Consider the following 60,948-nt stretch of genomic DNA (forward strand, 5'->3'; position numbering starts at 1 on the left):
TGGGACCCCCCCCCTCCCCCTCATCCCCACCCCCTCCCCCCTCTACACGCCCCAGGCCTGAGATCCTGTGATTCCATCATTCCCATCTTCCCCAGGCCCTTCCCTCAGGCTGGCGTTAACCACTAGTTAGCTTCCAGCCACGGCTCTAGGTGCTGGGGAGGCAAAAATAGAGTCCCGGCCCTCAAGGAGCTGGGGAACCGACTGCAATCTCGGGCAAAGGACACAGAATTTAGAGGCCGAGGACCTGCCCAGGCCAAAAATGTCTTGCCCCGGGGACAAAATTCAAGATCTCCCACCGAGCATTTAAGGTTCTCCCCAGCGCCTCCTACCGGCCTTCAGGACGCTGTTCCCCTTCTCCCCTTCTCTGTCCCAGGGAAATGGGACTGCGGCCGTTCTGTGGGCACCAGATACATCTCCTCCCTCAAGGCCTTTGCCCAAGGACTACCCCAGGTCTCAAAAGCTTACCTTCCTCAGCTTCAGAAACCTCTAGCTTCTTTGAGTGTACAGCCTTTCCTGATCCCCCCAATCACCCCCTCCTCTCTCCACCCCCATCTCCCCATCTTTGTTCCTGTCTTTGCCCTCTCTCCATCTCTTTGTCTATATTCCTCTGCCTCTCTGTCTCTTCTCTCCATCTCTCTCTCTCTCTGTCCCTTCCTCTATAGCTCTTTTGTCTTCCTGCTTTTTGTCTCTGTCTCCCATTTCTCTTTGTCTCTGTCTCCTCTCTTCATCCCTCTTTCTCTGTGTATGTCTGTCTGTCTCTCCTCCCTCCACTTTTCTGTTCTCTCTCTCTCTGTCTCTCTCTTCCTCCCTCTCTCTGTCTCTCTCTCTCTGTCCCTCCTCTTTCTCTCACTCTCTCACTCTCTCTGTGTCTCTGTCTCTGTCTCTCTGCCTCTCTCCTCTCTTGTCTCTCTCTGTCTCTCTGTGTGTCTCTCTCTGGCTCTGTCTCTCTGTCTCTCTTTCTCTCTCTGTCTCTATGTCTCTCTTGTCTCTCTGTCTCTCTCTATGTCTGTCTCTATCTCTGTGTCTCTGTCTCTCTCTCCCCCTACACCCCCCACCCCCACCCCACCTCCAAACAATATCCAAGCCTCCTCTGGCTTCCAACTTCGAAAGGGAAGATCCACGAGGGCAGCTTCTCTTCAAAGTTGTGAAGGGAAAGCAAGACTCTGGGAAATCAATTAGCCCATAAATATTTATTAAGCCCCTCCTACGTTCCAGGGACTGCAATAAGTGCTAAAGATACAAAAAGAGGCAAAAGGCAATCCCCATCCTCAAGAAACAGCATTAAATGAAGTCCCCATGAGCGGAGCTGGCTGTCTCCACCACGTGCACACCTGGCTTGCTATACTAGAGCCTCTGGGAATTTCCCTTTGGGCAAGATCCCGGAGTCACTTTCTTGGTTAAAGCGAATAATCCTGTTCCCAAAGGGAAAGCTCATTTAATCTGCATTATCTGGCATATTCTCTTATGTTTGCTTTCTCTGATTTCCGTTTTGTTATTGACTTGGATAAATGGATTTCTATGCCTTATGTTATTTGTCTTCATTGTGAATTAGCATTTAGTGGAAAGAAGTCAAGCATTGAATATAAAATTGGAGGCTTTCCTTTTCCAGTAAGAGATAATTAAGGGGGCAGCTGGGTGGCCCGGTAGGTAGAGCACCGACCCTGAAGTCAGGAGGACTTGAGCTCAAATGTGATCTCAGACACTTACCACTTCCTGGCTGTGTGACCCTGGGCAAGTCACTTAACCCCAATTGCCTCAGCAAAAAATAATAATATAATAATAAAGAAAAGAAAAAAGAAGTGGTAACTAAAAGGTTACCTTGAACCTAAAAATTACTTCCTTTAGACTAATATAATTCTTATCCTATACTTTCTCCTGGAAGAAAGCAGAGTAAGCAGCCTCTGGCCCTACATTTCTGCTTTCCCTCCTGGCAAGAATCAACATCTTCTTTGGAGAAGGGTCAGTTGGAGGAGATCCGAGAAATCTGAGTTGTCTGTTGGGTGAAACGTTTGTGGGACCATGTGTGGCTAAGGGGTACTGTATATAGCAGGACTTTGTGTATTTACTTACCCTAAGTGGGATGAAGGTCCTTAAAGGAGATATTATGTATTCCCTGGAAGCAGAGTGGATAGATCTGGAATTAGGAATATCCGAGTTCAAATCTGGCTTCAGATACTTACTAGCCAGGTGACCCTGGGCAAGTCATCTAACCCTGTTTGCCTCAGTTCCTCATCTGTAAAAGAGCTAGAGAAGGAAATAACCAATTACTACAGTTTCTTTGCCAAACGGGGCCACGAAGAGACACAATTAATACAGCAACAGTATTCACTCCGGCAGAATGGGGCCAGTTTACCAGTTTAGAGTGCCTCAAATCAAATTGTTTTTTGCAAGGAGGAGAGATGAATATATTGGTGAAGAAGAGTGAAATGCTTTCATCATTATATACTTCAACAAAAATGCTATATGATGATCAATTCTAATGGACGTGGCCATCCTCAGCAATGAGATGAACCAAATCAGTTCCAATGGAGCAGTAATGAATTGAACCAGCTACATACAGCGAAAGAACTCTGGGAGATGACTAAGAACCATTACATTAAATTCCCAATCCCTCTATTTTTTCCCACCTGCATTTTTGCTTTCTTTCACAGGCTAACTGTGCAATATTTCAGAGTCCGATTCTTTTTGTACAGCAATATAATAGTTTGGTCATGTATACTTATTTTATACTTAATTTATACTTTAACATATTTAACATGTATTGGTCATCCTGCCATCTGGGGGAGGAGGCGGGGGAAAGGAGGGGAAAGATTGGAACAAAAGGTTTGGCAATTGTCAATGCTGTAAAATTACCCATGCATATAACTTGTAAATAAAAAGCTATTAAAAATTTTTTTAAAGTGAAATGCTTGTCCAGTTGAGCTTTTGCTTTCTATGTTAGTTGGTTGTTGTCCTTTGTTCTTAAAGAGGACCAAAATGACCTCACTGGTGGGATCAAGGTACAGTGTATCCAGCTCTGTCTGATCAGGCCAGCTTGAGCCCAAGAAGGCTCTACCACAAGTTGGACCCTAATAGTCCACAGATACTTGAAGTGGAGATGTTACATGCTTCTTTTGAGCTCCCACAATTCTGCTTTGCTCACAGAGCAAATCTCTGATACAGGCCCGCCATTCCAGGCAGTCCTTTGCGTATTATCATCCAGCACAAGTTGCCATCTCCACTTGTTGCCAACACAGTCCCTGGAAGCCACGAGGCGGTTCCTCCCAGGAATTACTTGGAGGACCAACTGATGACGACTGTTGGGAGGCTGGATATAAACATTATTCCCTTTGCTTTACCTCTCCAAGCCAAGATGTATATGCTCCTTCCCTTTTGAGCTTCCTCATCTTGAGCCTTAAGGGCCACCAGATAGAAGCAGCCCAGAGATTTCTTAAACGGAGCTTGGAAAATGAAGGAATTAATGTGTCCTCCTTAGATAGGGACTCTGGCCCCTAGATACCCAATCCCTGATGAAATTCATGAGAAAGAGAAAGATGGGAGGAGAGGAAAGAACACAGTATGAGCCCGGACAACAGCTTGGAAGTGGAAAATGGCTAAAAAAAGTGGCTCAGGGGTGGCTCTGGGGGCCAAGGAATGATCAGAAGCCTCAATAAAAATAGAACAATGGCCTGCACCATTACCATATTAGGTCTATAAACTTAATAAAAAGAAGTTCATAATGGAAACCCTTGATGTTAATTAATGTTTCTTTCTTGGCCGAGTTTCTCCTTCAACCCTCCTCCCCAAGGAACTTTCTGAAGCGGTTTCCTGGATCCGAGGCCATTCCAAGCCCTGGGAAATGGAGTTTTCCTGTGAGGAAGATGCAGCTGGGCCTTGTTTTCCACTGTAGAACATCCAGGAAGCCATTAGCCCACTCTAAGAGAAAGTGGGAGTGGTATACACATAAGGCATTATGCAGAAGGTCTAGATGACCACAGTCACAGGAGCCAAACACAATGGTCTTCCTTCCACTGTGGTGTTAAAATCTTACAGAAGTCCCAAATATCTGCTCTGGAGTATAGTGTATATTGTGGGGTGTCACCTGTAATCCATTTGGAAAGTTGGAGGGGGTAAGAAGTGGTCAAACCTGAGAGATGGGTATGAATACAGATCTGGGGGTTGGGGCTAAATGATGAATGCCCCTTTCACAGGAGGGGAGCTAGCACAAAAGACAGACTCACTGGCCCTTCTTCTAGGTAGCAAGGATTCATAGTCAACAGTCAACAGACTATGTTGACTAACATAGTCAAAAATCACTGAAGCAGTTTCTTTATTTATTTTTATTAATTAATCTTAACAAATTAATTTTATTTGATTTTTAGGTCTATATTCTCTCTCTCTCCCATCTCCTCCTTTATCTATTCTCCACTGAGAAAGCAAGAAAAACAAAACCAAAAACAAATATGCATAATTAAGCAACATGAATTCCCACATTGTCCATCTCGCTCCCCCTCAAAAAAAAAAAAATGCCTCAACCTACAATTTGGCAGCTCTGTATCTAGAGTAGGGAGCATGTTTCATCATAAGTCCTCTGGGATTTTTGTTGGTCGTTGGATTGATCGTAATTCTTAAGTGTTTCAATGTTTTTTGTCTTGATGATGTTGCTGTTATTGTATAAGTTGTTCACCTGGTTCTTCTCACTTTGCATCAGTTCATACAAATCTTCCCCTATTTCTCTGAAACAAGCTTTCAACATTTTTCCCTCCTTTTTATTGTAGTAAATTTATTTATTTTTAATGCATATTTCTTTATGAATCATGTTGGGAGAGAAAAATCGGAACAAAAGGGAAAAACCATGAGAGAGATAACAAAACAGATAAAAGAAGTGAACATAGCCTGTGTTAATTTGCATTCAGTCTCCTTAGTTCTTTCTCTGGATACAAATGACATTTTCTGTCCAAAGTCTATTGGGATTGCTTTGGATCATTCAACCATGAGAAGAACCAAATCTTTCACAGTTGATCATCACACCTTCTTGCGGTTATTGTGGACAATGTATTCCTGGTTCTGCTTGTTTTGCTCAGCATCATGTAAATCTTTCCAGGTCTTTCTAAAATCAACTTTTTCATCATTTTTTATAGAACAATAATATTCCATTACATTCATGTACCATGACTTGTTCAGCTGTTCCTCAACTGATGGGCTTCCATTCCTTTTCTAATTCTTTGCTACCACAAAAAGAGCAGCTATAGGGGCAGCTAGGTGATACAGTGGATAGAGCAAGAGACCTGAAGTCAGGACCTGAGTTCAAATCTGGTCTCAGACACTTTTCACTTCCTAGCTGTGTGACCCTGGGCAAGTCACTTAACCCCAATTGTCTCAGGGGGGAAAAAAGCCGCTACAAACATTTTTCTTTCAACATTTCTTACAACACAATAGTATTCCATTAAGTTCACAAACCATGATAAATTAAGCTATTCCCCAACTGATGGGCAGCCTCACAGTTTCCAATTCTTTGATACTACCCCCAAAAAAGACTACTACAAATATTACTTGAATATATGGATCCTTCTCATCTTTCTCTGTTCTTCTTGGAATATAGATCTAAAAACGGTAGACTTGCTCCAAAGACATGCACATTTTAATAACTTTTGGGTCAGAGTTCCAGATTACTTTCCAGAAGAGTTGGACCAATTCATGGTTCTACTGACAGTATATTAGTGTATTTGTCTTCCCACAGCACCCTCAGCATTTGCCATTTTGCTTTATTGTCAACATTGTTAATATTATGGGTATACTTGTTATTTTAATTTGCATTTCTCTATTAATGATTTAAAGCATTTAATAGCATGACTATTGATAGCTTTGAGATTTTTCTCTGAAAACTTCCTAGTCATATCTTTTGATCATTATCCATTGGAGAATTGTGCACAGAATTTTGAATTCTATATAACAAAAATTGTTCATTTTGTGAAACTCTCTATCCCTCCTGTGAGCTCCTCACCTATCCATAATGTAGTTAGGTGACACAGTGGATAAAACACTAGGCCTGGAATCAGGAAGAATCATCTTCTTAGGTTCAAACTCAAGCTCAGACTCTTACTAGGTATGTGACCTCTGGCAAGCCACTTAACTCTGCCTCAGTTTCCTCATTTAGAAAATGAGCTGGAGAAAGAAATGACAAATGACTCCAGCATCTTTTTCAAGGAAACTCCAAATGGGGTCATGAAGAATTAGACACAACAAAAACAACAACTCCCCTAACTATAGATCTGACAGATAATTTCTTTTTTGCCCCTCTAATCTGTTTATATTACCCGTATTATCTAAATCATACATCTCTTGTAAATTTAAATCTGTTCCCTATTTTAGACTTTTATCAAGAAGCTTGCTGCAAAAATTCCCCTCTTCCCAATTTTGTTTCTCTTCTAATTTCAGCTTAAGTAAGTTTTGCTTGTTCACAAAGTTTTCAATTTTATGTAACAGAAATTAGTTATTTTATCTCCTATGAAACTCTCTATCCCCTATTTGGTCATGAATTCTTCCTTTCTCAATATATCTGAGAGATAATTTCTTGCCCTTCTAATTTATTTATATCACCCTTAATGTCTAAATCGTATACCCCTTTGGTGCTTGTCTTACTAAATGCTCTGAAATGTTGGTCTACATATATTTTCTACTTCCTACTTTCCAGTTTTTCCAACAAATCTTTATTCAATCGTGAATTCTTGTTCTTCTAGATAGGATCTTTGCATTTTTCAAACCCTGGGCCACTGTACCCATTCGCTTCAGTATTTTATGTAATTAATCTGTTTCTCGAACAAACTTTCTATTTCTTACCTGGCACCAAATTGTTCTGATGATCACAACTTTATAACATAGTTTGAGACCTGATACTGCTAAACCTTTGTTCTCACTATTTTGTTCTTTATTTCTTTTGAGATTCTTGACTCTTTTTTCCCTCCAGATGATTTTTATTATTTTTCTAATCTATAAAATGATACTTTATTAGTTTTATTCTTATGTCACTCAATTTAGGTAGCATTGCCATTTTTATTTTATTATTATTATTTTTTATTTTTTTATTTTTTTTGCTGAAGCAATTGGGGTTAAGTGACTTGCCCAGGGCCACACATCTAGGAAGTGTCTGCACCATCTAGCTGCCCCCTCTCTAATTATTTAGATCTGCCTTTATTCGTATAAAGAATGTTTTGTAATTGTGTTTATATAGTTCCTATATGTGTGACCTGGTAGGTAAACTCCCCCATTCTTCACACTATCTGTAGGTATTTTAAATGAAATCACTCTTTCTGCCCTTTCTTGATAAGTGTGTGTGTGTGTGTGTATGTGAGAGAGAGAGAGAGAGAGAGAGAGAGAGAAGAGAGAGAGAGAGAGAGAAATAGTAATAGTCTATGTGGATTTGTTTTATATCCTGCAATTTTGCTGTTATTGTTAATTGTTTCAATCCATTTTTTAGTTGACCTTTCACAGTTCTCTAAGATTGTTTTTTTTTTTTTTTTTTTTTTTTTTTTTTTGGTCTTTTGCTATAGTTCACTATATTGAATAGTAATAGTATAATGGATACTCTTAAAAAAAAAAAAAACTTTATCCTTAATCTTATTGGAAATACTGTTAATTTTTACCCATCACAGATAAAGTTAGTTCTTGGTTTTAGATGAGGAACTAAGACAAATAGAGATGAAGTGACTTGCCCAGGGTCACACAGCTAGTAAGTGCCTAAAGTTGGATCTGAATTCAGATTTTCCTGACTCCAAGCCTAGAGTTCTATCGATTGTACTACCCAGTTGTTCCTTTAGATAAATACTATTATCACTTTGAAAAAAGCTCCGTTTATTGCTATGCTTTCTGGTATTTTCAAAAGGGTATTGTATCTTGTCAAAAGCTTTCTCAGTACCAAATCAATATCATGATAAATTTTTGTTGTTATTTATATGGTCAGTTATGTTCTCACTTTCCCTGAATTGAACTAATCTTTTATTCCTGACCATAGCATATAATCTTAGTGATATACTGTTATAGTCTCCTTCCTAATACTTTATTTAAAATTTTTGCGACAATATTCATTAGATGTATTACTTTATAGTTTTCTTTCTCTGGTTTAACTCTTCCTGGTTTGGGTATTGACACCATATTTGAGTCATACAAAGAACTTGATAGAAATCTTTTTTTTTTCCATTTTAAAAATAGTATAAGTGGTAGTGCAATTACTTTAAATGTTTGGTAGAATTTGGTTATCAATTCATCTGGTTTGGGGAGTTTTTTTCCTTTGGGGGTTCATTTATGACTTGTTCAATTTCTTTTTCTTTTTTTATAATAACTTTTTATTTTTCCAAATACATGCAGAGATAGTTTTCAACATTCATTCCTGCAAAACCTTGTGCTCCAAATTTTTCTCCCTTTCTTCTCCCTTTCTCCTAGACTGAAAGCAATCCAATATAGGTTAAACATATTCAATTTTCCTAAACATATTTCCATATTCATCATGCTGTTAAAAATCAGATCAAAGGGGAAAAAAGAAAAAACAACAATAAAAGTTGAAAATAGTTTTATTATACTTTGATCCACATTCATTCCCCACAGTCCTTTCTCTAGGTGCAGGTGGTTCTTTCCATTATAAGTCTATTGGAATTGCCTGGAATTAACTCATTGTTGAAAAGAGCCACATCTATTAGAGGTGATAATCACATAATCTTCTCACTGTGTACAATGTTCTCTTGGTTCTACTCACTTCACTTAGCTTCAGTTTGTTTAAGTCTCTCCAGGCTTTTTTGAAATCATCCTGCTGATGATATTATAGAACAATAATATTCCATTACATTCATAGACCATAACTTATTCAGCCATTCCCCATCCACTCAATTTTCAATTCCTTGCTACTACAAAAAGGGCTGTATTTTTGCACATGTGGGTCCTTTCCTCTTTTTTTTGTGATCTTTCTGGGATACAGGCCCAGTAGAGACACTGCTGGATAAAAGGGTACGCAGAGTTTGATAGCTCTTTGCGCACAGTTTCAAATTGCTCTCCAGAATGGTTGGATCAGTTTACAACTCCATCAACAATGTATTAGTGTTCTAGCTTTCTCACATCCCTTCCAGCATTTACCATTATCTTTTCCTGTCATCTTACTCAATCTGAGAGCTATGAAATAGAACCTCAGAATTGTCTTAATTTGCATTTTTCTAATCAATAGTGATTTAAAGCATTTATAGAGCATATGTCCAGAAAAGGCTTTAATTTCGTTGTCTAAAAATTGTTCCTATCCTTTGACCATTTATCAATTGGAAAAATTGTTCTTTTTCTTTTTCTAAGATGTGATTGTTGAAATATTTTATTTCTAATTCCATTAATTTGATTTTTTTGTAAATAGACATCCATTTCATTTAGAAGATTAATTTATTCAGCATATAATTTGATGGAAATTCATTTTTCAAATTTTTTATATTGAAAAATGTGATTTTCTTCTTTCTTTTTAAAAGATCAACTTAACTAATGGATTATCTAATTTATTGATTTTTGAAGTTCATAATTTTACTAATTCATTTTTTCTTGCTTTTAATTTTGCTAATTTTTTCTTCAACCTTCAGGATTTATATTTTGGTGTTTATCTGACATTCTTAAATTCATTGTCTTTCTAAGATTTGTTTGTTTGTTTAGTTGTATGCCCAGCTCATTGATCTGTCCTTACTTTTATTGATGAAAATGTTTACAGATATAAATTTTCCCCTAAGTATTTTTGAGTATATCACCAAGATTTAAGTATATATTTCTCACTATTGTCATTGTCTTTAATTAACTTATTGGTAATTTCAATGACTTGTTCTTTGACCTATCCATTCTTTAAAAATAAGTTCCTTAGTCTCTGATAAGTTTTTCATCTTTTGCTTCAAATACCCTTCATTGAATATAATTTTTATTATATTATGGTCTACAAAAATGCTTTCAACATTTCTGGGTTTTTTCATTTGTGTGAGATTTTTATCTTCTATTATATGGTCATTTTTTGTGAAGGTGTCATTCATAGAAAACATAGTATCCAATTTAATATTCTCCAGAACTGTATCAAATATAATTTTTCAAAATTTTTAATCAGGTCCTTAATTTCTCTTTTGTTGTTTATTTTTGATTAGATTTATTTAGGTCTGAGAAGAGTAAATTAAGATTCCACATTAGTATAATTTTATTGTCTATTTCTTCCTTTAATGGAATTAGCTTTTCTGTTAAGAATTTAGATGTGCCATTTGGTGCATAAATACAAATATTTATATTAACTCATTGTCTCCAGTACTTTCAGCAACATGTAATCTCCCTAATTATCTCTTTTAATTAGATCTCTTTTTGCTTTTACTTTTTTTTTACATGATTGTTATCATTCTTTTTTTTTTTTTAACTTCATCTGAAATATAACATACTCTACTTTAGTCTCTTACTTTAACTCCATGTGTGCCTGTTTCAAATAAGTTTCTTGTAAATAACGCATTTTGGATTCTGGTTTTGACCATTTTGTTATGCTTTTTTGACAAACTATCATTTCTATGTAATATAATTTATTCTCACCATATTATTAGCCGAGGACTCTCTTTGGCCATATGTGTGTAGCTCACTATCATATTACTTTGGGAAAATATAATCCAGGTTTTGATTGGGGGGGGAGAAGTATTATTTTAACTACTGCTTTTGCATGCCATTTGATTAAATGCCTTTTTAAAGAGCTGATGAAATCTATAAATTGTTAATTCAAAGCACACAAGTTGGGGCTTAGGAGTTACACTAGTGGGAAAAGAAAATTGCTCTTCTGCAGACCCATAGTACAAGTATTTTGGTGGAGTAGGTCAGAGAGAGTTCTATAGAGATTTTTGGTAATTTTAGAGAAAGTTGAGATTTGGGAATAGAAGATTGATTACAAAGATAGAAAAATGAGTGGAAGACATGAAAACAGATTCCATGAATGTAAGAATTTGGCTGTGAGAGGGATGTTTTCCTAAGGAGAGAGTAAGGTCCAATGAAGGGTTTTTTTTAAAGTTTTTTTGTCTAGAATGGCCATTATCTAGGCCAAAGGAGATCAAACTCATCACCTTTCAGGGTTCTAGAATCAGATTTTAATGTAACTGGGAAATGTTTGACAAAATAAATAAAAATAAAATATGGCAGATAATGCTAATTTGTGATTTTCTAAGTCAGCATTTGGCTTTTATCCATTTTTATTTGAGTTTGGACCTAGAATTTTTTGAAAGCAGCAGGAAGAAGCCGGTGAATAAAGAACATATTGAAAAATAGGGAGATAGAGGAGATGATTGAAGAGGCTACATCCTGGAGGAGGCAGGAGGGGATGGGATCTGGGGCAAAAGTAGAGAGGTTGCCATTGGCAAGATGGCAGACTTCCTTATCTTCTGAGACTGGAGAAAAGTTCATTCCCATGGTTATCACCTCAATTCAAATGCTCTTCACCTCTTGCCTAGACTATTCTACTAGCCTTCTAATTGGTCTTCCACAAGAGTCCATTAGTTGGTTTTCATTCCATCATCCACTCAGTTGCCAAAATGATATCCCTAAAGCACAATTCCAACAATTCTTGCTCAAGAAATCTCATTAGCTTCTTATTGCTTTTTATTAAGAACCAGGTATTTATTCATCTGAGATCTGAGCTTGTTCTTCTAATATTTTGATAATTGTATTTCAATATAATTGGTTTCTTCTTTGATTCAGCATATTTTTATTAAATAACTTAAAAACTTGATGTAGAAAAGGGGTCTATACACCTCACCAGACACAGCCCAAGGGGTCCAAGACACAAGAAAGGTTCAGAACCTTGGACAAGGATAAAGTACAAACTCAAACTCTCCTATAGGACTTTCAAAATCTGGCTTGTTTATCCTTCCCAAGATGATTCTTTATAATGCCTTCCTTGCATGCATTCTACCCACACTGGTAGAATGTCCTTTTCACACTATCCTGCCTCTGTTCTTTTACAAAGACTGCCCTTACACTCACAATTTTCATCCTTCTCAACTCTGATTCTTTAACAAGAACAACAACTGGCATTTATATAATGCTTTAAGGTTTGCAAAGCACTTTAATCTATTAACTCAATAACACAAGGAGGAAGAGACTATTATTATTCCCATTTTACAGATGAGAAAAATGAGACAAAAAGAAGTGAAATGATTTGTTCAGGGACATACAGCTACTGATTGTGTCTGAGGCAAGATTTGAGCTCAGGTCTTCTGGACTTCAAGTCCCGAGCTCTCTATTCACCATACTACACCAAATTTCCTTGGTACTTGGCCTTTTTTTGATATCCTCAATTTTTGGTCCTCTCTTCCAAATTACTTCATATTTATCGTTGAATATAACTTGTACGTTCTTTGCAATGTCAATGTTGTTACCCCTTAGTTGAATGTAAACTCTCTGAGGGCAGGTACAGCTTTTCATTTTGTCTTTATATCTCCAATGATTGACAAGGTGCCAGGAACTTACAAGGTAAGCCCTAAATATATGCTTGTTAGATTAAATTCAATGAAATTCAAATGAACATTGTAATTCTTAGCCTTACATTTTACGATGAGAGAATCTCAATCTGAGCCTTCTCTGCGATTTAAGCATTTTAGAGAGTTGTCTGGAGACATTTTCCTTATTAATGGGGCAGACTCCCATTCTGCCTCTTGTGCTATATAACATTTGTACTAATCCATTAAATTGGAGGCCTGAGGAGCATGTTTTTAGGTTGGGAAGGAGCCGTCTAAAATTAGAAAGCGCTACCTTAGGAAGTCATGGGCTTCTCCTCTCACTGTAGGTCTTGACGTCACAGTAGATGTGATTTCTTCCATCAGGCGTGGGTTGCACTATATATATGACATTTGAGGTCCCATTTCTTAAATTCTGACTTCTGGGGCTAGAGGTCTTTGCACTACACCCTCTGCTCATCAACAGTAGCTCCCCCACGTGGTGATCACAACATGGTGATGACTTGACATTGTCATCGCCTACACAAGCAGCTTCCTCAACAGCCTCATCAGCATCAACATCATGAACACCACCCCCTCTGTCATCATCACCATCATCATCACCAAAAGCCTTTATTAAGCACTTGATGATGCAGGAGCTAGTGCTAAGTTACAGAGAGAATTTCCGGAAGCTAACATTCCCAATTAGACCACATCGAGGCAGATACACACAGCCAGGACATACAAACAGTAGAATAAAATCCTTAAGCCAATACAAGAATGGGCAGTAAGGTATTTCCACCACATATAAATCATGGGTAAGTGTATTTTATTGCATTTTTAGATGTGGGGCCAAAGCAAATACAAAACAGAGTGGAGTTCAACGAGAGAAGCTGGGATACGGGAGAGGGCGGGAGGAGTCCAAACCCAATCTGATTGGAAAGTGAATAAGCCTGTAGATCTCCCTCTAATTAATCTAAGAAGGCTTCATGGAAGAGACTACAGGACATCAGACTCTTTCTTAAAAATCAAATTTTTGATTCCATACTCTTGGCTCTTCTTAGGAATCACCTCTTACAAGAAGCCTTCCGTGATCCTCCCAGGAAGTACTCACTCTTTCCCCAAATTACCGTCGCTCTTTTCATTTATCTGTATATGCTACACACCCCCAGTAGAACGTAAGCTTGAGAGAAGGAAGTTTTCATTGTACGCTTTCTTTCTAAGGCCTAGAGAAGGTGACTTTGCTGCCGTGAATGAACTGAATTAAAGTTAGATAGGTTAGTGTGGTGGGTGAGGAGTAGGACCATTGGTTCATGGCTTTGGTTTGCAGAAGTCCTAAAATGGCCTAGTGATGAGGGCTGGCCCAGCATCGATCAATGGAGAGCAAATCCAGGCAATGGATGAGTGTGTTCTGTGTTTGCACGTAGACTGGGGCTAACTTGTAACATGCATGTACCGTCTCTTCGGACAAAAGGAGGCCTCTTTGAAGGCAGGCACTATTTTATCGAAGATTTTGCATTACTATGGCCTATTAGGTTTTTAATAGAAGCTTATTAATTGATGTCTAATTGATAATCCATTGAGTCTAAGCCACACAAAGAAAGTCTGAATCATTTCTGAAGTTTACAATCAGTTTTCAGGTTCCTGATTAAGTAATTAGTCCAAGGTCACACACACTCACATACACACGTACACATGGCCAGCGTGTGTCAAAGACCAAACCTGAACACAGGGCTTCCTGACTCAGAAGCCAGAACTCTCTCACATCAACCTGCTCCATCTGTGCTGATTACTATTAATTATTTAAGTGAAGGCATAGGTGATATGTTTATCCAGTTAGCAGGTGACACAAGCCTGGAAGAGCTCTCCAAAAGTAGGAGGTAGCAGGTAGTGGGCTCCCCCTCAGTAGAAGCAGAAACAAAGGCTGGAGGACCACCACTATTGGGGAAATGTTGTGGAGATGCTGTGTGGGAGACAAATAGAGTACATTCAACTTGCTGCTGTATTATCCTTATTATTATGGTATTGTTGAAATAAAAAAAAAAGCTGTCAAGATATATCTGTTAAGTTTTATATCCATAAAATCAGCCTGCTTTGGGAAGACAAGGAGACAAGGACTCCAGTCTTATCTCCACTAACCATCCTTCCAGGCCACATTTTCCTCCATCATCAAACGGAGATCTACTTGCCCTAATTATTGATTGCAAAGGCTTGTTGTGATCTCCAACATCCTTTTTGGCTGTAAAATTCTAGGAGGGTCAAATATGATCCTTTACCCACCATAAATCATTATCTCTATCAGTTAAGGCTACAATTATTCTTGCATCTTTTTATAATATATAACAAGATTCTTATCAAGAGGCATTTAAAAAGCCTGCTTAGCTAAAGTGGACCTTGCCATTATGCACGGAATAATAACACAGAAGCATCCCACTGACTGCACTCCTGATATATAATTAACCCAAACTTAGGAAACAGACCAAGCATTCTAAATGCTTCAAGGTTCTTTCAAAGAGTGAATTTAAGGTTGATTTGATTTTCATCTCACCATTACAGCCCTCACATCTCTTTCCATATGATTAATGAGTGAGGGAAGGCCCACTCAGTAATATAATAATGAAGATGATGATGATGAGGAGGATGATATCTGTTTCCTATTCATAAAATGCCCTGACTTCATCTCTTTGCTTTCCTCTTCCAGTTAGCTAGAAGCCGGTCTAACTGGGTCTGTGGGTTGCCATTTTGGGCTTGCGGTCTCTCCCTTAGCCCGTTCTAATTAAGGCTTCCGTACCATATAATGAATGCCTCATCATCCAAAGTGCCCTTTATGATGAGGATGAAATATAACCTTCATTACTGAGCAGGAACCCGCTAAAAGATCTGGGATGGGTTCTGCGCAAAGATGAGTCCTCCATTCCTCTTGGGCAAAGCAGCAGGTTTTATATCTGATGGCGGGTTAGCAGCCATTGCTGCTGCCATCGGCTGGGACACTTCATGCCCTCTCTAAATTGTGCTCCTAAACCAAGTGAGAGACCCATTCTGGAGACCTCAACCACAAACAACAGGAGATGAACTTCCAAGGGTTTTTCATAGGTAGCAGGGCAAAGAATTGTCATCAGCTGAGAATCTAGAACTGTGGTTCTTAATTTTGTGTGTGTGTTTCATGGACCCCTTTGACAGCTGTCATTATTATTATTAAAGTATTAATATTTATTATTAAATTCATAGAATTATTAAAATCTATGTACCCCTTCTTAGAACAATGCTTTTTAAAATGCATAAAATAAAATACATAGGATTTTTTTTAAATAACTTTTTATTGTCAGAACCCATGCCAGGGTAATTTTTTACAACATTATCTCTTGCACTCACTTATGTTCTGATTTTTCCCCTCCCCCAGATGGCAAGCAGTCCTTTACATGTTAAATAGGTTACAGTATATTCTAGATACAATATATGTGTGCAGAACCGAACAGTTCTCGTTGCACAGGGAGAATTGGATTCAGAAGGTAGAAATAACCAGGGAAGAAGAACAAAAATACAAGTAGTTTATATTCATTTCCCAGTGTAAAATACATAGGATTTCAGTGAAGGGGCAAATTAGTCCAACTTGGGAAAATGAAGCAGCTCAAAATTCCCATTTCAATTATTATTGCAGGGTGAGAGTCAAAGAGAGACAGTCAAGAGAGACACACACAGAAAGAGACACAGAGATAAGAGATAGCAACAGAGAGACAGCGAAAGAAAGAGACAGAGAAAATGGAGACAGAGAGAGATGGTACAGATTCACAGTTTTAGATCTAGAGGGGATCTCAGAGACCATTGAGCTTTTATTTTACAGAATTGGAGAAAGGTTTTTCTTTTTTATCTTCTTTTTTCTTCTTTTTTTTTTCTTTCTAATTCTCTCTCTTTCTCTTTCTCTTTCTCTCTCTCACTGTGTGGCAGGCACTCAGACTAAGGAAATTTGAAGATTTTCTAATCCAACCTTCTTACTTTGCAGAGGAGGAGGGGGAAGTTGAGGACTAAAGACCTGAGGAAGCAACTTGTCTAACATCACACAGCAAGCATGGAATCTCCAAAACTGCCTCTTGGGATGCTCATGAAAGTTGATCCCTAAGAATCCAGGGGAGGAATAAGCAAGCAGAGGAAAGCAACTCTATCAGTATGTGAGTATCTAGAATATGCCCCAGTCTTGTGTTAGGTGCCAGGAGAGATGGCAGACATCTTTCATGACTTTCTGGAGGGAAGATACACAGGGAGCAACTAGACAGCAGCACCACAGGAGGGACACAGCCAGTGATTCTACAGCTCAAACTGATGGGGGGTGAAGGGAGAGGGAAGAGACACTATTATCTGGAATAGTCCAGGAACTTCTGGGAGTGGAGGCAAGTTCCCAAGGAGAATGAAAAGGTTCCTTAGGACCAGGCTTCCAAATCCATTTCTGACACTTCCCTCAATGCCCTTGGACACTTTCACTTCACTTCCCTGAGCCTCAGTTCCCTCACCTGTAAATTGAGTTTAGCTAAAGATGACTTCCAAGTTCCTTTCAATTCTAAATCTATAATCCTAGTGTCAGGGACGCTAAAGTTCCGAAGGAGATGATGGAGCTGGTGAAGAAATCGAAGGATCATAGACATCTTCTCCAAACTCGTGCTCTAAAATTTTTTCCAAGATACTTTTTATTGAAATCTTTTGTTTTCATGCCCTTTCTTCCCTTCTGCTATCCAATGACATTTTCTTTGTATTTTTAAAAATATATTTTTGTTAAATATTTTCCGATTACATTTTTAAAATTTAACGTTCGTTTAAAAAAAATGAATTCTGAATTCTCTCCCTTCCCCCAATCCCTTGAAAAAGTATTCGATATGATTTATACATGTGAAGTGATGCAAAACGTATTTCCATATTATCCATGGTGCAAAAGAAAACACGAACACACAAAATGAACACAAGAAAAAATAAAGTGAAACAAGTATGCTTAAATCTGCATTCAGAGTTCATCGGTTCTCTTTCTTTGAGATGGATTTTTTTTTAAAGTTATCTCTAATAACAAAGAATAAAAATGAAAAGGGTGGAAGGGGGAATTATTGGGGGGGGGAGGGGCAGAAACACAAGATCCCGGTGGCATTGGTTCTGAACTTGATCTCGGGAGGCAGCTTAGGAGCTTTGTGACCTCGGACAAATATTTCCGGGTTTGGGCTGAATTGTTTGCTCTCAATTAAAAGGACTGGGTGGTCTCAAGTTTATTCCAGCTAGGATCCGGCCAGTGTCCGGAGTGAGCCCTGAATAAACGGAGGCTGCTCAGGAAATCTGAGAACAAGAAAGGTCCTTTAGGTTTGGAGCGATGGGGGATTTTTAGGAGATCATCCAGTCTTCTCAAAAATTGCTGTACTGGCACTTTATTTTTTTTAATATCGGGGTTTTGGATGGACACCTTCAAAAATGTGCATTGGCGCTCCTTCCCCACCACGTCCGCAAACACGTCCCCTCCGGGACCAGGGAGCCGCCCCTAGAAACTGACCCACACGTGTCAGACTGAGTAGAGAGCGGACTTTAGAGTCGGAGGACGTGAGTTCAAATCGCGACTCCGGCGTTTGTGTCCTCATCTGTAAAAAGAGGGGGGGTGGGATAGATGGCCTTTGGGGTCTCAGGGCGGGGGGGGGGTACACAGTAGGTGCCAACTAAGAGCTCTGGGTCTGCGAGGGTCCAAGGCCGTTCTACCTCCCCCCATTAGTGACAGGAAAGGGCTCATGGGCTAGCGGGCACGGGTCTATGGGTAAATGGAAATGGGGTTAAAAAACTAACTTTTTTATGTGGTGAACACCGCAACAATGCAGACCAGGACCCCTCTCCCCCACCTCGGGATAGACAGGAGGGCGGGGCCGTCCTTTACTTTTCCAGAAAGGGAAAGCGAGGTCCGGAGCGTGAGGGAGGGGAGTCGTGGAGGGTGGGGGAAGGGAGCCCCAGGGGGATTCGAACCCGCGTCCCCAGTCTCCCGCCCGGTTCTCCCAGTGAGTGACAGCCCCCGCCGCGAGGCCAGAGGCGCGTGGCGCACTAGGCCCACCAGGCAGGCGGGGGCGCTGTCGGAGGGAGGCCAGCCAGCACACAATGGGGCCAGGGCGGGGGGCGCGCAGAAGCCGCCGGAGGAGCCAGGGAGGAGAAGGGAGGGGGGGAGGAGGGAGGAAAGCCGAGGGTGGAGGGAGGGGGGTATCTGCTCGAGCCCAGCCCAGCCCAGCCCAGCCCAGCCCAGCCGAGCCGCAGGGCGGCGGGCGCGGCGTGGCGGCGCGGCGCGGCGGGCGTGCGTACGTGCGTACGTGCGTGCGCCCCGTGCTGCTGCCGCGGCTGCGGCCGCCGCAGCGGCGGCTGCGTGCGTGCCTGCGTGCGTGCGTGAGGACGGTTTGCGATCAGGCAGCGCGGCGGGCAGCCCCGGCCGCGGGGCGGGGCGGGGGGGGAGAGTTATATTGCGGGGTCCTTCCTCGCTCGCCCTGGTTCCTCTCGGAGCGGAGACGGCAAATGGCGGACTTCGATACCTACGACGATCGGGCCTACAGCAGCTTCGGCGGCGGCAGAGGGTGAGGCGGCGGCGGCGCTAAAGGAGGAGGCGGCCCCGCACCCTCCGGGCCCGGGGAGGCGATCGGGACCGGGGCCGAGGGCCGAGGGCGGGCCGGGCCGAGGCGAGGAGGCTTCCCGCCCCGCGGCGGGCGGCGTGTGTGCGGAGGGAGGCCGGGCCCGCCGGGCGGGCGCGGGAGGCAGGGAGGAGGAGGCCGCGGCCTGGCCCAGCCCGCCCGGCGGTTAGGCCGCAAGCCTGGCCCGGCGGGAGCTGCAGCGCGGCCGCCGAGCGAGCGGAGCGCGGGGGGTGCGGGGAGCGGGGAGCGGCCGAGGCGGCGGTCCAGGCCCAGGTGGGGGCGCGGGCGGGGGCGGCGGCGGGGGGCTGCTCCTGAAGCCTCCGTCCCCCTCCCTCCGTCCCTCCCTTCTTTCTTTCTATTCTCTCTCTTGCTTCCTCCTCCCTTCTTGTTCCCCCTCCTTTTCCCTCTTGCTCCCCCCCTTTTCCTCTTACTCCCCACCCCCTTCCTCCCTTCACTTTCCCCAGGGGGCCGATGCAGACCCAGGGGCTGCCGCCCAGGATCTTTCTCTCCCCGCCGGGAGCATCTTTCCTCTCGCTGCCAAGTTGCCTCCAGGGGCAAAAGCCGAGAAGGGCAGGGGCTCGGAGGGGGAATTGCACTGACCCTATTCCCTTTCTGACTTTTTTAGTTTATGGGGGGAAATGTGCTGGGGGGAGGGGGAACCTTCCAAAAAAAAAAAAATAGCTCCGTTCCCTGGTCAATAAAAATGTCACTTATTAACTGGAGGAAACCACATTGGCTTTTTTGTTGTTGTTGTAATTATTGGTTACTTCATAACTGTTTTTACGAGTTAAGAGTATGAACATTGTTATTTCTTCTAAGGGTGTGTAGGGTTTTTTCCCTTTGCTTTTTAAAAAGAATTACTTTGCTAGGTTAATAACAACAGTAGCTAATAAAGGTATCCAGTTCCTTGTTTAATCCTGAGTTATAGTAAAAATCCCTCTCTCCATCTCTCTACCATCACCCTTTAAAAGAAAAAGTATCTTTGTTGAATGAAAAGTTGTCAGTGTTAATGTACTGGCCTGGAAAAAGCTCAAAATGAAAGGATTCTTTTTGTATATGCACAAATGATACTAATTAGCCAGAAATACTTAATGTAATTCTATAGCATGAGGTCTTGATTGGTGAGTGTTTGGGACCCTATTTAATAAAAATTAATTTGAATAGCATATTAATTGTCTTGCCTTTGGCAGGTTTTTCACATAGCTTTTTGTACCCCTTCAGTATGAATTATGGTGATCACATGTGTGGTAGCTTGTTTTTTTCCTTGCTTAGGACATGTATAGTTGAATTGAGAGTAAAATGGGTCTATATAGACTGTCTGAGTTACTGTGGCATTTAAAAGGCTTACTTAAGCTCAATCTTTAAGCCTAATACATTAGAAAGATTATAGCTTTAGAGGAAGACTTGCCTCACATTCCACCTTACATGCTTCCTACTTGTGTGACTACAGGTCAGTCACTTCTTTCTCTATGCCTTGTTTCCCCATCTGTAAAAGAGAGTTGATGTAGGTGACATCTTAGGTCTCCTCTGGCTCTTAGTTTAGCCAAGCATGTTTTTCTTTTTGTCCAAAATTAATACTAAATCTTGAGCATCTCGGGGTTTTGTAGATTGGTTGATTTGCAGCTTTGTAAGCAAAAAGTTCCTTAAAGATTCTGCTTTAAATCAAATGTATTATTTCCATTTCAGACCCAAACAGGGTCATTCAAAGGATGCTCGATTGTGTACTGAGTGGAGGTAGAGACAAAAAAAAAAAAAAAAAAATTGGGAGTTTTCTCTATATATACTAGTATTATATTTCTTCCATCTTCATTTAGAATCCAGAGCACATCTTTTTTTTAATTATATTTTTATATTTTATTATATGTATCCCTATGGAGCTACAAATTGACCTCAAAGCTAAAGAAATCAACAAGATTATGGATTAATTTCCTAAAACTTCTATAGCCCAGGGCTTGAAGATTAAGAGAAAACAAAACACGAAGTATGTAATAAATTCATAAAGTATGTATCAAAGGAGTAGTTTACATTTTATCCCAAGAGAACTGGGCAAGAACTCTGACATGCTGGAAATTATTGCAGTCTGGTAGTATATAACAGTTGTTGATTGGGGAGCATATATTATTTAAACTAGTTTGAGATATTAACTATTCATGCTGTCTCTGGTATGTGTCATGAAGGAAGGATTAGGTTAATTTAGAAAATAATGTGTACCTACTGTGTAGGCACTCTGCTGGGCGCTCAGGTACAAAGAGTAAACACTATTTTCCTGGCCCCAGTGGAACTTGGTGTAGAGAGGAGAAATCCTGGACTGAACATATTTCATCCAGAGGCACTGAAGACCTTATTCTTTCCAAATTTTGCTCTATATCAAAACCTAACATCCCCTTTTCCCCATATTTTCTTCTTGTGGTGAGATGCGGGGAACAATTGAGTATGGACTATTTCACAGGCATCCGTGTTATCCATTCTCTCCACCTCCTTCTAGCAGATCTTTTATCTGAGTAGTTGTTGGGGGTTTTTGTTTTGTGTTTTTTTTTTTTTTTAATTTATTACAGTATCCCTTTTAGAAGAAACATTAAGAAATTTGGAAAGCATTAGAAAGTGGCTAGCAGCCAGAGAGAAGTGAGGGTCTTATATTTTTTGCTAGAAATTGATAACCAAATCTTGAGTAAATTATCTTAAAATTTTTGTGACTTGGATAAATCCCTTTGTTTCTTTCTCCCTTTTTTCCCATTTGGGGGTGGGGTGGGTAGTAAGGACTGCTACTTTTATATAAATGGACAATTATAGCACTAGAGCTCCACGAATGCTTAGTATTACCAAAGCATGTTAGCCTTGAAAATAGGAAAATTGGGGACATGACTATGGAAATTGGGGTTACCAAGATGTTAAATACTAAAAATTGCCTTCAGTGGTACAGGATTAACTCCAGCAGTTTCAAGCTTAGCGTATGTAGAAGAGATCTTAAGTTTGGATTCTATAGAAATTAAAGTTGGCACATGTAGGTCCTTAGCTTTTAGAGTTTTGTCTTCAAAAAATGACTAAGGTTGTAATTGATGTTCAGTGTGGTAGAAATGATTGACATCTATAACTGTAAAAGCTTAAACCACTACTGGCCTCATGTGCTTAATTAAGTAGGTGTTGTTTGCTGAAGGTCCCCTCCTCCCTTTTGCAAATCACTGTCTTGAGTGGGATGAATTGTCAGTACAGCACCTTGCTATCCAGAGCTTGCTGGTGGTTTCTTCTTTGTTTGAAGAAAGGAATGAAAGAAATTGACATAGATACTGACCTAGGTTGACATAGTTGACATAGGTTAGTGGTTACCTTCAGCCCTTCCCTCCCCCCACCTCCACTAGGATCATTAAAGCTCTGGGTGGGACTTTTTTTTTTTAATAGTGTGAAATAATGGTCTTGTCTGACTCAGTAATAAACACTTGTTATTTTAGGGGAAATACTCAATGTTTTTTAAAAATAATTCTTAGTGTGAAGTTTTATACTTAGAATGTCTAAACTTATCTGAAGTTGCCCCTCAAGTTTTTGGAGATTTTCTAAATCTCCAAATTCCTCTTTGGAACTTGCCATTAGATGGAACTGACTTGAGTAGATGTAGGTGTAGATGGGGGTTCAAAATAGGAAAAACAAGGACCCCCAAAGACTCAAAAAACTTTAAGAAGCAGCATTTCAGATGAGGATGCAACTTGAGAGCAGAGCCAGTTATCAGTTTTTCTAGTCACTCAGCAAGCATTTATTAAGCACTTGTATGTACCAGGCACGGTGCTAAACACTGGGCATACTAAGACAAACCTGTTCCTACCTCAGGGAGGTTTTTTGTTTGTGTTTTAATCGAGAGACTAATGGAATATTTAGAGGGGAAGTGGGAGTCATTTTGGTCCTGGACTCAGGATCTGGAGCATCATTTTTGAGGAAACTGCAGGGAGACTAATAGAACTTAAAGGGGTCAAGTTGTGACGGGCTTTACGTGCCAGAGAACTTGATATTTGATCCTAGAAGTAATAGGGATCACTGGAGAAGTCCCCTAGGAATTGGTAGGGACTAGACAGTAAAGCGCTGCCTGTTTATTTCTATTGTTTGCACATCTAGGAATTTTGCCAGTGTTTTATCTTAAATTGAAGCGATAAAATATTATCTGTACTACAGTTAAATTCAGTCCATTAGTATTGGAGGGAACTTGAGCAATGTAGTCTAACCCCTAGATGAACTGACAAATTAGACTTAAATGCTTATGGTTGAGTCACAAGTCTAAATAATAGAAAACAAAAGCAAGCCCGGAAGTATCAGGTGGTGGCTAAGAGTATACTTCCACACTTATTTTATTTCTGTTTAGCTAGTAATTTAAGATGACCTCCCAAGGGAATCCCTTCCTCTTTGTACAATCACAATGGGGGAAGAGAAGGATATATTTTAGAAACCCAGGCTCTAGAATGAAAATTTGTAATCGGAGGCTCAAAAATGATTCAGTTACACTTAAAGAAAAATAGCTTTTAAGACTTGGAATTACTGCAGAAATAAGTCTTTGCTCACTTTGCTTTTCCTGCTTTCTGTGTAGTTAATAAATTGGGATTGTTTTACTTTGCTAAGTTATGGTGATTTCTAAGGACTCTTGTCTTTTAATGGGAAAACTTCCCTTAACTTGAAATACAGATCTATTAACAACTCTCTGTTATTTATCAGAGGTTCTTGTCAGATGTTTGAACCCTTTCTGGGCTTTGAATGTAATGCAAATATTGTTTATTATCTGATCACTAAGTTCTCATAGTGTGGTATATTTTTCTTTGTATTATATCATTTTACTCCAGAAATATTTATTAAACCTCTGCTGTTTGCAATATATGCTGTTACAGGCTTTAGATCCAATACAGAGATAAATGAATGGTACTTGTTCTCCAGGAGACAACAACGTATGTGGTACACGTATAATATAAAGAGTAATATGTAATATAAACTCAAATATATAAGCCTAGATACTTTCAGGGTGCTAGGAACCTCCCATAATTTAAAATCCACAGAATTTTACAAAATACTATGGACAAATGAGGGCTAATCAGAATATTTAGATGGTAGAGCAGCCATAATGGGACTTTACCTTTACATCAAGGATATTTAACTTCTTTTGTGTCATGGACCCTTTTGACATCAGTTGATGAAGCCTATGGACCCCTTCTCAGAATCGTAAATCCACAAAATATACAGGATTACAAAGGGAGCCAGGTACATGAAATATAACTTGTCAAAAGTTTTTTTTTTTTTTTGTAACAAAGTTATAAAGTTTTGTTTGATAATTATCAACGTATTTGTAACAAACAAGTTCAAGAAGTCCAATAAGAACTCCTCTTCTTAGGTTACCAGCTAATAAATAAAAGGTTTATTTTCTAGAAAAACTACATCAGATCATTGAAGAAAGTCACTTATTTGATTATTTGCATTTTATATTTTGTCTTTGAAATCAGCATTTTGTTTCGTTTGGTTCTCATGGTATTAGACACTCAAGAGTTTTTATTGTGATCTAAATTTGATTAGAAAACTTCATGAGAAACTTCCCTTGAGTACTAAGTTTTTGTTTTGTTTTGTTTTTGTTTTTTCTTTTTTTGTGGTGAGGCAGTTGGGGTTAAGTGACTTGCCCAGGGTTACACATCTTGGAAATGTTTAAGTGTGTGAGGTCAGATTTGAACTCGGGCCTTCTCGACTTCAGGGTTGGGTGCTCTGTCCACTGCACCAACTAGCTGTCCCTTAAGTTTTTTTTTTAAAACATTCCTTCTTACATCATGGGTCTCCTACCTTATAAAAACTTGATTCTTAAACCTACACTTGCATGTCAAAGCTCCTGTTAAGCTTTTTATCCTCACTCTATCCTGTTGGAATGCTTTCCTGACATTTTCTGTTCTATCCACTAGGGCCCTAGTAGGGCTTTGCCTCTTTTCAACCTTCCTTTCCCCCAACAAGCATAACAAAAATGTCTGAGATTTAACTATCTTTTTGTGATCTTCTTGGACTCCTCTTAAACATTTGGTTCTGTTCGTCAGATTGTTCTGTTTCATCTTTTTGTGTGTTTTGTCTTGCTAGGCTAAAGTTCCTTGTGGGAGGAGACTGCTTCTAGCACAGGGTCCTGTTCTTAATGGGCCTCACTACATGTGTTTTTGAATCATGAAAGATGACTTGTTTATTAGAAGTTAATGTTTTTGGTGTGGCCCCTTGGATATCTGAAAACTGGGAGGTGGTTCCCTAAAGATAAAATTTATTAGAGATTTTGTTTCTTCGTGTTCTTTGAATTCCTAGATCTAGACCAGGAAGTAGGGCCTCAGGGCATTTAGTCAAAAGTTCTCCATTTTGCAGATCAAGAAAGAGTTATTTTATTAAAAGCATCAATATGTAAGGCTTTTAGGTAAGGGAATGGAGGAGCTGATTATCCAGTAAGTCCCCATACTCTTCCTCTTTATCATTAGGTTCATACTGGCTTGCCTGCATGGGGTTTCAACCAATCTTGTCCCTATGCTCATGTGCAGTCTGATTTATTTTGCTCCAAGCACCAGTCATGCCCTGCATTAGCAATATAACTGTGTGGTAAGTGTTATTTAGTGATACTTGTAAAAATTTTATTGTTGTTGTTAAATATTCATATAATGGCTCATATTTATAAAATACTTTTATTGCTGTAGAGTAAGAGCGCTCTGATTTTGCAGATAAGGAAAATGAGGTTCAGAGAGGACGTTTTTCAGAGATTATTAAAATGATAAAGATGAAATATATCCCCTCCCCATATTCTAGTGATTTTACTAAATTTAAATTACCTTGTATTTTGTACATGTTGCTATGTGTGTTGGTTGTGTCCTCACTGGACACACTGGAATAGTAATTTCTCACAGGTGGGGATTATTTTATTTTTGTTTCCATAGGACCTAACATTGTGCTTGGTACATAGTAAGTGCTTAATAGATGTTTACTGAGTGATTTACGTAGGGAAAAGCATTGCCGTATTTTATAGTCCTACTTCTACTATGTATCATAATTTTTTGTAGTGTGTACATTCTGATTTTCTACTTTTAGGTAAGCTTCATCCAACTTGGTTTTTTATTGAGGGTTTTTTTTTTTTTAAGCTCTGTGAATTCAACATATACATGTGGGTTGGGGGGAACTGTGATGAACTATTTCTAACTGGATTTTCAAACATGTGCTAACATACAGAGGTAACATCCAGACAAAATACAAATATGTGCCATAGTCCAACACTTTCCTTGGAAGAGGGTCTGGGCTGCTTATTTACCATTTTGGTGATCTTGATGAAATTGCTTATCCCAGTCTGCTTCAACTTCATCTGGAAAGTGGAGTTTGATTTCCAGTGCCTGCCTCGTGGCAGTTAGAGATCTGAATGGAACTGTATGTCATGCATTTTGTATTAACCTAGATAGATTTATGATTATTTGTACTATTGAACTATTTTCAGTAGATGTTTACAATAAAATGAGTTTAACCTAGTCTACTGACTCTTAGTGGCTCCCCTTTTTAAAAATTTCAAAACATGTACATGGATAATTTTTCAACATTAACCCTTGCAAAACCTTGTTTTCCAATTCCCCCTTCTCCTTCCCAAATGGCAAATAGTCCAATATAGAATTAAACATGGTAGAAATATATGTTAAATCCAATATATGCATACATATTTATACAATTATCTTGCTGCACAAGAAAAATCAAACAGGGATAAAATGAGAGAAAATAAAATACAAGCAAACAACAACAAAAAGTGAAAATGCTATGTCGTGAACCACACTCGGTTCTACAGTCCTCTCTGGGTATAGATGGCTCTCTTCATCACAAGGTCATTGGAACTGGAACGACTCCCTTTTAATGTCAAATTCTGTAGACTTATCTTTGAAAAAAATAATATTTCTTGCATTACCAGAATTTCTCCCATTATTTCTTCTCCAAAGAACCATCTCATATAACAATAATTATCATGATATCATATGACATGTAAACAATTGTAATCTATTTAACAAATATTTTTTAAAGAAAAAGGTAAGGAGGGAACAGCTCACTATGTCAAAAAAGTTTGAATATATATATATTCCGTCCCTGTGGACACCACCTACCTCATCTCTTTTTAGAAGCCATGATTGTTTTTATAATTTTGCAGAAATAATTTGTCTTGACTCTGCTTACTTCATTCTGCATCAGATCTTATAAATCTTAACACATTTCTCTGTATTCATCATGTTCATTTCTTAAAGCAATACTCCCTTGGGATATAAAATTAAAAAGAAAAGCCCACAAAACCCAAAACTATTCATAGCAGCAGTTTTTGTGGGAAATGGCTCTTATCAATATAAAAATGGCTAAACAAATTGTGTAACTGGAATCTATTAGGTCAACAGGATTTGAACATTTCAGTCACTTCATTTGTATAATTCCAAATTGCTTTCCAGAATGGTTGCACTGATTCATAACTCAACTAACAATATACTACTATGCCAGTTTTCTCACTATTTACTCCTCCCTCTTTCCCCATCTTTTGTCATCTGTGCCAATTTGTTGGGTGTGGAATGAAGAAACATCTGGGCTGTTTTGATTTGATTTGCATATCTATTAGTGAGTCAGAACATTCTTTGATGTGGTTGTCAATAATTGACAATTCTTTTGAGAATTCTTTCTTTACTTCCTTGGACCATCTCTATATTGGAATGGCTTTTTTGTCCTACATGTCTGTGAGTCTATAGACCCACATAATCCATGTCCAGTATTATGTAGTTATGCATCAAATAAATGACAGAAAACTTTTTTAGAATTTTTTAGTATTTTAACATTTAGTAATGCTTTTAAACATTCTTAATCTCAATAACATTTGTATTTGAAAAGAATATTTTTTCATTTTTTAAAAGGTATGTTTTTTGTATTAAATATTTTGTTAGGGACAGAGAAAGAGCGAACTGAATGCTTCTTAGGTTTTTTTTGGGGGGGGGGTGAGTTAATTCTTCATCTACGGTTGTACTTACATGAAATACTCTGAATTGGAAAGGATTAATCCACCTAGCCCAACTGTCCACTGAAGTGTCAGTCTCCTCTAGAACATTCTTCTTTTATTTTATTTTATTTTTTTGCTGGGGCATTGGGGTTAAGTGACTTTTGCCCTAAGGTCACACAGCTAGGAAGTATTGAGTATCTGAAGCCAGATTTGAACTCAGGTATTTTTTTAAAATTTCATCAATTTCTTGGCAATCTTTATTTCTAACTAAATCCCTATCCAAAAAGTCTTTCCTTATTACAAATAATTTTAAAAGAAGAAGAAGAAAAAGAAAAAAAAAAAGATTCCAGGATCATTTTGATGGAATTCTCATGTTTAATAATAAATACAATATCCACTCCCCTATTCTCTGCCCTTTCCTCCACCCGGGCAAATAAATGAGGGAGGGAGATATCTTTTTCTTATTCACCAAAACTAAACATGATCATCATAATTACTCAGCATCTGATTTCATTTTTTTCTTTTTTAAATTATTTATTATAGCTTTTTATTTACAAGATATATGCATGGGTAATTTTTCAACATTGATCCTTGCAAAACCTTCTGTTCCAACTTTTCCCCTCCTTCCCCCTACCCACTCCCCCAGATGGCAAGGTAGACAAATACATATTAAATATGTTAAAGTACATGTTTAAAAAAAATGTTAAATACAATATATGTATACATATCCATACAGTTATTTTGCTGCACAAGAAGAATCGTGAATCGTACTTTGATGATTTCATTTTTTTCTCCTTTGAAATTACATTGTAGTTTCACACCTCAGATTGGCTAAGTTGACAGGAAAATATGGTATAGGTTGGAGGGGATGTGAAAAAAATCAGGATGATTTCAGAAAGTCCAGGAGAGACTCACATGAACTGATGCTAAGTGAATTGAGTCAAACCAAGAGAACATTGTTTACAGCAACAAGAAGATTATGCGATCAATTCTGATGGACATGGCTCTTTTCAACAATGAGGTGACTCAAGCCAATTTCACTAGACTTGTAGGGTAGAAAGCTGTCTGCATGCAGAAAGAAGTACAGGGACTGAATGTGGATCACAGCATATTTCCACTTTTTTTGTTGTTTGCATGCTTGTTTTTCCTTTTTTTCTTTTTTTGATCTGATTTTTTTGTGCAGCATGGCAAATATGGAAATGTTGAGAAGAATTATACATATTTAACCTATATTGATTGCTTGCTGTCTAGGTAAGGGGGGAGGGAGAAAAATTTGGAACACAGGGTTTTTCAGAGGTAAATGTTAAAACCATCATGTATTTTGAAAAAGAAAAGGCTATTGTTTTATTTATTTGTTTTTAAAAGAAATAACATTGTAGTCTGTTTTTTAGGCTCTGGCTAAAATGCATCAGTTCATGTAAATGTTTTCCTGCCTTTCTCTGAATTGTTAATAGTCATCATTTCTTACAGCACATAGTAATATGTCCATAACCTTTGATCTATTAATCCCATTACTGGGTCTACACCCCAAAGAGATTTTAAAAAGGCCCCATATACACTATATACCATATACATAATATAATAAATATATTAATAGCAGCCTTTTTGTGGTAGCAAAGAACAAGAAATAAAAGTCCCATTGATTGGTGAATGGCTAATTGTGGTACACAAAAAAATAATTGAATGTAATGATAACTATTGATAATTCAGAGAAGCACAGGAGAAAAAATGAAACTGGATGCTGAATGATGATGATCGTAATCTGGAAATTGAAGAAAAGATATTGGCAAAGGATAGAGCAATTTGAAACTTTATTTTTTTTTTTTCAGCCGTTTTTTAAAAGTAAAATTCTAAATTGCTCTCATGGTTGGGGCAGATCAGAGACCCACAACAGTGTGTTATGTGCCTATCATTCTACAGTGTAAACTATTTTCATATTTTGCCATCTTTGCCATTTTTGTCAGCGTAAGGAGAAACCTCAGTTTTTTATTTTGCTTTTTACCTTTTGGTTATTTAACTTTTATTTTCATCCAGCAGTGGTTTATTTGCTCTCACTTGCTTTTTTCCACTTTCCTCAAAAGGGAAAAAACCCAAAATTAAGTGCTTCTGAAAATTTGTTTAGTTGAGCAAAACAAATTTCGGTAGTGTCTTTACCCCAAAAATGTATCTCATTTTTCATACTTTAGTCCATTTGTCTGTCTGTCAGGAAGTAGGTGATAACTTCAGTCCTCTTTCAGTGTTGTTATGGTGTGAGTTCTTGTTGACATAATAAATTAGTAAGAAACTCTTGTCATTATCTTACAATTACAGACATAGAAATTTTTCTCAAACATTTCTTATTTTATTTGGAGCAGTTTTTCAGATGATTGTTAATAATTAGTAATTCTTTTGAGAATTTTTTCTTTATATCCTTTGATCACTTTTCTATCGAATAGTCTTGTTATTTTTCTGTTTATATTGATTATGATACCCTTCCTAAAGAATTGTTTTGCCAAGTTTTCCTAGATGATAGCTCATAATCCAGTTGTATTGATTTTGTTTATGAAAATACATTGTCAATTCTTTGGTATAAAATTATCTAGTTTATCTTTCATGGTTACTTCTAGATCTTGTTCTCTTATAATTCTTTTGGTCATGTATTATATCCATTTTGAGATCTATGGCTGTAAGATGTTGGCTTAAAACCTAACTTCTGCCAGCTTATTTTCCAGTTTTCCTCAAACAACTTAAATTCTTGGGCTTATTGAACCCTGAGTTCTTGAGGTGGTGTTTGTTTATTTCCTTATACTGATCTGTTTTTGCTATCTTTTAATAAATGCCAGATAGTCTTGATGATTGTTCAAATGTAATATCATTGGTTTAATTATTCAGATGTAACCTCACTGATTTGAATGTTTCCTTCTAGGATGCTGCTGCCTAAATATGCCTTAAAAAAAAAAAAAAAACCTCTTATTTCCAGGGGCAGGTGTTTGAGTTGGGGAAGGTTGGGGAATTGGTTGTTTGGGAGGAGAAGTTCTCATTAAAGGAGTTATAATTTCCTGAAGGCAATCCAGCCCACTATCCTCCTTTTTACTTCTATTTCCAACTGCTCTGTTTTAGCTGTTTTGTCTCAGATGTGTGTCTATAGCCAATAAACAATCTGACCAATCAGCATTTTTCATTTACTAGGTCTCCTGTGTGAATGGTCTGGGCAAGCATTTTTAAGTGTTTATAGCTGTCTTTCAGGATGCTTTACGGTGTTTCTGGGCTTGTTGAAAGCAGTGTGGTGTCATCTGAAAGCAAGATTATCTGGAAGCCCTCACTATTCACAAGTAATCCCTCTTCAACTTGGACTCTACTCTGTTTCTCCTTCACCATTGTAAAGAACATCTTTGGAAATTGTACATCTACCTTTTTATTCCTTGTCTGATATTTATCATCAGAGAGTTGGTGAACGGGATTATTTCTTTCAAGCAAAGAGATACATGGTGGTCAAAAGCAAAGTCAGCTTAGAATATAAACACAGTTGTAAAATTTTGCATTAAAAAAAAAAGATGATGTAGGATTATCAATATTGTCACCTCATAAAATAGAGATGTGTTAGAATTTAAAACCAGTCTAAATAAAGAAAACTTGGCAAGAGATCAAAGTCAACTGCAGGGTATTTGAGGACAAAAATGGAAGTAGGACAGACAGCAAACAACTGGAAAAAGTTCTACAAAGATTTTTACAATAAATTGGTTGCCATCAAGGACAGTAAAACCCACCATACTTGGACTGTAATTGAACAAAGATAGGGAGTACAGCTGGATTAGACTTAAGTGCCATGAGAGCTCTATGCCAGGAGCAACACAACATAAGGTTATTACGAAAGGGAAGGAGAGAAAGGAGAGACAACTAAGAAAGAACCTTAGTCACTGCTGATCCAAATGTCTATTTTCTCATGTACACAAAATGTTGAGACTTATTTCTTCACAAATTGAGGACATCCATAGCATTTGAATGAAAAATGTAGAGAATACTAAATCCTAGTGCTTCTTGTTTGCTGACTATGAAAAAGCATCTGATTCGATGGGTCATGAAGCTGCCTTAGAGGCTTTTAAAAAGGGCATTTAACATTTTTGCATTCCTTATGAGTAATACATTTTCTTGAAATTTATAGCAACATTTTGATCGCTTTGTAATATAATTTGAGGCTTAGAAATGCTATTCTATTGCCTCTTTATTTTTACTTTTTAAAAAAATTATTTCCCTTGGTATTCTAGCTCTCTTCCTTCAGATGAATTTTGTTATTTTTCTAGTTCAATTAAATGCTACTTTGATTGTCTGCTATGACATCTAAATCTGTAAATTAACTGTTGCTTTTGTCAGCTTTTTTATATCCGGCCCAGCCCGACATTCTTTTACTCTTGCAAGTAAAGTTTGGGTGGCCAAGAAGGATTAGCAGGTGAAAGAGAGAGGAATGGATTGTGGTTGTCATTTGCAGAGTGATATCTATAGAGATGATGCTGATGATCTGGAGCTGGGAGTGCTTACCTATCTTTACAACTTGAGCCAGATGTCCTGCCTGCTTTAGTCACAGATCCCAACTAACATTCAGCTCCCTTCTTTCTCTTCCTGTCTCTTCATTCTTTGAACCAACATTCTCTAGCCTTTGACTTCTCTTTGTTGAGTTCCTACCTGTGATAATGATTTCATGAAGAGTCCATGCTGATTTCTCTCCCGGCTCCATTCCTAACTCTCCAGACTTCTCGACTGTCTCCTTTGTCCTTCCACCACCCTTCCCTGCTCCTTTGTGTATGTGTCTTTTCCCGTTAGAATGGAAGCACCTTAAGAGTGATGATGACTTTTTTTGACTTGTCTTTTATTCCTCACCCTGCTCACTCAGCAGGATACCAGATAACGTTGTAAGGCTTTTGTTTCCCCTTTCTCTGACTAGACAAGACCATTGTCACACATTCATTCACACACCCAGTAGTAAATATGATAGATTGCTTTCTGCTAATGTAATATCAAAAAAATTTTGAAAGCTACTGACAGGAGGGGTTTGTGCTATTCCTGACTTTTACTCAGAGGATTGAGGATGCATTGAATTGTTAAGAAATTTTGTAGGTTTAGAGGAGATTTCAGCAGTCTGGTAAAATATATTTACAGTGTTATAAGACAGCTTTTTAAAAGAATTTATCTCAGCAGTGAAACAAATTAATGCTTTTAGGTTTAATTTTTTTTTTTTTAATCGGTTGTTCTAATACTTTTCTTCATGGCCTTGAGATCTTTAGGTTGAATTTCAGTTTTGTTTTGGTTTTTTTTGTTTTTTTTTTTTTTTTAAGAAACTCTTCTATTTCTATCTTCTTGTGCTGTCATTTTAATTCTGAATGACCTAAACTCTGGCTATACCTACATTGAAAACTCCCAGTAGCTTTAGGAAGAGAAATGGACAGTTAATTTTTTTTTTCTAAAGTGCAAACTGACACCATGTCCCTTCTTACCTATTATTAAGCACATTGTTTAAAACCTTTTTGGTTTCCTATACCAACTTGACTTGAAAGGGCCACCAAGATTTTATTGACTTAGATTATATCATAAATACTTTACATTTTAAAAGTCTCTAAGCCACAATTCGGAGAATATTAAAAATTGTGTTTCTTTTAATTGACAGAAGTGAAGCCAATGCATCCTTGGAAAGAACACTGGAAGTATTGGGATGACCAATACTGTTACAGCTTATTTGAGGGAGTCTTGTGAAACTTGACTGACTTGTAAAAGTTTGTATATACACACACACTGACTTTCCTAGAATACCTGAGTTAAAATGTGAGGATAGTCATTTCTATTTAAGGATATTAATACAAATGATGAATTATATATGAATTTGCAAGAATAATACCTGCCTTGAATTTTGGCTAAATAGATAGTCATATAATTGAGTTTTAATAGAGAATTATTGAGCTTTTAGATAAAATGAAATATCTCTTGCCAGAAATTTTGTTTATGGGTATCCCATATGAGTAAATGCTGCATTTATGAAGCAGGAAATGGATGGAGCTTTCAAGAATTAAGATGTTTCCTGGTCTTCGTAGAGACATATTTTTGTCCATGAGCCTTTGGCCTTTCAATGTTTAAATCCAAACCATATTTTCCAACGTTAGTTTTTGTCCTTTTTATTCAAGTTGCCAAGGATCAAAGAACATAATTCCTTGGTTTAGAAAGTTTTGCCAGATTCATGTCACTTCTCTACTTCCTTTGTTGAAAGGGGTGGTGATCTATGGCTTGGGTAATTCATGGTGCTCTGTTATGCTTATCGTGACCTACTGAAAATTTTGAGATGTATCTGTACTATGACTTCATTAGTTTTTGTTCTTGGACACAGGATAAAGTAAATTCTTACAACTCCTTTACTTTTGATTTTTAGTATGTGTATTCCTTGATCTGGAGTGTCCCTGATTTATATCTCCTGGTTTCATTATTACTTGATTTGATTATTTGATTATCACAGATAGACTTTATTTCCTTCAGTGGCATATCCCTCCTTCATTGTTGGATATAAATGACAGATTAAAACATAACTGTTAAACTGGTATTCATGACTTGATTAAGAACTGTGATTGTAACATCTCTGAGATCTCTCTCATTTCATAGAGCAGTGAACTTGATTTAGAAGGAAGGACTTCCTCAACATAGCAGCTAGATGAGCTTAGGAGCTTTTCCCAGTGAACACATGTCTCTCTATATGGGAAAGAGGCCTTTGAGGGCATTTAGAATTATAAGCTCATTTTAGACAAAAGAAGGAGGGCAGAAGACAACAAATAAATGAAACAATCATTGCTCCAAGAAGTCAGTGCTCATTTTTGATATACTGATGACACTCTAGATGACTTTGGGGGTAATCTCAGGCTTGGCCAGATACTGAAGGAAAAATATGCCCTTATTCCTAAAAGTGCTTGAAGGACAATTCTCCAGATATCTCAGAGGCAAAGATTCAAAGGAAGTAACAGTCATTTTATGTGATTCTTTTCTGTAAAATGTAACTCAGAAGATATCAGCAAGTTATTCTGTCTTCAGGATCTAGAATCTTTAACAATCTATGCTCTCATCAGAAAAATTCTTAAGAACAGGAGAGGGAACACTTGGGCTTTTTCTACATTAGACTACATATTTACATTTATACGATTAGCAGTTATAAGGAATATAACATCCCGCAGTGTCTCAACGTGTTTTTGAGAATGTATTTGACAGGATGGGACAAGAACAATCGTTCCTAAAGCTACCTTCCATGTATGTGAAAGTTATACAAAAGTTTAACATAAGACTGGAGGTAATATTGGCCCTTGCCTTGCAGTGATATAAAATAGGGAATGAATAAAGGTTTATTTACCACAGATCTTCATTAATGTCCTGAAGAAGGAAGTAGCCTCCACAAATTCCTTGTTGATTGAAGAAATAATATATTAAATACCTGCTTTTGTAGCAGGCACTTTGTTAGATGGAAGAAATATCCAAATGGTCTTATTTGTAGCTGGTATTTAATTACATTGAGTCCTGAAATGAGACTGTTCTCTTGAAATCTGGAGTGACCCATTGGCTGGCGGGGTGACCCATTGAAGCTGGTTGTCCTTTATAGTAAAATACGCCTTACTATTTGATAGGAAATCTTAAGATTTTTCTGATAGAAATAATTTTGCCACAAAATCTGAATTCTTAAAAACTATATAGCCATCTGCTATTGGAAATTATTTTGTCTTTGTATATACTAAAGTGTTTCTTTTCTTCTTTTTTTTTTATCACTAGGATTGAGAAATCACATTGGGTTTCTTTGACATTCAATTTTAATTAATTTAGAATGCTTTTGATTGAATCTTTATTTCAGCTAGACTTGAAAAGTTCTTGATTGATTTCATGTCCTGAAGCAAAGTTAAGTCATGGGTTCAAATTCTAAACTAGATACTTCCTTTCAAATAAAGTTTGAAACGTATATTCAGGTGTATAATTCCTAAAACGATTGATGCCATGAAGCTCAGGGTGATGACAGTGACTTCTTTATGGGAACAAAAATTTTTTGGTGAGGTTTTTTGGTTTCTTTTGTTTTTTAACCAATCTTCACAGGTTTAAATCGTATTTAGTTGGGAACTCCCAGCTGCATTTGAAAATTCTTTATTCACAATATCACGTTTGATTTTATGAGTTAGTTTAGACATTCCAGGTAGTACATTTGTAATGTTTTAACATAAAAGTTGATGAAAATCAGCTTTCGGGGCAAGTAAGATAACTTTTCATTATCATTGGTTTTCTTTGTAAGCCTAAGTATGACCATGATACCAAAAAGGTTAAGAATATGGTCTCTAAAAATAAATATAATGTATGCAGCTATTAAGCTGAGGCATTTGAGACTTACTTAGCAAGATGGAATAGTTTATAAACAACAGTCTATCAGGGGAATCAAGTCCAGAGAAGGCACTGGATGACAGTATCCCCTGAAGGTAGAATTGTATCAGCCTATTGAGTCTTCGATCTATATATCTATAGAGATATATAGATCGAAGACTCAATAGGCTGATTTTATATATGAATCTGGTAGTAAATGAGAGAGGTGCCTCAATAGGGAGTCTTACTAAAATCAGGAAAACTTGGGTGTGAGGCTCACCTTGGATATGAACTTGGGTACTGACCTTGTTAACACTCAGTACCTCTGAAGACCCATAAGGGATAAAAGTAGCAGTCTGCTTGCATGAGGAGCTTTGTTCAGTGGATAATTCCTTAAATCAGGATTATTTTTTAAAATGTATTTAAAGGCTGAAAGGCACCATGATAGAATGGTGCCAAGAGAGTATTGTTATGCTCTAGGAAGATCTGGGTTTGAATGTTGGCTTAGACATGTCATCAACGTCAGCATGTCCCACTGACATGCCCATAGCTCAGTAAGATTGCTTTGTCTTGGTTTCTTCCATTTCATAGCAATGATAGCATCCCCTTTGGTGTGGGATGTTGTGAGGATCAGATGAGATGTTGCATATCAAAGCGCTTTAGGAACCATAAAATTATGCACAAATATAAATTGTCTTATTTGTATGTGTACATGTATGTCATTTTAAGGTTTCTGTACTACGTCAATATATATTAGCTCATTGGATATATTCTGAAGCTTACTGGATCTATATACTGTAGTATAAAATCTCCTTATTCATTGCACTTGATTGAGGTGTTGTAATGGCTATATAGCCAGTGGAACAGAAGCTTTTGGGGACCAGTCCTATTACCAGAGTTCCTTTTGCTGAGCTGTCTGGGTAATGGGAAGGAGGAGGTTGAGGGAACCTGAGAGAGTAAATGTAGAAATGGTAGGTAGATGAAAGTAAGGCAGTTTTTGTTTTTGTTTTTAATGCCAGTGACTTGGTGTATTGGGTTTATGTTTCTCAGATCTTCTAAAGGAGGTACCTATTGAGGGTAGCTGAAGACTTTAATATTCTTCATTTAGTGTATGCTTCTTCATCTGAACTTAAGCTTCTCGATATACCAAGCTTTGGGTTTCTTTTCTGTTGGGTGAAAAATGTGTCACGGACTCACATTTTTTACAATCTTTAAAAGTTTTTTATTCTGTTTTCAACATATCATTTGTAAGTACAGCCCCCTCTTTTGTATATCAGAGCAGCTTTTGTAATAACCTTAAAGAGTCAGTCTTTGCTTTTTAAGTTGGGGTGGTGAGCTGTGCAAGCCTCTTGGAAAATTTTATTTCTTTGTGCATTGCCATTGTTCCTGGCTCTGCCCTCCAGAGTTAAATTGAGCTAGATTAGTATACCCCAACTCGATGACCCCCAGGATGATGAAGATTCTGAGACTCTAGTGATCCTGCCTCTGGTTAAGCTAAAAATCCTAATATTTTTCAAAGCTTCGAAATAAGGGCAAGTCCCTCCCTTCCCCTTTTTTCCCTTCCATTTTCAATGTACAGACTGTTAGGAAGGGAAAACAAGATCATTCCTCCAACACCCTGAGCAGACAAGAGGGAGAGCTGAGCAGCAGCCCCTGCAATAAACTCTCACCCCCTTGACCTTTAATTAAAAATTAATTAAATTAGCTTTCATCCAGGTTTCTTTGTAAAAACTAGTAAGGTTGAGGTAGGCTACATACTTAGGTATTTGTTTTATAGTGGGAAAAAAAAATTGTGAGCACTGAAGAATTAAGCTTTTGTTGGTCAGGATAAGGCATTGTGGTTTATTTAATTTACAACCTCTCTCCTCCCCACATCCAAAAAAAAAAAAAAAGTAAATTTGCAGACTCTATTTTGGTCAACCTTTCACAGTAACAAGTAACAGGAAAAAGTGATGAAATCCTTGGTCTCTTCTTTAATTGGGGTGGGGGAGGGATGCCAGATTGAAAAAGAACTTTCATGGATGATATCAAGCTAGGACAGTGGCCAAAGTAATACATTTCAAAAGATGTGAACTGATCTCACCTCAGACACTTCCTAACCATATTACCCTACAAGGGTCACTCCATTTGGGGGGACCTCAGTTTCCTTTTTAAAATGAGGAGGGGTTGGGTAACCTAAGGTTCTTTTCAGCCCTGAACTAGATTTCTAGGGCATTAGCAGAACAAAGTAGAAATCACAATTCCTGCCCCCTGCTCTATAGGCCAGAGCAAAAATCTTACTTAACTTGAGTTTACTTTGTTAGGTCCCGTGGTAGCGCTGGTGGCCATGGTTCCCGGAGTCAGAAGGAGCTGCCGACAGAGCCCCCTTACACGGCCTATGTAGGAAATCTGCCTTTCAATACTGTTCAGGGAGACATAGACGCGATCTTCAAGGATCTCAGTGTAAGGAGCGTACGGCTAGTCAGAGATAAAGAAACGGACAAATTTAAAGGTGAGTACTAAGGAGCACAAATACACTCAATTGATGAGGTTTCTGTGAAGTGATCCAGAAAGTTTATAGAGGGTCAGCCAGAGGTCTGTAAGCCTGACAGTATGTTTTGTTCTTTGTGACTGTGACGGTACGCTTGGATACTGTGTGCTTTCATTTGAGGACCTGGAATGAATGCAGCTATTTAAGTATTTTGTAAAAAGAAATTTTTTATTCGTAATCATATTACTTGCACTAAGTTTGACCTCTCTGGCCATCTTAAAAATAAATCAATCCTTTTGGAGAGTGGAAAGTTGCAGAAAAATGATGTAGGTAAGGCCCCGCTACCCAGGATGCTTTAGTTGTGTCCATTTTAAGTCCAGCCCAATTTCAAGTCCTGAGTCTGAGCTGTCCTTCCCAACTGTGACTGCCAGCCCGAAAGGTCGGTGTCACTGAGGCAACACTCGTGAAAGGTTATTCCTAAATGCACAGCCATGAAATCAGGCTGTGGGCAAATGGCAGGTGCAGTATTTCCATTTTGGGCAGATTATCATGAGAGAACATTAACCAAACCCAAATCAGAATCTGCTCAGAAATCATTGTAGCAGCACTGGAAATGTTGGGAACCAAAGCAGAATGCTGCTCGGTCAGTGTCATGGAATGCTGTCATAGATAAATCATTGTGAATAACAAAAAAAAATCCAGAAAGCTGCTTAGGAAATGAATGGATTGGGGGGGATAAGGGGGCCTGTCGAAAAATTAAGACATTTGTGCATTTACATTCCTAATTACAAAACACCTTCTTACCCATGACCCTCTTTGAGCCTGGCATGCCTTCTCTCCTCTTAGATTTCTTGGGTTCCTTTAAGACTCAGATGCCACCTTCCCCAGGAGGCCTCTCTGACCCCCACTTGCTGCTAGTGGCTTTACCCTGAGATCGCTGAGTTGCTCTTGCACTGTTTTGTGACCTGGCTAGTTGCATGTGTCCTTTTCCCATTTGTTTGTGACTTCTTGAAGAACAATACCTTTAATAAATGTTTTTTGACTTGTATTGATGCTTGTTATCTCTCTCTCTATATATATATGTATATATGTACGTACGTATGGATGTATATGACGAATCATCACATTGTTATCATTTTATGTATTATCGGTTATAATCATTTTAAAAGTTATATTCAGAACAATTTGCAAAGTTGTATATTTCAGTTTTTCCCCCAAAAGCTTCATTTTAATATCACAGAACTCAAAAGGTCAACCTTTAGCCAAAAGAGTAATCTTTTTTTTTAATTATCCAGGCCTCACTCTGTTTGAAAACAATCTGTGATAGAACACTTACCTAAAAGGAGGTGGGCCATCCCATTTTGGGGTGGTCCCAATTGTTAGGAAGTTGTGACTGTTTATATTGAGCCAAAAATCTGACTCTGGGTCTTCTCTCCATTGATAGTCTGCTTTCTGAAGTGAATGTCTAGATGACTTTTGGAGGCAGATGTTTCTTTATTTATCTGTTTACCCTCCCAATTACCTTCAGTCTTGTCCAGTGGCTGGTTCCCTGAGGCCTACAAACAGATCCAGATTTTCCTTTCATTCTTTTTCTTTTTCTTTTTTTTAAAGGAATAAGTTGAGTCTTCTCTTCTGAAACTCTCCTTATCTCACCTCCTTTTCATTGCTTTTTCTTTCATACCACCTTTTACCCCCACCAAAACATCTTCTCCCAGGTGCTATATCAGTACTCCTAAAGCACTGTCACTTCCTTGCTCAAGAAGCTTAAATGATTCCCTAATGTCTGTAGAATAAAATATTTCTCTGGTATTTAAGGCCTTTCATGTCATTATGAAATGCATTTGCAGATTTACTTCACATAATCTGTGTTCCAACTAAAGCATAATGGTTTTATGACATTAACTGCCTTTTTGTCCTCCCCATCCTTAGAATTGTCTTTGGCCTTTTACAATACAGAACTGCCTTCAGGGCTAAACAGGCCCCCTTTCCCTGCAAATTAGTTTGTACTTGATTGTACTTGTTTACTTCATCTGTGTCCATGTTTCTCTTCCCCCAAGGAGAATGGAAGCTCTTTGCAAGCAGGGATTGTTTCCTTTTTAAAATTAGTAACTTGAGAACTGGCCTACACCAGACCCAAGGCACATGTTTATTGAATTGAACCTCCTTACTTTGGTGGTACAGCCTCCAGTGGATTCCTTCTCCAGGGCCTCATGGAAAGTTGGGTCCCCACCTAAGCAGAACTAGACAGCAAGTGGTTATCTGACCTCTGAAAGTTTTAATTCTAGAAGTGGTCAAACTATAGGGGGGGGGGGGAGTCCAATAGACCTTAAAATAATTAGAGACCAAGTAAGTAAAAGTTCAGGGAAGGCCCTTGACATGATCTGTTTGTGGGGAGGAATATTCTTGCACTATTTGCCCAGATCCTGGAAACAATTGTATCCCATCACTGCTTAGTTGAGTCCAATTCCTCATCCAAGCTTCTTCTGTCTGGTATTTAGATTTTTCTGATTCCCCAAGTGCTTACCCCCTAAGTTATTACTCCTCACAGTGAAAAAAAAGGTTGGAAAGGTATGCATTGACCTTGCTCATTGAAATGTGGGGTTCTAATTGATAAACTCTTGGGTGTTTTTATTTCCATTGAGAAGGCAAAAAAGAGTGATATCAGTTATATGGGTAAAGTCACACAAAACATTTCCCTATTAGCCATATGAAGTGCACTACTTTAAAGTTTTGAAGAGGATATTACTGATGGAGGGAAGCAATCTTGTAATATGGAGCTGGGTTTATTAAAGGATGAAAACAGGAAAGCTTACCTGTCCTCCCGGCATTAACCTATGAATACTGGTGTAAACTGGAAATTTGTCTTACAGGATTTTGCTATGTAGAATTCGATGAGGTGGATTCCCTTAAGGAAGCTTTGACCTATGATGGTGCGGTAAGTATATTTCCAGATTAATTTTGCCAAATTAGTTTTCTAGGACTTTTTCTGTGTGTGGTTAATTACACTGTTTCTCGTCATAACCAGCTGTTGGGTGATCGATCACTTCGAGTGGACATTGCCGAAGGTAGAAAACAAGATAAAGGTGGCTTTGGATTCAGGAAAGGTGGACCAGATGACAGAGGTGATTCTTTAAAAACTAACCATAAAAGCTTTACTTACAGAGCACTGAGTCAAATTATCTTTAGTTTTCTTTTAGATATTTTGATGCTTATTGGCAAGTTCTTGTAATGTATAGTAGGGATTAAAGTCTTTTTGTTCAGTTAGTAAACTTAAGTGCCTACTATATGCCAGCTATTATAGAGCAGCTAGATGGTGCAATAAATAGAGCAATAACCTGATGTCAGGAAGAATTGAATTCATATCTGGCCTCAAATACTAGCTGTATGGCCCCTGGGTAAGGCTCTTCAATACTAGTATGCCTTATTCCTCTCATCTGTCAAATGAGCTGGAAAAGGAAATGGCGAACCACTCCAGTATCTCTGCTGACAAAACACCAACAGGACTGATGAAGATATGGGTGTTCCTGAAAAAACTGAACATCAACAAATGTGCCAGGCACTGTGCTAAGTGCCGAGGGTACAAATAATGCGTTCCTTCCTTCTTCCCTCCCCCCCAAAAAAAAGAAAAAGAAAAAGTCTCTTGTCTTCAAGGAGTATAATTTATTCAAGGAAAGGGGTAGTGTTGAAGTGAGAAGTTCCAGAGTAGTGCGGCAAGTTAGAAATGAGATAACTGATCTGGGTTCTTTTCTTAGAGATTTGGAATTCATGGCTCTACCCTCCAGTCAGAGGGGTGGAGGGTGGGGATGAAGCTGATGAGATTTTTGCAGGCTAGTGAGTCTTCTAGAGGATGGGAAGAAGTCATCTTAGGTGCAATAGTAGTGCAATAGTAGTGCAATAGGTGAGAGATGGTAAAAATCTCTTCCCTTTACTTGGCCAGTCTCTGAGAGGAGACCATCCTGTAGAACCTGCCTATATAAGCAGGTTCACTCTGGCAGTCCTGCTGAGTCAAAGCCTTGCTCAGCTTAGAGTTTGAGCATGGTGTGACAAGACTGTGGTCTGACGACCAGGCTAGGCAAGCCCGGGGCAGCTAGCTTCTTCATCCTCTCTTGGTTTCTATAAAGGAGTGGTCATTTGGGGGAGGCTGCTATTTGTGGCAGAAAATAAAACAGCTATAATAGGGCAGTTGAACAAAATTAATGACTATCACTTGATTCAGTCTTGATGCAGGGCTCTCCATCCCATCATCCCCAAATCTGCAAGGAAGGAAAAGAAACTGACTTATTTCCTGGAATTGGGAAGTAAATGGCCAAGCATGATCCTTGGAATTATTAGCTAGTGCTCAGTTTTAGGATTTGGTTGGTTGGTTGGTTTCTTCCTGTTTTCAAAGTTGTACTGGACTTGATGAATTCTTGCCCTCATTTAGGGCAAACAATAAATACATAGTTAGCTCTTCGTTTCAATTTTGTTTTGTTTTTTTGTCTCTCCTCAGGAATGGGTGGCTCTCGAGAATCTAGAGGCGGATGGGATTCCCGGGATGACTTTAATTCTGGTATTAGATTTAAATTCTTACACTTAACCTGTTGCCTTTATATCCATACTCTTACATGTTTCTTGTCATTGGTTTCTTGGTGTGTGGGGGTGAGGGAAGCAGTGTAAACACTATCGACACATCTCACCAGAGGCCTTCCTTAAAGCTCATTTGGAACAAGCACCTGACTCTAGCTCTATTCTAGTTCCTGGGAGGCAGTTACCCAAATTGTTTCATTTTTTAAAATAATCCAGTCATCTCTATTCAGTAATGGGCTGAATAATTTCAGGATTAAAACCACCTCCTCCCCCTTTTTCCTATAATCCTTAGCTCAGAAATGAGCTTATCCATAAAAATGTAATAATGTAATGTAATATGAATCGACCAGTCTCTGGACTAAAACACAGCTTTTTTCTGAGCTTCTTCAAATGCAGAAGAATGGTCACCTTCTTGGTGGCAGCTGCAGCAGAAATGCCTTTTTCCTTTTAGCCAAAGTTTTCATGATGATGGTTTTGAAGTTGCTTTGATATCTAATAAAATTTCAGTATTTCCACTCATTGAATATACATGTAGCCCAAGTCTTTCCAAATGACTTATATATTATCTTGTTAGGGTAGACTTGGAATAAAAATTGATGGAGTTTGAAGAGACTTCTCAAAATTTTAAGTTGAAAATCAGGCAGCTCCTCCTCCACTAGATATACATCAGTTTAACTGCCCTCTGGCATACTCCATCTTTCCTAGCTCATAGAGCAAATTCACTGCTCATCACCATTCTGGAAATGTGCTATACCCCCAAAATGTACACAATGGCTCAGAGGCAAGGGCCAGCAGGCCCCTCTCCTTCCTATCCCAAGCAGGCCTTTTAGTGTTATTTTCTCTGAACATTTACTAAGCATACCATCTGTACCTTTTTTCTTGTCATTAATAAAATGTTAGATGGTACAGGGTCAAGATTTCTCAGGCACTCCGCTGTTGACCCTTCTTCCACCTTCCAGAACCACCTGACTGAATTAGTGACATCTAAACGAAAACGGCTTTGGGAAATGTTTTGCAGAAAACAACTCTACTGAATTCCCTTGGTTTTCTAGTATAGTAACTGTCCTTTAGGGCAGCTAAATGGTACCTGGAATCAGAAAGAGATTCAATTCCAATTCAGATCCAACTTTACAACTCTTATTAGATGTGGGACCCTGGGACAAACCATCTAGAGTGGTGTTTCCTTTATAGTCCATTTAAATAATACATGTTATAATTATGGCAGAAAGTGAAGGAAAGCTTGCTTAGTCTGTCATTTTCATAATCTCTTTGTATTTTCATAATTTTTCTTGAGGTCACCTGCTTTTGGGTAGTATGGGTAGGGATCTGTTCTCACTCTAGGGCACATGCCTATTAAAGGCATAAGGGATAGGAATGGCTCTTCAGTGTTTAACTCTTCAAAGAAATACTCATTTGGTTGTGTAATGATAATAACATTTGTTTAAGAAAATTGATCATGTTATTTTTATACCATGTTTTTAGATTATTTTTGCTGTAAATGAGAAACATGCTAATTTCACATTACTCAGAAACCTTTTTAAAATAATATTTGGTATTTTTGTATGTTGATGATTTGTGATCGAAAGATTCCAGAAGCGCTGCGAGTCCCTTAGCACATCTTCCATATAGGAAGCATTTCATATCTGATTTATAGAAAGAATATGACTTGCACTCAAATCTTAGTTTCTTAAAACTGTCCAGAAAATAACTATTCTGAAATGAAGTAAAAGCTGTAATGTATAATCTCTAAATTAATCCATTATTTTTATGAGAAAAGGCATTCTGTAGGAAAGCATAAAAGGTGTTGTATTTGACCTACAGAGTAGTTTTAAAAAACAAGAAACCTCAAAAGGTGCTTTGTGGCACTGGTTTTCCCCTTCTTTTTTCACACATTATTACCTATCAAAGGAAAGGGATTTACCCAAGCTTATGCAAAAAATACTCTTGAATTGGAGATGGTTTCCACAGTTTTGCATTGTATGGAGGGAGTGTCACTTGGTTTGTGGTGAAGCTCTCACTTTGCTGTTGACTTTTTCCTAGATTCCTGTTCTTTTGAAGTTTATCCTTCTTGAAACAACCTAAGGCTTGCTTGGGACCTCTCCCAGGAGCTGGGGTGCAATTACTCAGGACCCCATTGTCACTTTCCCTTTGCCTTTGTATGAGGACCAGTGGAGTAGTCACTAATTGGCAGAAGCTTCAGATTGGCTATTTTACTGCAGCAGCTTCAGTAGAGAAATCCAAAGTGCTAGCTTCTGGAGATGTAACTTAGATGCCTTCCTTAGAGTATCAGACTGCACTTGATGCTCATTTTCCATTGGCTTTGCATAGGTAAACTGGCCTAATGGATAGAGAAGCCACCTCTTGCACACAGGGAATTCTGGAAGTCTCTGAAACCTTTTTAGAGGATCTGCAAATTCTAATATAGTAGATGGTAAATAGAATCCACATAAACAAAAATTCTTTGAACAGATCTTCAATAATTTTTAATAGTTTAAAGGGATACTGAGAACCACTGATTTTAACAACTTTTGAAGAGAATGGGTCCCCAAGAATGTACTGACCTGCATAGGCAAAGGGAGTCTAGTTCCCTGAGATGTTTCTTGGCATTTCCCAGGTTCCATCCCTTCTAACCTCTGGGTGCACTTAAGGATGTGCTGGATCTGAGCAGCTGTCTGTTTCCCTCTCCGTTCTCCAGGCTTCAAGGACGACTTCCTGGGAGGCAGAGGTGGAGGCAGTCGCCCAGGCGACCGGCGAACGGGGGGTCCCCCGATGGGGAGTCGCTTCAGAGATGGGCCGCCCCTCCGAGGATCTTCAATGGACTTCAGAGAACCAACAGAAGGTATAGTGCTGATGGCAAATGGCAATTGCTGCCTGGTGCAAGTGGTGAGTCGTCTTAAGAACACAGCTCTTAAAGGAACTGCCACTCCTTAGTCAGATTTAAGAGTAAATCTCTTCTCTTCTCTCCTTTTAATGGGAGAAGCCTCCAACCGTTGCCACTCTCATGGAGCCATCTCAGAATCTGTAGTTTTTATTCTTAAGTGAAAGGATCTGGCACCAGGCTGTCGTGGTCATTTCCTGGCTGGAGAAAATCACGCTTTATAAATGCTGTTTTATTTATTTTTCCAGAGGAAAGAGCACAGAGGCCCCGACTTCAGCTTAAACCTCGAACAGTTGCTACCCCCCTCAATCAAGTAGCCAATCCCAACTCGGCTATCTTCGGTGGAGCCAGGCCCCGAGAGGAAGTGGTTCACAAAGAGCAAGAATGAGCTCGAGGTTGGGAGGGAATGGGGGGAGAATTACTGAGCAAGACAGCAGCAGAGTCATTACTCTGGACGTCAACCCTGCAGTTACCATTCCTGCCACCTGACATTTGTCCTCCTCCTTTCTTGAAACTGAAAACACACAGAGCTTGTGAATGCATGTCAGCTGTTAACAAGTGGTTTTTAGTACGTTCTTGGCTTTGCTGTATCTAGTGCCTGTTTTGTGCTGTTTTTTTCCCCACCGCCTTGGCCCTTTCCCTTTCCTCCTTCCCTCCCCTCCCCTCCCTGTTTTCCTCTTCGTTTTCGCAGCACGTGGTTTCTTGCAGATGAATGAAAGCTGCCGTCATCAGCAAGGGTGGGAGTTCCGGGGATGAGGTGCTGCTCCATTTTCCTCCTTAGCTTTCTCTGTTTTACTTTAGAAACACTGGTTAGACTTTGTTAAAACTCCAATATTGTTGCCTTTGGATTTTCCTCACTTCTCTTCTGACCTGCATGTTTGGTTCTGGATTGCTGTGGCTCCAAAGAAGCAAATAGGAAAGAACTCCCCACCAGGTTGGACCATCTGTTGACCTACATATAGAATTGGATGCCTTCTCTAAGGCTAGGGATCAAACACTGGCATAGTCCTTCCAACTAGTTCACAGATAGTTTTCTTTACCTCTCACCCCTCCCTTCCCCAATTCCTTCCCATAAACAGATATGATATGAGCAGAATAGGATCAAATTTTAAACTGTATGTATATGTATAAAATTGGGAAATGGGTATTACCTTAGACAATTAATTGGTTTCACTCCCACGGGTCTGTAGATCATATAGCTCTGCCCAAACCAAAATCCTTACTAGAGAACTCCTTTTATTAGGCAGATGAGAGGGTTGTGCTTTGTTTACAATCCGGTTTTAACTCAACTGGGATGAGGTGCTTTGGGGGCTTGCACAGAGGTGTGGGTCTGTGTCTATTTGAACATAAAAAACTGCTCATTGAGTCTTTGCTTTTTAAAAAAAAAATTATACACTTTTTTTTTTTTAAGTTTTACATGTTTGGTAAGTAACTTTTAAATGCAGGTTTATACAGATAAAGTTGACTTTGTGTTATGTTGGAAGGAGTGTAAAACTTACTACCCTTGGCCATATGTTTTGCATCTAGCCCCGGTATTTCCTTGTCCCCAAGTGTAAATAGTCAATAGTGAGATGCTGTGCTTCCCTTTATCATTTTTTGAAATGGGTCGGGAGAGCCGACCCTAGGATCTGGCGATGTTGTGTCTCATTCAGATTCGTCAAGAACCTTGAAACATCTCGTAGATGAACCTGTGCCTCTTAGAAAGAAGGCTCATCAGGGGAGAGTTTACTTTCTGCTTTCAAAAATGCTTGGGAAATTAAAAGACCAAACTTTAAGGTTGGGGATACCAGTAACTAGAAGGAAGCCAGCAGAGTCCGGGTTTCTTGGAAACCGTGGCCACTTAAGTCTTGGATGGTGGTATTGTTGACTCCCGATTCTTGGCTCCAGTTACTGTTATCTTTGTTTCAGAGTTACAGCAATTTACAGGACCCCTTCCTCCTCTTTCCTGCTTCCTTCTTCCTTTCCTCCCTCCTTCCTTCCTTCCACCTGTCATACTCTCTGCTCCTAAGATAAGAAACCATTTGTGTAACACCAACACGTAATCTAAGAAAGACATGCATTATGTGGTTGTAATCAAAACGGATGCTTTCAGATGACCTACTTACATCTTCAATGTGGAAAAGATTAAGAACAACAGCAACAAAAATCTCAACTTCTGGTTAATCCAGTTGCATTTTAAATGTGAGAATGGAATTCCAAACACTTAACCCATTCTGCTTCATGACAGAAAGTAAATTTATGGATATGGTATTTTGTGAATGATCTTTTAAATAAAAGAAAACCTTAAGTAATATTTTAATGCTGGTCTTTATTTATGGGTCTCCCTCAGTTTTTCAGCTGCTCACCATGGATTGATGCTGAAACTTCTGTTAGCTGGTTTATTTGAAAGAGAAGGTCCAATTTAAATGATTTATAACATTTATTGTGATTTTTACTTTGAAAAATGGAAGGGAAAAAAACCTTAATGAAAAATGGATTGCAAAGATAGTAACCGAGTCTCATTTCAGCTTTTTGTCCTCCCTCTTTGTCCCTTTTTTCTGAAGTTGGAAAAGAAGTTGTTTCTACCAGACAGAAACATAACCCTCAGATGTAGTCTGGCATTAGCTCTGGTCTGGAAAGTGCTAAGAAATTTTCATGATAGGAAGAAATTTCAAATCTGACTCATCTGGGATATTCAAAGAAAAACTTAACAGTTTGGGGTCCAGTTTTTTGCAACTTTTGTTTCAAGTTGATGGATCTCCTGGAAGGTCCCTGCAATATTAATTTTTAAAACTTAGCAGATACTAAAAAGCATTAAGCCTTGTTCAAATGGTCAGATACAGGAAGCAAAAATGGCCTTTTAGTTGGGGGGCCTTGGAGAACGTGGGTAGACTCTCGTGATGTACAGAGAAGGCACTATCTGTACAGATGCTTAGGACATTAAAAGTTCAGAGCAGGAAGAAATCTGGGACATCACGCTGCTCTTGTAAGGCAAGGCATAAGATTTCCTTCGCTTCACTTTTTCTAACCAGCTGATAGATTCCCTTACCACCCTTTCTTTCATTGCTCATTTTTTGACTTTGCTTTCCTGAGAAGGTGAAAGGCTTTCTGTGCCCTTAGGAAGGGCTACTTAAGTGAAAAAGATACATAATTAAGTTGACAATGAAAAGTTTGGGGAATTTTTTTTTAAGTAAATGAAAGAAAGATGACCCTTTCAACATGATCATTCTTAAAGGCAAAAATTTCCAATTTCCTTTAGTTACAGTATGAACTTTTAAAGTTCAAGACTGATAATAAATGTACCTCATCTAGAGAGAGTTGTTCTCGATGTAGGTTCTGTTTTCTAGCATCCTAACTGGAAAGCAGTCTCAGGGATCATGTGATCTTATCTCCCCCTTGTTTGATAGGAATGGAAAATGAGGTCCAGATTAAGGATGGGAACTGCTCATAGTCACAATAGTACGTACCACAAACTGGATTAGCACTTAGGTCCCTAGAGTCAGAAAGATGTTCAATACCAGAAAATAAGCAGCCTTCCAGTCAGTCTGATATCCTGAAACCAATTCTGTCTGGTTACTGGTAGTAGTAAGTGGGAGAACATTTTAGAAAAAGTTAAAGAATTGTGATGAATTCTATGTCAGTTATGGAACATTGGAGCTCCTGGAAAGGAATCCTTGGGTCCAAAGTCACTTAGGCCAAGACTCTTAAGTAGTCTAGTTTTGGGGCATCTCCTAATGGCCAGAAATGAGCCTTGAGTGTTTCTTGGTTCCTGGGTACAGGAAATGCTTTTACAAGATTACTTAATAAAGTGATTCTGGCTCAGGAAACTCCTTGCTAAACTAAAGAATACTCGTTTCTACTCAAAGCTTTGCAGTGGGAAGTAAAAATATTAATGTTATATAAACCAAAATCTTGGGGCGAAGATGCCAATTCTTGGGATGTTTCATGCTGCCCTCCCCCCCCCCCCCACTCCCCAAGACTTCAGTAACAGCAGTGGATTAAATTACCAATAGTTGCCATTTCATTCTGCTCTTCCTCTTGAGCTAAATTTAAAGTGCTACTGCTTAATGGTGTGTTGGTTAAAGTTCTTTGAATATAAATCTTAGAAACGTAGCACTTATCACTATCTGCCTGACCTAAATCCCCTTCCTCCAAGAGGCTACCCTGCCACTCTGGGCATTTGCCTTTTGTCTGTTATTCTGGAGCAATGACAGAATTCATTGAATTCCAGGTCCTAATAGGAAGTTCTTGATAAGCTCTTTCCTGACCCATGGCTAAAGAGTCCATCTAAAAGTGAGTATTCCAAAAGTAGCTTGCTTGTGGAAAGATTGGGGGTGGGGGAGGAGAGAGAAACACAGGTGGAAGGAGAAAGGGAAAAGATGGAGGGTTTGATAATGTATGAAGAGGAAGGAAGAAATTTGAAAGGTCAGGTTGAATTCAGGGTGCTCGGCATGTATCCTTTAGGAGACCGGTTGGGTACTTCCATCTTGTTAACACTTGAGCCTCCTAGGGAGGGAAAAAGATACAGAAAGTCCTTTGGCAATGTCCTCCTTGGGACTTGTTAAGCTGCAAGGGCAAGATCTTGAGAGAAATAGCAATGATGAGAAGCTGGATGATAACCCTAGATTCCCTGGCTACAAGTGAGACTGATTTCTCTCCCCCCACTTTGATAGATACAGATTTTGCAGCATGACGGGTCATATTTTGTACATTGTGCAGTTTCTGTATTATTTAAAGCCTCTACAATTTGGTATTGACATTTCCCTTTAAACTGATTTTTTTTTTTTTTTTTGGTGGAGGTAGTGGGGAAATCTGGACCTGGGGATTGCATTGAATCTTTCCAGTGAATCAATGAAGACTAGAAGTCCCTCCCCCCCAAGATTTTTTTATGTCAGAGGAACACTTGAACCCAGGACTGCATTTTTCCATGCCCCCTTCTCTCCAGTTCCCTATTTTACAAATAGTTGTCCTAGGACCAAGAATTACCCAGCATTCCTTAGGTTGGTATTTGAGCCATAATAGAGAAGGGTGACCAGGCTCCTCAGGACTTTTAAGAGAAGTGTTATTCGGTCTGTTTGCACATTCCCACAGCCAACAAACCTAATTGGAGAAATCCTCCCTCTATAGACATTTACCCAAATGCGGAGAAATGACTTCTCCAAAAGATGAAATGGGACAGGTGAGTAGATGCGGGTGGGGGAGAAGGTCATTAGCGTTGCCTTTAAAGGATCTTTGAACATTTTTCTTTTCTGAATGGCATTGACCAATTGAACGGGATCACAGATCCAGAGGTAGGTGGGTCCTAGATTGCCAACCTGGACCCATTGCATCATTTTACAAAAAAGGAAACGGACCCGAGAGTAATTGAGCGATTTTCCCCATGGTCACAAGCGGCAGACTGAGACTCGAACCCAAGTCATCTGATTGCAAATCCAGTTCCTTGCTGCCACATCCCCTTTCACCCCTTAGAATCCATAAGACTCTAAGGTGGTTGTCGCAGGACATTTGACTTCAGGCCAAACTGCAGATGAAGTTGTGTTTCTGTCTGGTACAGGAGTGGGCATTCTTTGTTTCTCACTATGTGAGGTTGGCAGGCTTTTATGTGTATTCCCAGCTTCTTAGAGCCTTCCTTTTGTGGATATTAGAAATTAATTGAACCAAAATAAATAGTACGTACCTCATTCTATAACCTACTGCTAGAGTTTCTCTTCTGTAACCAACCTGCATAATTTGTATCACTATTGAAAACAATAAAGTATAGTATTCCAACAGAAGAGGGCTCTTGGGTCTTTAATTTGGGAAATGGAGAGAATTGGTTCCTCTGCTAACTGTCTCCCTTTGAAGATAAGTTATTTTTAAAAGGAAGAACAATCACGACTCATTTGTTTTATGTGCCTGCAGGGAAGAAGTTCACATCTTGGTTTTTTCTTCAGATAAAACTTAACTCTTTGAAACACCAAGACTTTTATTTTGATGTTCTTATCTCATCTTGGTTCTCCTCGCGTTACTTCCTACTAAAAGATATGGAAAGTGGCAGTAATTTTTATTGGTGTCTCGGTTCTGGAACATGAATGGGGGGATCTATGCAGTGATGACAGTAATGGGCTGTGGTGCTTTTGAAACCTGACAGCTCATCCTCCCTACATTAGTACCTCCCTTTTGAGATTACCATCCATCTTCTCTATAAATCTTGTTATATACGAGTTATTTACATGCTCCAACCCATTATTAGAATGTGAGCTTTCTTGTGGGCAAAGATAGTATCTGTATTCCCAGCCCTTAGCACAGCTCCTCACTCATAGTGGGCTCCTAATGAAGGTTTAATGACTTTTATATGTGCCTTGAGGTCTTGTGTCACATTTTTGTAGTTTTTCTGTCCTCCCACTGTTAAGCTACTGTTCTAATTGAGCAATCCTCAGCTTCTGCATTGGGGGTGCAGTTATAGAGCTGGAAGGAAGCTTAGAGATCTTTAGTCTGATCTTGCAGATGTGGAAACTGACCCAGGGGATGTGTATCTTGGCGAGCACACACAAGTAGTGTTTGAGAACGATGACTTCCATTGGAAACGCATTTCACATTTTGCAAATGGCTTCCATACTCATCTCCTTGCATCCTCGGATCTTGTCTAAGAGGAAGGATGATGCTATGGGATCTTGAGCCTTCTAAGGCCTGCCCTCTGAGGCTGCTGAGGATCTTTCCTAATAAGCTTTTGGAACTTTTGCTTTTCCCTTAAAGAATTCCTTCACCTCCAGATAGATGGAGCTTCTTCCTGAACTCCAGCCATCTTTAAATTGTGTAATTCAGGCAGAGATTCTAGAGATAATCCAGCCCTCTAATATCTCAATAAACATGATAAAAAGCAGTCCTGGGAGCCACAGGGCCTGGTTTGCCTTCTGCATCAGTGTTTTTAAATACAAGATCCTTGTCAGAATGTATTAGGAAAGAGTTGGCTGTTACTTGCTCTTAGACTGGCTTTAAAGTTCTTTTACCTAGATAATAGGATCATGGATTAAGGTGGGGCAGTGGATAAAGGGCCGAGCTGGAAGGCTTCTTTTCTTCCTCAGTTCAAATCCTGCTTCAGACACTAGCAGGATGACTCTGGGCTAGTCATTTGACCCAGACTACCTCTCCCAAAATTTATTTTGATTAACTACATTTCCATGTAATTGGTTTTCTTTGTAATCTTACGACTGGATGTGAGGGATTGGGAAGAGAGAAGAAGGTGAACCTGAGAAAGTAGAAAGATGCTTGCCAGAATGAGGGAGGAGTGAAGGATGATGGTATTTGGATGGGGAAGTTGAGTTTTAAGAGGAAGCAGGAAGAAGTAGCAGAGACACGGACTGGCCTCTGGGCATCTTCTGAAGAGTCCTGGTTCTGCCTCTAACTAGTTCTGTGCCTGGTGACATTGCCTCAGTTCTTTCTCTGTAAAATGAGATGTTTGGGACCAAAGGACCTCTCTTCCCTTTTAGAACACCTAACTCTTTTCGAGGCTCAGCTCAAGGAACTCCTTCTACAAGAGACTTTTCTTTGTTCTCTCCATCTTGCTCCCCCAGAAATCATTTTGTATTTATTTTCTATTATCTGATCTGCATACGTCTTGTTTCCCCTTTGTAGGAATAAGGTCCTTGAGGGCAAAAATCTGTTTTTAGTTTTGCTTCTGTATCTTTATTACTTAGTACAGTGCCTCACATATTTTTTGTTTTGTTTTGGGATGGGTTTTTTGGTCAGAACCTATGATTTCATCCATAAGGGAAACTCCCTGTATGGAAACCCTCTCTACATGCAGATTGGCAACTTCTTGGAGAGTTGATCAAACACTACTAAGTTATACTATCCCAAAGGGAAATATATTGAGGACTCATTCCATCAAAAAGACTTTATCTGACCAAAACTGCTCTAAACTCGAGCCACTTTCCCCTTGAAAACGAGATAAGGTGAGATCTTTCAAGACAGTTGTGAAAATCGAGTAAGGCTTCATCTATTTCAAAGTTTGAGTAGGCCTGAAGGACTTTAAGCATTAAATCAAGGGCATACTTAAAGTGTCTCCTCCCTGCTATTCTCCTAAGGACATACTTAAAGTCTTCTCCCTGTTATCCTCCTAAGGGCATACTTAAGCCCCCTTCTTGCTATCCTCCCTATTTCGACCAAATATGGGCAACTGTGTACTTATTGGTCAAGTTCAATTTCTTGGGTAGTTCGTGTATTTAGAATGTAAGATCCTCAGCAATAAGGATGAGGGTCAGTGGTGGGAGGGGAATTTGCGTTAGGGATTAAAAGCCTTGACCCTGCCCCCTACGGTGCTTCCTCCCTTCGATCTGTCTCCTTTTTGGGTGGGATGCCCGATTCTCATAAGAATGTATGATAAACTTTGCTTTGCTTCTAGAGATCTCTCCAGTCTTTTTTTTATTAATGGTTTCTGACCCACACACCCTGATCTAGTAGTAGAATGTGTGAGGCGATGTTTTGTTTCAGCTGTTATTACTAGATATATACTATGTTAGTAAAATACTCCTTTGTAAAAGCTAATTAAGTAATTTACAGCACACCAGTGGGTACTTACAAGTTATAGTACCAGAAATACTACCCCTAATCCTTCAGGGTTACTCCTAGAACCTTGCAGAGTCATGGTAGCAGCATCCTGGTGGTTCAACCTGCTAAAAAGTATGAGGACTGGGGAGAGGAAGGAGGCAGGGCATTGACACAGAGATTAACCATATTTTGTGTTATGCTGATAAATTTTTTAGGTGGTGGTGGGGAGATTGGAAGTTTTTTTAGCTTTTTTTACTTAGCATTTTACTTTTTCCACCTCCATGTAAAGATAGTTTTTCTACATTCATCATTGTAAGATTTGAAGTTCCCAATTTTTCTCCCTTTTTCTTCCTCTCCGCCTCTCCAAGAGAGCAAACAATCTGATATAATTTAAACGTGTAATCATTTTAAGCATATATCCACATTTGTCATGTTGTGAAAGAAGAAACAATAAAAGAGAAAAACCACGAGATAGAAGAAAACAAAAAAAGTGAAAATAGTATGCTGTGATCTGCAATCAAAGGCTGTAGTCCTTTCTCTGGATGCGGATAGCATTTTCCATCCCGAGTCCCTTGGAATTGTCTGGAATCATTGCATTGCTTAGAAGAGCCAAGTCTATCAAAGTTGATTCATTGCATAACGTCGCTGTTTCTATGTACGGTGTTCTCCTGATTCTGCTCACTTTGCTCAGCATCGGTTCACGTAAGTCTTTCCAGGTTTTTCTGAAATCGGCCCATTTGTTGTTTCTTATAGAACAATATATTGGAATATATGTTGGTTGACCTTAATGGATTTTTTCCTTTCTTCTTAAACACACACACACACACACATACACAATAGTTCTTTCAGGGAAGGGAAGGGGGAAGATACAGGAAAAAAATCTAGGTGTTATTTTTTAAAAAGAGAGCCAAAAAATATATTTAAATAGAAATGATTGCGATTTTGTGTCCTGTGGTTTATTGTAGTCAAAAATTGCTAAAAAAGAGACTCCAGTCTTCTGTCCAGCTGTAATAACTTAAAAACAACTGGCTACATAAACAAACCAAGATGTGAGCAGATCCCTGACACTTTTACCTACAAGAGCCATCGACAATAATATACATATATTGAGTCTGACTGCTTTCTGATTTGGAGTTATCATTTTGTCCCACCAGGTGGCAACAGTGGGAAGATGCCCATTTTAAGCCAGTGTCATTTGTAGCCGGTGGCCTGGAGTCCCGAGACAATATCATTGACTATAGACTCTCAGATAGTCTTACGCGACATTTAAAAGGTTCGAGAAACATATTTTCTGGGTAATTATTTTATTAATAATGTTAACGTTTTATTAATAAAAAGAAAGGTCATTTGGCTGTCTCTCGGACCAAAAACAAATCCCAGTGGTGGGCTCTAGATTTATATGCCCTTGGAAGAGGGGGTGTTTCTGAGGATGGAAATCTACTCTGATGGTTAATAATGAATGAGAATGAATATTACACTGAGAGATGGAACCATTCCTAATGAAGGACTGGGGGTGGGGGGAATGTAACTTTGCCCAAGGCTGGGCAATTTCGAAGTAAATGACAATCTAATCAAGGAATTCAATCCCACTGGAACCGGAGTAGATCACAATGGCAAAATTTTATTAGATAAGATGGTCTAGGTGGGGTAAATTTGGCAAAGGTCAGTAAGGTCCTTCAGAAGTCGGGCTTTGAACAAGGAAATCGGAGAAAAGCCTTGATCTTTCCCATAATTGGTTACTGATAAATATTTCAGTGAGTTGGCAGAGCTGGTTCCAAAGGAGGGAGGGAAGGAATGAAGAAGTAAAGGAAGAAAGAAGGCATGGAGGGAAGGAGAAAGGAAAGAAGGGAGGGAAGAAGGATCATCACGGAACAAAAAGACACAAAGAGAGCACAAGACTGTCCAACAGGAAGCATAGGGAAATGTTACTATTACTTTAAGTTTAATATACACTTTAAAAACCACATAGAATATTTCAGTTATATACAAATTTTCAGTTCTTTGTATATAGAAATATTCAAGTCTGTTGGTAACTCATTAAGTTCATAAAATGTGGGACGCGAAAACCCTAACTCAAATTGACTATGTGTAGTTCAGAAATGGTGAGGGGGGTCACCATTTAATTTTTTAAAAAGCTGGAGAGAGCTCTAGAAGCAAAGCAAAATTTATTATACATTCTAGAGAGAAGGGCATTCCAGTCGGCAAGTAGGAGATCTAAGGGAGGAAGCACGTTTGGGGGCAGGGTTAACACTTTAATTCCTAATACCCCCTCCCACCACTGACCCTCATCCTCATTGGCTCAGGATCTTACATTCTAAACAAGGGAACTACCCAAGAAATTGAACTTGACCAATAAGTACATAGTTGCCCATATTTGACTGAAATGGGGAGAAAATGATGTCATGGGATAATAGCAGGAAGGGGATTAGGTATGCCCTTATATCCATGCTCAAAGTCCTTCAGGCCTATGCAAACTCTGAAGTAGATGAAGCCTTACTCGATTTTCACAACTGTTGTGAAAGATCTCACCTCATTTCGTTCAACTAGTCAGAGACGTGTCTCTAGATGCAAACAGAAAGTTCCTCTGTTTGATTCTCACAAGAAGCAGGGTGGTCCCAACGCCAGAAAATCTGGAAAAGGGAGGCCACTTTACAGAAGCAAGAAGCAGGGTTATATGGCCAAAAACCACAGAAATCCCCCTAACCCTCCCCACTTCTGTTCACCTTTAGAATTATTGGCTATCTCTGTTCTTGTTGCCTCATTTGTCTCCTGTAGGCAGGTGAGTCTCTACATGGAACTGGGAGTCCTGGTTGGATAAATATGCAAGAGGGCCTAGGTTGAGCAATTAGGCAAGGGGGGGCTGGATTACTTCAAAGATAAGTAATCAGGGGCAGCTAGATGGTACAGTGGATAGAGCACCAGCCCTGAAGTTAGGAGGATCTGAGTTCAAATCTGATCTAAGACACGTAACACTTCCTAGCTGTGTGACCCTGGGCAAGTCACTTGCCTCAGCAAAAAAAAAAATAATAATAATAATAATCAAGCAAGAGGGGCTGGGCTAAAAGTATTCCAAATATTTCTGCTAGGTTGGCAATTAAGCAAGGGGAGCAAGGGGTCTGGATTATTTCAAATATTTCTGCTGGTTGAGCAAGATTTGCTCCTTTCTGTAACTCAGATAATTAAACAGAAGCTTGGGCCTAGGGTCTGGACTACTTAAGTTTACTGTTTTGAGAAGTTCTCAGTTTCTTGTCTCAATAAAATGAAAAAAAAAAAAAACAAAATAAGGGCTATGGAAAGTTCCGGCCTTACCTTTTGGATCCCTTTCATCCTTCCCTCCGGCAGTGGCGGCTGCCTTGAGATGCCCATGGTGGGGATCATCAGCTTCTGCTCACCTCCTGGGCAGGTCTAAGTCTGAGTTCCCATCCCCTTTCTTCTGTTTTTCTCTTTTCTTCCTGAGCCCAAATGCCCAGTGTCCTGGGAGCTTTCCTTCTTGCTAGTTCCCTTGTAAGTCTGTGAGTTCGGGATTTGGGCTTCAGTGGAACAGAGAGGAAAGATTTGGAGGAGATGGCAAAGTCCAGCAGGACTCGGCCAACCTGGCTTCCAATCTGGCTCTTCCTACTTACCTCAAGTGTGGCCTTGGGAAGTTACTTCTCCCAGAGTCTCATTTTCCTTCTCTATTAAATGAAGACTTTCTGAGGCACCAACATGGAACAGTGGATTGAATGCTGGTCCTAGAGTCAGGAAAACCTGAGTTCAAATCCAGCCTCAGGGAACTGGACAAAGGTCTGTCTCAGTTTCCTCAACTGTAAAATGGGTAATTATAGCAGCTGTCTCTTAGGGTTGTTGTGAGGATCAAATGAGACAATTTTTAAAAATAATAATAACTTTTTATCTTTCCAAATTTCTATTTCTTTTTTTTTAAAATAATAATTTTTTATCTTTCGAAATACATGCAAAGATATTTTCAACATCCACCCTTGCAAAACCTTGTGTTCCAAATTTTTCTCCCTCCCTTTCCACCTCCCCCATCCCCTAGACAGCAAGTAATCCAGTATAAATTACATATGTGCGATTCTTCTCAACATATTTCCACATTTATCACACTGCACAAGAAAATCTGGATCAAAAGGAGAAAAAAGTGTAAGAAAAACAACAAAAAAGGATATGTTGTCATGTTGTCATCCACATTCAGTCTTCATAGTCCTCTCCTTGGATGAGGATGGCTCTTTCCATCACCAGTCTATTGAAATTGCCTTGAATCATGAAATGAGGAAATTTTTAAAGCACTTAGCACCCCTATTCCCTGGCTGGGCCAGAGCTCCAGATTTCATGAGCAGTCCCACCAAGTTGCCTCGGAAGTGTCATCCACCAACATATATATCCACACAGGTCTGCCAGGCCTGGGGGTATTTGTGCCTCCTGTCATTATAGTGCAGTCTCTCCTGAGACCTGCATCTTGCCCCTGGAGTCTGTGTTGTGGGATGTCCTAAAAAGGAACCTTCTGTCTCAGTAATGATATAAACATTTCCCCAGAATTACTCCAGGTTTGGGGTAAAAAGCCAGGGTGAGAGGCCCTTTATAGTCAAGCTTTATGATCCCAAAGATTCTCAGATTACTGGAGACTCATGGGCACCATGAATAAATATAAGGAAAAGATAAATTCCTTTAAAAATAGGTAAACTAGGTAAAGATCCATAAAATGAGGTCCAGGTTGCGTTTTATAACACTCAAAGTCACATAGCTAGTGTTGTCAAAGGTAGGATTTGAACTGTGGTCTGCTGATCCAAAGTCAGTGTTTATTTTCCCTCTGACTTTTTTGGAAAATGCCATACATATCCAGAGAGACAACTATGGAGACTGAATTTCCACCTTTTTTGTTGTTGCTATTGTTTGTTTGCTTCCTTTTTTTCCCCTCTTTCTCATGGTTTTTTTCCCCCTTTAATCTGATTTTTCTTGGGCAGCATGACAAATATGGAAATGTTTAGAAAAATGGCCCATGTTTAACCTATTGCTTGCTGTCTTGAGAAGGGGGAAGAACACTAGAGTTTGCAAAGAGTCTTTGTGTATATTTAGAAAAAATAAAATACTATTAAAAATAACGATCTCATTTTAATTTTTGTATTTCGATCAATATTTGGACAGTGCTTGCTTGGAAGAGTCACTGATCTGGATTTAAATCCCTGCCACTTAACGGCCTTCAGGGGGACCTCTGCTACTGTTGTCCATTGTCCTCTCTGCCATCAAATTAAACATCCTAAAGCTCAGGTCAGACTTCAGCACCCCTCTGCAATTCAATAAAGTCCAGGGGTTCCCTATTTCCTCCAGGGCTTTTAAAGCCTTTGATCTGCCAGCCCCCTCTTATCCTTCCAGCCATGTTCTTACCTCTCTCCCTTTTACACACTCTAGGATCCAGCAGAATCCTCCTATAAGACCCTCAAGGACCTCCCAACTCTGAGCATGCTTGGACTCCTAGATCCCCTCCCATCCCTGCCTCCTCATTGCCCCAGTTTTCTTCAGGTTCCAACTAAAGTCCAATCTCGGCAAGAAGGCCTTAGCCTTAATACTGTCTCCTTGATGTGTGGTGTGCTGCTCACCCAATAAATCTCTGGGGTCTCTCCAGGCTTCTCATGAGAAGCGGGCAGTCTCTCACACCATATGGAGAGGAGGTAGAAGTGAGGGCTCTGAGCACAGAGAGAAGGGGCATTTATAGAATTGCCCAGACACAATCCTGACCCTCCCCACTGGCTCGTCCTCATGGACTGAGAATGGGACCTTACATTCTAAGCACGAAAACTTCAATGAATGAGGAGGGAACACGGAGATTCAAATTTAAACAAAACCATTCCTGAGACACGTGCTTTCAAGATATGAGAAATAAGGGTTGAGTCAGTGGCCTCTACACCCTCCCAGACCTGCTCCCCCTCCCCATATCCTGGAAACCATTTGCCAATGAGGAAAGGCAAGGGAAAGATCCCATATTTAGTTAAATTATAATTTGTCCTTTGAAGAAGGTGTAATTTCATGAGTGTGGACCACAACATAGCATTTCTACTCTTTCTGTTATTGTTTGCTTGCATTTTTCTTTTCCTTCTCAGTTTTTTTTTCTAGATCTGATTTTTCTTGTGCAGCAAGATAACGGTAGA

General features: G+C 39.1%; 1 protein-coding gene across 1 annotated transcript; it reads left to right on the top strand.

Moving 5' to 3' along the window:
• The first annotated feature begins 18,894 nt into the window (after positions 1-18,894).
• Positions 18,895-52,050, top strand: EIF4H (eukaryotic translation initiation factor 4H). Its single transcript, XM_051991948.1, has 7 exons — positions 18,895-19,012; positions 38,687-38,874; positions 41,724-41,788; positions 41,879-41,975; positions 43,343-43,402; positions 46,115-46,258; positions 46,546-52,050. Exons 1-7 carry the CDS (start codon positions 18,954-18,956, stop codon positions 46,683-46,685), a joined length of 753 nt encoding a protein of 250 aa, XP_051847908.1. The 5' UTR covers positions 18,895-18,953; the 3' UTR covers positions 46,686-52,050.
• Positions 52,051-60,948: the final 8,898 nt, after the last annotated feature.

The sequence above is a fragment of the Antechinus flavipes genome, chromosome 4 (assembly GCF_016432865.1).
Source record: "Antechinus flavipes isolate AdamAnt ecotype Samford, QLD, Australia chromosome 4, AdamAnt_v2, whole genome shotgun sequence".
Classification (NCBI taxonomy): Eukaryota; Metazoa; Chordata; class Mammalia; order Dasyuromorphia; family Dasyuridae; genus Antechinus; species Antechinus flavipes.

Coding starts and splice junctions, on each gene's coding strand:
- EIF4H (XM_051991948.1), top strand. CDS start 18,954: ATGGCGGACTTCGATACCTACGACGATCGGGCCTACAGCAGCTTCGGC. Junction 19,013..38,686: donor AGCTTCGGCGGCGGCAGAGG/GTGAGGCGGCGG, acceptor TTACTTTGTTAG/GTCCCGTGGTAGCGCTGGTG. Junction 41,976..43,342: donor AGGTGGACCAGATGACAGAG/GTGATTCTTTAA, acceptor GTCTCTCCTCAG/GAATGGGTGGCTCTCGAGAA.